This window comes from Gavia stellata, chromosome 16 (genome assembly GCF_030936135.1).
Source record: "Gavia stellata isolate bGavSte3 chromosome 16, bGavSte3.hap2, whole genome shotgun sequence".
In the NCBI taxonomy this organism is placed as follows: domain Eukaryota; kingdom Metazoa; phylum Chordata; class Aves; order Gaviiformes; family Gaviidae; genus Gavia; species Gavia stellata.
This window is the reverse complement of record NC_082609.1, coordinates 6909849-6977985: the sequence shown is the minus strand read 5'-3', so window position 1 is coordinate 6977985 and position 68137 is coordinate 6909849. Positions and strand designations below refer to the sequence as shown.

At 58.1% G+C, this 68137-nt stretch overlaps 3 protein-coding genes across 3 annotated transcripts; 2 read left to right on the top strand and 1 right to left on the bottom strand.

The window, feature by feature from the left end:
• Nucleotides 1-2533: 2533 nt before the first annotated feature.
• Nucleotides 2534-5403, top strand: ARSI (arylsulfatase family member I). Its single transcript, XM_059825486.1, has 2 exons — nt 2534-2853; nt 3999-5403. Exons 1-2 carry the CDS (start codon nt 2534-2536, stop codon nt 5401-5403), a joined length of 1725 nt encoding a protein of 574 aa, XP_059681469.1.
• Nucleotides 5404-12657: 7254 nt separating this feature from the next.
• On the top strand, nt 12658-45639 carry CAMK2A (calcium/calmodulin dependent protein kinase II alpha). Its single transcript, XM_059825651.1, has 19 exons — nt 12658-12719; nt 18463-18557; nt 23075-23134; nt 27106-27160; nt 27490-27555; nt 29113-29185; nt 29573-29675; nt 30236-30319; nt 30939-31033; nt 31454-31576; nt 32356-32439; nt 33810-33852; nt 35698-35738; nt 40033-40065; nt 41152-41200; nt 42503-42578; nt 43415-43509; nt 43887-44115; nt 44335-45639. The coding sequence occupies exons 1-19, from the start codon at nt 12658-12660 to the stop codon at nt 44336-44338; spliced, it is 1470 nt and encodes a 489-aa protein (XP_059681634.1). The 3' UTR covers nt 44339-45639.
• A 7161-nt stretch (nt 45640-52800) lies between these two features.
• Nucleotides 52801-66051, bottom strand: SLC6A7 (solute carrier family 6 member 7). The gene is made up of 14 exons (XM_059825216.1): nt 66019-66051; nt 60230-60410; nt 59394-59525; nt 58596-58830; nt 57929-58067; nt 57488-57622; nt 56699-56802; nt 55994-56118; nt 55498-55610; nt 55284-55415; nt 54819-54918; nt 54354-54454; nt 53977-54144; nt 52801-53010 (listed from the first exon to the last, which is right to left on the bottom strand). Exons 1-14 carry the CDS (start codon nt 66049-66051, stop codon nt 52801-52803), a joined length of 1908 nt encoding a protein of 635 aa, XP_059681199.1.
• Between the last annotated feature and the right edge of the window lie 2086 nt (nt 66052-68137).

Below are 68137 nucleotides of genomic sequence, written 5' to 3'. Positions count from 1 at the left end.
TGATTATAATCCCTGACTCTGTCTACAGTCCGAGGTGTGCATGGAGCCATGCGTATGGGGCCGCAGGTTGGGATGCTCGGTGAGTTCTACAGCCCCAGGTAGCTCAAGGGGGACAGAGAGGTCTCCCCGGGTTGCAGGGGTCCATCTGGAACAGTGGAGGAGCACACAGGACCCAGGAGTCAGGGGTCCCAAACCACCCCCCACCCCTATTCCCCTTCAGTCAGGTCCAGATTTTTCCAAGAGGAAGGATTTGTTCAAAACTAGAGATGTCAGGGGAGAAGAGGGAGAGGTGCAGGAGGCAGGTAGGTGGTGGGAAGGAGCGAGGGGAAGGGAGAAGAGGAGCGGGTGGAAGAAATGAGTGATGAACCTCCGGGGATTAATCAAACCTCGCTGAAGGGCTCGACCCAGCCCTGCTGCTCTCCTTTGAGCGAACAGGGGTTTCTGCCAGTGAGGAAAGGCAGAGAAAACAGCTATCCATCCCTGCCTCCTGCTCCTGTCCCCCCGCACTCCTCCCTGTGCTCCTGCAACAACCCCCCCCACCCCCTGAGCCTCTGCTGAAACGGGCTCTCTGCCTGTCCCTGTCCCTCTCCCCTCTGCCTGTGTCTAAAGCCAGGAGGGAGAAGACCACCCTCCCTTTGCCTTTCCTGGGAGTCATCCCTGTCCCTGGGAGCGAGGAGCCTTGTGCTCCCTCCTACCCGCTCCTCCACAGCGCTTGGGGTCCCATGGGGCAGGCTGGCATGGAGCAGTGGGGAGATGTGGGACTCAGGGGGCTGGAGGCATCAGGGGAAGGGCAGTGCCTGGGGCAGGGAGTGGGGTGGGGGCCCAGGGAGGGGACCCAGGGGAGGGGGACATGGAGGGGACCTGGCAGAGGGAAGCCTGGGGCTGGGGACCAGGGGGGACCCCAGAGCAGGGGACCAGGAGCCTTCTGGCTCAGCTGCTCCTCTGAGCCCTTGCCTAAGCGCAGGCAGAGCCCTCCCAAAGCCCCCAGCGAGCCCTCCGCCGCTGCAGCCCCACGGACCTAAAGGCAGGCAGGGTGCACGGCTGTGGGGGCTGTGTCGGGGTGCCTTGTATGCTGGGAGCCCTTGGGTCCCCGTTGGTACGGTGCAAACAGCCACAGGGCTCAGCTCCCGGCTCTGCCGGGGTGGGTGAATATGGGTGGGTTTGTGCTACCAAAATCCCCCCTCCTGGGCCAAGTCCTGCCCTGGGGAAAGTCGAGGGGGTGGGATGCGTGCCAGGCGTGATGGCTTCCTGATGCCTGACGAACGCTGGCCCTGCAAAAGGTATTACACAGGAGCATCGCTCATCTCTCCCAAAAGCTCCCCTGAAGCATCAGGGCACCAACCTGGCCCCTTGTCCCAGTACCCCAAGATCAGACCAGTACTCCTGCATTGGCAGAGGTCTCTAGTTCACAGCAAACCTTGTCCCTGGCTGGCTGTGGCCATGGCCAGTATGAATGGCCTCTCTCTGCCTCAGTTTCCCCACTTGGAAGATGGGTGCAGCAGCACCCACCCCACTCTGTTACTGCTCTGCGTGCCCCTGGGTGGTTTTATTCAACACTGGGGGTGTCCCGACAAGTTTTTGCAGCTTCTCCTTGCCCAGGATTTATTTGGATGGTGATTCTGGCAGCGCAGGCAGCTGGCCCCAGCAATCCCTCCTGGGGACCCAGCTCTTCCCGCTGCCCTCCCCGGCTGGATGCTGTGGGGGGCTTCAGCTGAGCATCCCACCAAGGGCCCTGGCCCACGCGTCACGCGTCTCAGGGCAAGCGGGGAGGGAAGCGTCAGCGGCTCGGGGAACGCCACGCTTAGGACCCTGCACGCTCCGGGGCTTCCCAGCTTTTTCCTGGAGCTGCTGAGCTGGGAGGGGCCGAGCCTGCAGCTCCCCATAAACCTGGCCGCTTAGCCCACGTCCCGGGCAGATGTTGGGACTCTCTGCCTTGGAGCGGAGGGTGGGAAAAGGAGACGGCGGCTCTTCCCCGGAGAGCGAGGAGGAGAGCTTGGCACCCCTGGGCTTGAACTTTAGCACCCTCTTCCGCAGGAGTTTAAAGAAATGGATCGTCGTATCCCGAGTGAGCCGTCTGGACAGCCAGGCAGGCGCAGGGCTGGAATGGAGGAGAAGCCAACTACTTTCTCCAGCGAGGTTTTTATGGGGTTCTTCATAAAGAAATATCACCGGCGAGAAAACGCCAAGAAGTGAGGGAGTGTTTCTAGCGCTCGGGACGCTTGGTGAGCAGCTCTGGGACTGCTGTTAATCACTGCGAGGAGCCCGTCCTGCCGTGCAGATGTGTTTGATTGGAGCGGCGCGAGGGTTATTTTCTTTTGACTGAAGGCAACCCAGCCCCGGCGGATTAAGCTCTTTGTGTGCGTGCGAGTGTGCCTTCATGGGAGCTGCTCCCACAAAACCAGCTGCAGGGGTTTGAGGGACGATCCCCTAGCTTGGGGATTCTCCTGGAGGAGGGGGAGACCTCCTGTTTCCGTGGGTCTGAGACGATGCCGGGACAGTAACTCCCTTCGCAGGCAGTGCAGTGTGCTCCGGGATGGCCGTCTATGCCCTCACAGGCTTCTCGCTCGTCAGCCTGCTCAGCTTCGGCTATTTGTCCTGGGACTGGATGAAGCCCAGTTTGGTGGCCGATGTGGCCATGGACCCCATGGAGAAATCGCTGCGTCCTGCCTTCGCCAGGCCACCCCACATCATCTTCATTCTGACCGATGACCAGGGTTACCACGACGTTGGGTATCATGGCTCAGATATCCAGACGCCAACTCTGGACAGGCTGGCAGCGGAGGGCGTTAAGCTCGAGAACTACTACATCCAGCCCATCTGCACCCCGTCCCGGAGCCAGCTGATAACTGGCAGGTAAGCCAACGCCTGCTCACACCCCACTCGTATCCCCGCTTCTGTCCCTTCCTTAGCTCTGAGGGGCTTAACCCCAGCTCACTGCTAGACAGATGCCCAGGTGTATTGGCAGATGATGGAGATCCTCCAGAGAAAGTTGTCCTGCTGGCTTTCTCTGGAAGGCTCCCTGGGTAAATGGTTGATTTTTCGCATGGGATAAATAACAGCACATGGCAAGGCCAAAAATGCGTATGCCATTGAGTAACAGATGTCACTTTGGGAGAGGATGGTCTCTGGCTAGGAGGTCCTTTGGTGCTGGGCGAGGAGCTGTGCCCCCAGGGCAGTCCTATGCTGCTCTCACAGTGGCCTTTGGGGGTTTGCTGCTGAGTGGTGGGGTTGAAGGATCATTTTCCCCTGCATCTACGAGTCCTTTGGACTGTGCTTTTCCTTCTTGCTGTTCAGTACTGCACTGGCCAAGGCAGGCTGGATGCTGGTCCATCACCCTCTCCCACGGTGGCACAGTCAGGTCTCCTTTCATCCTGGGCCCTTCTGCCTCCTGGGACAGATGGGGCTTTCCCTGGAGCAGGGTTGGGAGGTCAGCACTCACCGTAGGAGGCAGATTGCATCAGATCATCTCCTGCTGAGGAGTGGGCCCCGGGGATGTGCCTATGGATGTGGTCAGCTACTGCCTGGGGGTGGTGGAGCCCACCGGGGTCCAAGCAAAGGCCTCTCTTCTCTCCTGGTGGCTCTAGAGGGATCCCAGGCATCTCCAGGGTGTGCAAAGCAGGGGAGGGCACCCAGGTGGGGCACTGCAAACCCGTAGGGATCAGTATGCAACTCTTGCTTGTGTTGCCCAGCTCTGGCAGAGCCCAACCAGCTCCTCTGGGCTGGCAGCAGCTGGGCCAACTGCTGGTGGCATCCTGGGAGAGCAGCCCAGTGTGCTTTTGAGATGTCTGCTGAGCCCCTTTTTTTTTTGCATCTGCTTTTGGTACTTTTGGATGGATGAGGAGCTCCCTGTCTCTGGCATGAGGCTTGCTCCAAGGGGTTGGGCTGGGTGACACAGAGCGCTGCATGCATTTGGGGTCTCTGGTACATAAAGTGCCACCATGCCCCCACCCAGCGCTGCTCCCCATCACCATTGATTCCTCCTGGCTCTTCCCTGGCAGGTACCAGATCCACACAGGGCTGCAGCATTCCATCATCCGCCCTCGGCAGCCCAACTGCCTGCCCCTTGACCAGGTCACCCTGCCCCAGAAGCTGCAGGAAGCCGGCTACTCCACGCACATGGTGGGCAAATGGCACCTTGGCTTTTACAAGAAGGAGTGCCTGCCCACCCGTCGGGGCTTTGACACCTTCCTGGGCTCCCTGACAGGCAACGTGGACTACTACACCTATGACAACTGCGACGGGCCAGGCGTGTGCGGCTATGACCTGCACGAAGGGGAGGATGTGGCTTGGGACCAGAGCGGGAAGTACTCCACCTTCCTCTACGCCCAGCGCGTTAGCAAGATCCTGGCGTCCCGCAGCCCCAAGGAGCCCATCTTCATCTACGTGGCCTTCCAGGCGGTCCACACGCCTCTGCAGTCACCCAAGGAGTACATCTACCGCTACCGCTCCATGGGCAACGTTGCTCGCCGCAAGTACGCTGCCATGGTGACGTGCATGGACGAAGCGGTGAAGAACATCACCTGGGCCCTCAAGAAGTATGGTTATTATGACAACAGCGTGATCGTGTTCTCCACTGACAACGGCGGGCAGACCTTCTCCGGGGGAAGCAACTGGCCGCTACGGGGCCGCAAAGGGACATACTGGGAAGGGGGAGTCCGTGGCATCGGTTTTGTCCACAGTCCCCTGATCAAGCGCAAGCGCCGGACCAGCTGGGCACTGGTTCACATCACAGACTGGTACCCAACTCTGGTCAGCCTGGCCAGGGGCAACCTGAGCAATGTCCCAGGCTTGGATGGCTACAACGTCTGGCCTGCCATCAGTGAGGGCAAGGAGTCGCCACGAACCGAAATCCTGCACAACATCGACCCCCTGTACAACCACGCCAAGTACGGCTCCTTGGAGGATGGCTTCGGCATCTGGAACACAGCTGTGCAAGCCTCCATCCGGGTTGGGGAGTGGAAGCTCCTCACCGGCGACCCAGGGTACAGTGACTGGATCCCCCCGCAGACCCTGACCAACTTCCCAGGGAGCTGGTGGAACCTGGAGCGTCTCACCGACGGCCTGAGGAAGTCTGTGTGGCTCTTCAACATCACCGCTGACCCCTACGAGCGCTACGACCTCTCGGACCAGCGCCCAGATGTGGTCAGGACCCTCCTGATGAGATTGGTGCACTACAACCGGACAGCCATCCCAGTGCGGTACCCTGCAGAGAACCCCCGGGCTCATCCGGACTTCAATGGCGGTGCCTGGGGACCTTGGGCCAGCGAGGATGATGGGGAGGAGTGGGAAGGCGGCGGGGAGCCCCTGAAAAGTAGGAACAAGAAGAAGAAGAAGTGCAAGATCTGCAAGTTGCGCTCATTCTTCCGCAAGCTGAACACCAGGCTCATGTCCAACCGCATCTGACGGGAGACTCCCCCAGCATCGACCCAGCCTGGCCAGGGTGGAGCTCCGGACGGCAATGCCGCGGGGTGGGAGCGAGGGAGAGGGATGGATGGGGAGGTGACCAGAACCCTCTTGCTTTCCCTTGCTCCAGGGTTCACCCCAAAACACTTCTCCTCTCCGGCTGGACTGGTGGCTGCAGGGAGGTGGTCCCAGTGGACGAGGAAGGGCGATGTGGGCTCAGCCGCACTGCTTGGCAGTGGCGTACAAGTCTGCTGAGCTGGGCTGGCCCGTGCACATCCCTTTCCAAAGAGAGACACCCTGTTCTCAAGGACTCTGCAGGCAATCACAAGCTTTAAGTGTTGGCTGTTGCAACGGCAGGAGGAAGCGGGGGACCCTGGGGTGGCAATGCAGAGGGGCTGGCCAGCCTCAGCGGCTCTGCCTGCAGCTTGTCCCTCATCCTTTCCCTGTATATAGGTGCTCCTGACTTTCTGCCTGCTGCCAGGCAGCTGCCTTCTTTGTTCTTGCTCTCAGAACTCGAGGGTCTTGCCCAAACCCAAGACCATGGCGTTTCCCTATTATACTTCTTTGTGGAAGGATGGATTCCTGACCGTGGATGTCAGACCTGAGACCACCTGAGACCACCATGGCAGGACTCAGCCTTGCTGCTACAGGGACCTCACATGGGGCCATGGCTTCTCCTCTCCACTGGCTTGGGTCGCTGGGAGCAGCCCTGGTGAGGAACTATGGCCCATGGAGACGTGGTTGGATGCACTCAGAGGACAGATGGTTCTTCACGGCCCCACATTTGGGAGGCAGGTTTTCCCCAAGGTCTGGTGGGCTTCGCATGGGTCAGCCACCCAGCAGACCCTTTCATCCACAGTTCTGCCTGGCTGGACCACCCATGTGCATGGCTGTAGGCACCCATGTTCATTCCCATGCATCCTATGCATCCGACCAGCCAACCACCCCTGGCTGCCCTTTCCCAGTGCTGGGGCTGTCCCCATCCCCATGTCCCCACTGCTGAACCTGGGGCAGAAGGAAGATCTCAAGAAGGTCTCTGCAGAGGCTGATGTGCTGCTCTGTAGCTGCAGGACTTCGAAGCCGTGGTGGGGACGGGGATGACTCCCGCCTGCCAGCGCCACATGGCATTGCGTCGCCGCAGATGGGCACCGCTCTCCCAGCAGCGCACACGTGGGGGGGAAACACCTCCCCATCATCCGCCTGCCATGGGGAGCCAGCCCATGCGATTGCTGGGAACCAGGCAGCTCGGGAACCGGAGCAGCCAGCAAAGCGCCATGCCCCCGCGCCTTCGGCAGGGTGTGAGCGTGCGTACGTGTGCTCGGAGGAGAGCTGGCGAGGATGAAAGAGGGTAAATAGCTTTAAAAGCATTTTGGATGCATGGTGCATTTCCATTTACACAATGTGTTTTACATTTCTCCCCACAGGTTTCTCTTGGTGCAGCGTGTGTAGGCGAAGGCCCTGCTGTGAATTTTGAAAATAGTTATTTTTGTCTCTGGAAAATGAGGCCCGTTAGGACTTGTCAGCTCTTGGATGAGCAGTGTGGGCTTTCTTTTTTTTTTTTTTTTCCCCTCTCTCTCTCTTGCAAAATAACATTCATTTAAAATCTGTCATTGAAAGATGTGACAATTGGCAGCGTGCACGCTGAATACCTTTCAGTGTGCTTTCAAGCCCTGTGTGTGAGAGGGGGACGGGGACGGGAAGAGAATGCAATGACACGTTTGTTTTTTTTTTTTCTTACTCTTAGCTGGATTATTTGGGGGAATTGGGATTTTCTGTAGAAACAAAGAGAAAAAAAAAAAAGCTGACAGCAAGGCAGAATAGAGGAGGCCTCTTGTTGTAGAGATCGGAAGGAGTTTGCAAAGCCAGAGTGTGCCAGTGTGTGTGCTGGTCCCAGCTGCGCTGCGCACGCCCATCACCATGCCATCCCGTCAGTCCCCTGCATCCTTATGGACACATCCCCTGCAGCGGCATCAAGGACAGGTTTCAGAGGGGAACTCTGCTCCTCCGTCAGCCCCATCTCCATCCCTGGCTGTCTTAGCATGTCACTCCATGGGGACTGGCCGCTGTGGCATCACCCCGGCTGAGGCGAGCCACGGGAGGATGCTGCACATCCTCGAACTACCTCAACTGCGCAGCCTGGTCGCCTGGGGTGCACATCGCCGGTGTGCCCGTTGGCAGCAGGGCTGTGGCGCCGGCTGCCATTTGGCAAAGCCAACCGCTTGCTGAATATAAAGCAACGCTTTGCTGAAGAAGAGGAGGCTGCTGCAGGCTGAGCCGGAGCCAGAGGAGGGCAGGGGGTGATGGCTGCGGGGGGCTCGGGCACGAGTCACGGCAAAGGGGGAACTGCCGAAGGGAGCGGGAGAGCGGGGCTGGCCATGGGGCGGCGACAAGGCTCGGGAAACGGCTTTAATTTCCATATTTATATAAATGCATCCAAGTTTAGTCCTTCTTTTATTTTTTTTTTCTTCAAAAATGGAAATTTCCATGAAAACATGTTCGATTTTTCTCCCTTCACTGTTACTAATATCCCTGTGAAAAGGTTCGGCTGGTCTTGCTTCATTCCCAGTGTCTGACCTGCTGGGCCAATGCTGGGTTTGTGCAGTCAGTCTAGCCATAGCATTGGGTCTGCATTCTTCTTTTTTTTTAATTAAAAAAAGTTGCATTCTGAATTTTTACAAAAAGAAACAGTTGAAGGAAAGTCTTAGTCCCTCAAAAGAAAGAGGAAAAGTAGGCAGGAGCATCTCTGGGTGCTTGGAGAGCGTGGAGCCTCCAGCCTGAGGACAGCAGTTGTCCTTCACTGCGTTTCCAGTCCCCCTGTATCTGAACGATGGGCTGGGAAGGGGCAGGTGGTGGCCACTACAAGGGCTCCCCACCCACCACTGCTCATTAATGGTCTCTGGGGGGAAAAAACGCAGCAATATCCTGAATTCCCGTGTTTCCCCACAGTTCAAGCCCCTTGGGAGTGCCTGTGAGCTCTGGCTGCCAAGGGGTTAATGCAGCTGGTGAGATGCTCAGGCGGTGGAGCTCCCTGCCTGGCCCTGATGCTGCACCCGGGAGATGTGTTTGCACGCTCAAGCTGAGCGCTCCCCTCCTTCCCAACCGCCCTTCCAAGAGCTGTGCAAGCCCAAGGCTGCTCCAAACCCCAGGCAGGAGCTGCGTGCAGGATGGGGCCCCGCGGAGGCGGTGGGACGGGGGATGCGTCTGGAGCCATCGGGGCTCTGGGCTGGGAGGAGGCAAGAGTGGGGTGGGATGGAGGGGTAGCGTCTGCCTCGTCTGCCTCTCCTCCCTCGGGATGGACTCTGCCTCCACCCTGCCGGCTGGAAGAAGTTGGGATGGGGATGGGATGGACTCTGCCTCCACCCTGCCGGCTGGAAGAAGTTGGGATGCGGATGGGATGAACTCTGCCTCCACCCTGCCGGCTGGAAGAAGTTGGGATGGGGACGGGATGGAGATGGAGGAGTTGGGATGGGATGGAGATGGGGATGGGGGTAGGATGAGGATGGGGATGAGTATGGGGATGGGACACATGGGATTGGGGGTACCTGGGAGCCTCTCCAGCCCCACAGGGAGAGGGAAGGGAAGAAGCCCAGTGGCAGGAAAGAGGATGGACATCTCAGCAAAGCGCCATGGTGGGAGGGTGGCAGGGCACCCTGGGTGCCTCATGCTAGGGAGAGGGTGCTCTGGACAAGGGGCTGTATCTCACGCCAGGCGGTCACGTCCTTTCACCTTCCAGGGGTCCAAGGGTGTGTGGTTTTGCAGAGGTTTCTCCCCCGGCAGAGCCAGCGTGCGACGGCCTCAGGGAGCTGTGTGGTGGCTGCGGGGGGTCCCCCTGTATCCACAGCCATGTCTGCAGGAGGGTCCCTGCCCACAGACCCTGGTGTCGGGGAGCGTGTGGCCTGGGGACACCCTGATGTCAGGGAAAGGGTGGCCCTAGGGACACCCTGTCCCAGCCAAAAGCAGTTTCCTGTGGCCGCAGGAGTGAGCTCTAGGGCCCGCAGGGACAGGGCACATTTGCAAACACAACCCTAAATGTAAATCAGCTCTCCTTACCATGGTATTTATAATCCTTATCTAAAAATAACCCCAAATTCAGCTTCCCAGAGGACAGCAACTGAGCATCCCCCAGACCCCAGCTTGCGTGTGAAACTGTCCCAGTAATTTTGGGATCTCTGCAATATGTAATTCACAGCCCCGCTGGTTCTGCGTGCGAGGCACTGCTGCAAGCTCCCTGAGACCCATGCAAGCCCTGTCCCCTGGGAGGAGGGGGGACCTGCTGCAGCCCCCCCAGGGACACGCTGGTCCTCGCCGAGCCCCGTGGGGCAGCTGCCAGTCCAGTGCGTTTGGGATTTAGCATCAGACCTCAGGTGCCCATCCTGGGGCAGTCCCATGCTGGGGTGCAGAAACTCAATATCTGCAGGTAGAGCTGGAGAAGGCGGGGGGAGAGCAGGAGGCATTTCTGGAGAGGCAGGCCGGTGATGGAGAGGAGCTGCTGGGGATGAAGGTCTCCATCAGGCGGCCAGAGCCGGGCACGGCAGCAGGAGAGCAGCTTGGCTTTCCAAAGCCCTGCAGGAGCAAATCTTGGGGTAGCCAGGAAAAGAGACATCCGCCAAGGAGAAACATCCGCCAAGGAGAAACATCCGAAGAGGATTCTGAGGCTCCTGGGAGAGGGCTGGGACTGCTCCCCTCCCCTGGGAGCTGGTGGGAGAGCCCCCAGCCCGGAGGGGGAAGGTCCCAGCCAGAGCTCCCGGTCCTCTTGGGTTGTCCCCAGGCACTGGGGAGCGGAGCCATGCAGTGGTTCCTGCTTGGGAGAACATCATCGGCAAAGCAGAGCATGTTCAGCACCCAGAAGCCTGACACCCCCTCACCCTCAGAGAGGGAAAAAAGCCAAGGAAAAGGGAAAAAACTGAATAGAGGAAGGCAGGGAGAGAGAAACCCTTGCTGGAGAACCGTGGTGGAGCCAGGGACCCCATGGCAGGCTTTGCCGTCGGTCCCTGCCACGGGCGAGGTGTTTGGGGTGCAGAGGTCAGGGGTGCAGCAAGGGCCCTGGGGGAGGAAGGGACAGATCCTTCCTCCCGACTACGGGTGCACGCCGAGTCACACGTGTGGGGCTGAACACACGTGCCAGCGTCAGGGTGGGCGTGGGAAGGGGGGGCAGGTCATACCGCGGCGCCCACGGGGACACGTACGTTAGCGCAGGCGGGAACGTGGCAGGGGTGCGCCACCACCCACGGGCATCCGTGGGTCTCCGGCATGGGGGGCTCTTCCTCTTGCCCTGCGGCTCTGAGGGGCTGCTGGGGGCTGGCAGCAGAAAGCTGGAGGAGGAGAGCACTCCCTTGAGCATCTGGCTGCACCGGCCCCCATGGCAGCCCCCCGCCTCCAGGCACGGCTCTAGGGGTAGCAAATGAAGCCCCCTTCCATGTGAGAGTGGGATGGGGAGGAGATGTGCATGGGCAGGGAGATGTTTTGGGGACCGTCATACCCCTAGGGCACAGATCGTTCACGTGCATCACCCTCACCCCAAGTGAGAGTGCCCAGTGTGCTCTGGCTCTGCAGTGCATGGCCAGCGTGGGTCTGCAGGCCACCAGCCCTTGGGGACCGTGGCCCTGTCCCCTTGCCCATGGGTGGGAATCGGGTCCCTGCGCTGCCACCAGCGCTGCAGGGTCCCCTCCGGCTGGGCCACGAGGGAGCAGGAGGCTGGATGTGGGGATGCAAGGTGGGGATGAAGGTGGGTAATAGTGCAATTAATGGAAAAGCCATTAGACCTTTCTCTCCTCCCCCTCTTCTTCCTCACTCCACCACTTGCTGTCCTCCTCCACTTCCACCTCCTTTCTTCTCTCCCTCTCTCTGCTCCTCCTTCTCTCTCCTCTCAAAGATTTCTCCCTATTTTTGTCTGGTTAGAGCCTTTTCTTTTCCTTTTAACCCTTCCATGGCAGCCTGAAAGGGAACTCAATCCATCTCAGCTGCCAAAGGCAATGCTCTCCCGGCCAGCGGTGGGAGCCCCTTCTCCCGGGGTGGCGGCAGCTGCTTCTGCTGCAAAATCATCCAGAAATGGGACAAAAGCTTAGAAGAAAGCTCTGATGGGGGGTCAGAAGGTGGGAGGGTGCAAGGGGTGGTGTAGATGGAGGAGAGGGTGCTGGGTGCCCTGGGAGTGCTGCCAGGAGTGCCAGCAGCAAGGTGGGCTGAGAGGGAAACTTCTCCCTGCAGTCTTGGACCATGTTATGCTACTTGTATTGCCCTTTTTGTGCTTTTTTATGTTAAACGCAGTGGAGAGGTGACTCGGCAGCAAAGAGCTCAAGGAGGGGGACAGACATTTCTCCTACCCTCACTCTGAAATCCCCCCTTTCTGCTCCGGTTTGGGCATCACAGGAAAACGGCAGCCCAGGACGCAGACTTTTTGCTCCCCCTCTAGCTGTGCTTTAGGCCAAGCCGCTCGCCCTGCGGCAGGGGGGGACCCATGGGACCTGCTCCCTTGGCAGCCCCGGGGTCCGTGGGGAGAGCAGGCGGGCAAAGCGGGGAGCAGGGAGCGGGTCCCCGGCGCAGCCAGCCTTCCCCTGCAGAGCGATCAGAGCCAGCCCCCCAAGGGACCCTGGCTGATGGCAGGCCAGTTTGGGGACCTGGGGACCTGCCATGGTTTCTCCAGCTTCTCCTGACACAATTCTGCTCCATCTGCTCCCACCTGCCCCGCCCCAGCGTGTCCCCCATTCCGCAGCCCCCCAGAGGAATGCCACTGCGGGCACCAGCAGCGCCTGTATTTTGGGGGGGGGGGGAAGCAGTTGCCAGGGTGACAGCATCCTCCTGCAACATGGAAAGCACGGTTTCCATGGAAACCTTTTTTGCCCCAATTATTCTACTGCTGCCACGTCCTTTCATTTGCCTTTAATATGTGCATTTCAGACTTCCCCCCACGCCCCACAGCAGCCGGGTGACCCCCGGGCAGCCCCCGGGGCCGGGTCCCCAGCGGGGCCCTGATCCCCACGGGCGGGCTGCGGGTTTGGGAAGCAGTTGCCCCGGCAACAGAAACAGGGCGTTTCTGGCAGCGGTGGTCGCCATGGGGACGGGGATGCTGACGAAGGCTTGTGAGGCTGAGAAGACAAATTGCCCTCATCATTATCTCCGGGCTTGTCAATCAAACATATTCCCTTATTTACCTCGGTGAGGAGAGAGCCCCGGGAGCACACGGAGAGGGAGGGAGTGAGAGGAGAGCTGCTTGCCCCAAACTCCGCACTGGGGAGGGAGCATTTCCAGCCCCTCGGGATGGCCACCATCACCTGCAATCGCTTCACTGAGGAGTACCAGCTCTTCGAGGAACTGGGCAAGTAAGTTGGAGATGGGGCTGGGATGCTCGGAGCTGTGCCCCGCTTGGGGAAAGAGCCTCAGCGGTGCTGGGAATGGCTGGAGCCGGGGGAAAGGAGACAGGCATGGAGCAAATGCACTGGGGAGCAGTGGGGGGGACTCAGGTTAGGATGGGGGCTGCCAGCCCCAGCCCTGCCTGCTCTGTCCCTTCCCGAGTTCAGGTGGCTGCTGATGGGTGCTTGGCTGGGGGCTCAGGTCACCCCAGGGGGCTGGAGCTGCCCAGGGACGGGGCGGCTGCCCCTCTTATGGAAAAGCCGCTGCTGAAAGAGGATGCTGCTGGCTCCCCCGGGAACTTCTCCAGCTGGGAGGAGGGACAGGACAGCCGAAGAGCAAAGCCGAAACAGTGGGCGCCCCTCATCTTCCTTTAGGGAATTTCTCTGTGTAGATTCACTGGAGTTTGGCTAGTCCTGCAGGAGACTCAGCCTGCCTGGCAGCCCCCGGAGAATCCCGGCGGCTCTTGGACAGACCCGGGGTGTCTCCCACCCCTGCCCCTGTCCCAGCACGAGTGTCCTCTGGGTGAGCCACAGCCCCGCCTGAGCCGGCTCTCCTGCTGGGGAGGGCTCCGCTCGGCAGGTCTGGGTGGCATCGCGTGTGCCTGGATCAGGGGGCATGTGTGTGTGCGTGTGCGTGCAAACAGAAATGCCTGTGCACAACGTGGCGATCCTGGGGGGCACTGAGCACCCCAGGGGGGAGCAGGAGATATCAGACCCTCCGTGCGGGGCAGAGGGACGCTCCGTGTCTCACCAAGCGTGTGGCTGTTAAAGAGGTGCAGAAGTGAGCAGGCGTGTGCCTGTGTTTTGGTTTCGGTGCCTATTTTCAGAGCTGGCATGTAAATCTGGGGCGTGTGGCCGCATTCCCCTCGGAGTGGCTCGGCGGCGTGGTGGTGGGCTCAGGGTGCTGTGCAGGGTGGTGGGGTGCCTGTGCCTGAGACAGGCAGCTGTGTCCACCTGTAGGCACGGGCACTTGCTCCAGCCCCACAGCCCCACATCGCCCGGGCACAGGGCAGCCCGTGCCTAAATGTGTGCCCACGCGCGTGGGCATGCGAAACGGGGGCGAGGGAGAAAGGAGAGGACAAAGATGGAGAAATTGAGAGGCTGAAACAGGGGAGGACTTTGCGCCAGGCTGAACGCTGCTAATATTCCCCAGCCAAACAGGGGGACCAGGCTGCTGCTACAAAGTGCAGCTCCTTGGAGGCGAGCAGACCCCTGGTCCCAGGACATGCACATCCATCCCCTTGGCGTTGGGGCGGCTGGCAGGGACCAGTAGCTTGGGGACCAGGTCCCTGCAGTGGGGACAGTCCCAGCCAGCGTGGCGGGTGGGAGGACGGGCACCCGCCAGGGAGCTGGTGGCAAGGTGGGGTTTGGGACCTGCTTTTTCCAGAGGTTTCTCGGCTTTTCTGGGCTCTGAGGCGTTGCGGTGGTGGCAGGGGGTGGGCAGGGGGTGGGCAGGAGAGGCAGTGGCTGCTGAGTGCCTGCGGGGAGGCTGCTGGGCCCTGGCTGGGCAGAGACGGCTGCGGGGAAGTGGAGAGGAGCCTGCAGGCCAGGCATGATGGGGGAGGATCAGGAGGGCTCCCAGAGGCATTTGGGGTGCGATGCTTTGCTAGGTGGGCACCAACACGGTGGGCTGAGTACCCAGACCCGGGGGTTGCCCACACCACCCGGCATCACGGTGTAAAACCAACTTGTCAAATGCTTTTTAACACGTTCATGAATAAAGGAGCAAAGCTGGCGCAGCGGCTCGCCAGCCCCCTGCCAGCATCGCACCCGGCCAGCACAGCCCACCCGACCTCCCGGGGTGATGCAGGGGCAGCGCAGCTCAGGGCAGGGTCCCCAGCCTGCAGCATTCCACAGCTTTCCCCTCTGCTCCAGCGGGGCAGGTACCACTGCAGCACTGAGACATGTTCACGAGTTAGGGGCTTCACTGGGCTGGTCACGGCGCCATGGAGCTGGTCGGGGATTTTCCACCGCGATGGTTTCCAGCACATCCTGGCACATTCAAAAATCAGCAGTTTCACATAGGGAAATTTCCTCTTCATGGGTTTAGAGAGGGAAACCAGGAAGAAGCGCTGCACCTCTGCTCTGCTGCAGCAGCTGCTCGTGGTGGGAAGCGGCGTTCCTCCTCCGGCAAGATGCTCCCGGTGCGGCCGGGATGGGGGTATCCCCGCAGGGGCGAGGCAGGGTGGGCAGCACCACTCTCCCCCATCCAGACCTTGAAGGGGAGCAGCGTCCCGCAGGGGCTCAGAGCAGAAAGGCTCCGTCTTGACTTTGCTGTCCCTAAGGGACTGGGATGGTCTGCTGGGGGGGCACGGGGCATCCCTGAGCCTGGCTGGCAGGAGGGGAGGTGCTGGGTGCCATGCTGCTGCGTTTACCATGCTCCTTTGCCATCTCTTTGGCTGTCACCCATCCTGCCACCCAGGCAAGCCGGGGGTTTAAGATGCCACACACTTAATGGTAGCACCACGACGGGGCTTTGTGGGGTGTCAGAGATGGGGAGGGGGGTCTGCAGAGCCTGTCCTGTGGGGCACGAGCCCTTGGTGCATTCCTGCACCTCCCAGGCACGGGGAGGGCATCTGTCCCGAGTGGAGGACATGGAGCTGTGGAAAACCTGCTCCCACAGCAGCCCCTGCAAAGCCAAGCAAGTGAGGGGCTGCTCCGATCCCCACTGCCACCCCACGCTTGCAGGAGCAGACTGGGACGAGGGCAGGGGGCAGCGTGGGGGGGACCTGCCCACGGACCCCCGGAGTAGGACAAACATGAAGTGCAGCTCCATCAGCGCCTCTGAATCCGCCCCCACGGCAGGTTCAGGGAGAGGCTGGAGACAATTACCGTGCCGAGCGGTACCATCAGCCCCTCCGCTCCTGGATCTGCAGGAGAGGGGTTTTATTAAAAAGGAAAAAAAAAAAATATATATGGAGGAACAAAAAATCCCCAGCCCACACTTTTCTCTCTAGAAAGGAGATAAAATGCCTCGGAGGAGGAGGAGGTGTTGAAGAGAGGGAGGGCGGCAGCAGCGCAGCCCGACGCTGGCGGGGAAGGTGCGAAAAAGGGAGAACTGGAGCATCCCGGTGGCAGAGCCGCTGCTTGGGCTGGCGAGGGGAGGCCGTGGGGACAGGGCACGGGGGCCACGCCTGGCACGGGGGACCAAGGGACAGGGGCTGCAGGGCTGGGACCCAGCAGTGCCAGGGCTCGGGGCTGGAGGGACAGGGCTGGTTGCTGGGCTGTGGGTCCAGCATCACCCTGAAATAGCAGCCGTCAGGAGGGACACGGGCATGGTCCCTACCCATGGCCCTGCAGGTGATGTACCCACCCAGTGCTAAAACTGGGACGTGCTGTCTCACCTAGGATGAATGCCCCATCTCCAAGCCAGGCAGAGACGGGGGCCCCCAGCTGTCACCAGGGTTGGTGTCGGCCCCATCCAAAGAGCCAGTGCTCCGGGAGAGAAGGGACCCGTGCCGCTGCCCACAGCCAGGGAACAGGACACGTCTCCTTCCAAAGGGGTTTCTTGCACCAAGATGGGGCTGAGCTCCCTGCCTGGCACCCCCTGCACTGCCCGCACTGCCCTGCGAGCCGCCGGTGCAGGGGGGATGCCTGTGTTGTGGGGAAGGAGATGCTGAACTTAGGTGGAGCCAAGAGGGGATTTTCCCCTCAGGCTGGGAAGATCCCACATGGGACCGGGAAGCATGGGAGCAGCCTGGCACGGGAAGCATAGCCTGGCTGCTGTGAAATGGCCAGCGAGGTCAAACACCCAATGTGGGGGGGTCCTGACCAGCGCAGACCCCCGAAGGACTTGACTGGGCCTGGGATGGGGCTATGGCAAGCGTGCTGTACCCCCGGGTGTCCTGCACCAGCGCCCAGCGCTTCGTGTCCTCCCTCTGGGCTCACAGGGTCTCGCTTGTGTTTCACGGAGCACAGACAGACATTTGATTTCTGTTAAAAAGCCCCGGAGGAGCCAAAAGCCACGAATGCAGCCGGGGGTGTGAAACCCTGTGCTCTGCCGGTGCGGTGCATCCCGTCCTCGGCTGCTGCATCCCACTTCCCACAGCTCCCCCTTCCCCGCCGTTCTGTTTAGCTTGAATACATGGATGAGCGAGTGGCTGGGGGCAGTGGGACCAGGGGTGGCCGGGGGTCCCCAGACTCCAGGGGGTCTGGGACACCTACGTCCCTCCAACCCCACGTCAGGTCCCACAGTGAAATCCCGTGGCTGGGGTAGAAACCCTGAGCTGAGGTGGTGGGTGCTGGGGCTTCCCTGCTTGCCGCGCTGCTGCAGGCTTTCCTGGCACTGCAAAAGCAGCACACGTGTCTTTAGGAAAAAAATAAGAAAGATGGGTCACAGGGACTCACAGGAGCCCCCAAACCCCGGGCAGTGTGGGGTTCCTGGCGGGATGGGGAGAGTGGCACTGTGGGGCTGGCGATGTCTCTGGTCTCCCTCACCCATGGCAAGCTGGATACAAAGCATTTTGGACCCCCTTTCCAATTAATCCCCCCCCAGACTACAGGGATCTTAATGGCTCAGCTCTTCCAGCAGCCAGGAATAAATGGCAGGACGGGGAGGCCAGGAAGTGGCGGGATGCTCTTCCCCTGGCTCCTGCCCGGCACGTGCCACGAGCAATGGTCTGCACGGCAGCATGGCAGCGCTGGGCGCGTGGGCCGCCGTCTCCGCCGGGGCTCCAACCTCATCCCTCCGTACCCCACCGCTCGCCTGTTCTTCTAAAGATCACATGCAAACCCAAATTGCTCGTCTCCACCCGCCCCCACCGGTAAAATCAATTATCCGCCGCCGCTCGCCAGCCTGCGGCCTTTTATTCCGCGGCAGGGAGCAGGAGCGGGGTGATGGGGAGCGGGTGGAAGGTGGGGCAGGAGGTGGGATTGCTTTTGATAGTAGTTATTTTAGTGATTGGAAGGGTTTGGCAGGAAAGAGAACCTGGTACAAAGGTTGTGCTCAGCAGGGCTGGAGCGCGTGTGTGCGTGTGTGCAACGCTGCAGCTCCCAGCATTGCGCCGATGTGCCTTCAGTGCAACGAGCTGCCAGGTCTCAGGAGACCCCCGCATGTTGGCTCACGTGTGTGCAAGCCACAGCATCGTCAGTCCCCGTCCTGTTTGGCTCCAGTGGTCCTTGCTCGCAGGGTCCCCTGGGCTGTCCCCACTGCCACAGGTTTGTAGCTGGGGGGGAACCTTGCAGCGCTCACCTGCACCCACGGCTGGTGCTCGCACTCGCTTCTGCAAAGTGCTGCCGTGATTGCAAGGTCTACAGCATGCAAAGACACATACATGGATAAAAGTGAAGTGGCCGAGTGCTGCGTGGCAGCTGCAGCCATCCTGGTGTCCCTTGGGAGCCAGCACCCCCGATAAATCACTGCCCCTTCTCTCCCAGGGGGTAGGTAGGGCAGAGCTTGGGAGGGAGAGGACGAAAGGTGCATGATGCCAGGGGTGTCCCAGGGGAGCATGGAGGGGTGAATCCTGCATTCATCCCCAGGTCTACGTGTGCCTGCTCCCATCACCCCCCGAGGACAGGGGTGCAGGGAAGCTCACTGAGAGCCCTCCGTGTTTTCTCCAAGCCCCTTCCCAGCCAGGACACATCTCCATCCCCATCCCTGTCCCCCATTCCCCTGCCTGTGGCTGCCCCTCGCCCCACAGGCGCGTCAGGGCTGAGCCGTGCCCTCGCCCATGCCGAGCCCTTCATCTCTCCTTCTGGCTTCTTGTCTTCCCAGGGGCGCTTTCTCCATTGTTCGGAGATGCGTGAAGGTGTTGGCAGGACAAGAGTATGCGGCCAAGATCATCAACACCAAGAAGCTGTCTGCTCGAGGTAGGTGCTGGGGGCGTTTTCGGGGAGGCGAGAGGCGAGCAGGGTTTGGAGAGCGGGGAATTTGTCCCCTCTGCATGGTGCCAGGATGGTACCTTTGATGTGTGGTGAGGTGGGGGGTGTTTGATGTGCAGTGGGGGACCCCCTTATTCCACCCCAGCTCCACTGCGGTACACACTGAGCTCCTTGACGGATGGGGCGAACGTCCCGAGGAGACATCTTGGTGGCTGCTCACTGCATCCCCTCTGATCTCAGGGCTGCACCTGCAGCTCAGCTGTGCCAGGGCTCTGGGGGGCTCCTGGACCCCAACCTGCCTGGGGAGGCATAGGACCCCATTTCTTTCCCTGAGCCCCCACCACCACCCTGCACACCATGTCATGGCAAAATCATGGTCACAGCCTTGCAGCAACTCAAACTGCTGGCCTCAGGCTTTGGGTAGCACAGTTATTTTGGGAGCATCACCTCCCCGAGAGAGCCCCCACTGACCCCCCATCCCTGCTCTCAGGGGCTGTGGATTTCCGTACTAGTGTACCTACATCAGTGAAACGGGAAGGTGCTTTGGGTGGGGGATTGATTTCATTCCTTTATGGAGATGAGCCCTCACCCCTCGCTGCCATCCAATTAATCACTCCAGTGGAGCACGCTGGCTACTTTGCTGCTGGAAGAGGTGCTAGTGGGTCTGTCCTTGGGGCAAGGCTGAGCTGAACTGGCACAGAAAAACTTCAGCCAGCCCTTGCCCCGAGGCAGGGACCCCTCTGCCCCCAGGCATCTGCCAGAGGAGCTATGATGAGGAGTTTGGATAGGATGGGACAGCAGCTGCCCTGTCCCCGGCTCCGGCTCCTCCTGGCTGGGTGCATTGGGGAGCGCAGGATGGGTGCCGGGAGCGAGAGCCCTGCTGGGAAGGTTTAATTAACTCCCTCCCTCGGTTTCTCTCCCTGACGCCACTGCTTACCTCCGAAGGCAAAAATGAAACACAGAAAACAGTGACAAACTCCTTTCTGACCTCAAATTAAACCAGTGCTTTGCAATCTCCTTCCCACAGCGCTGCCAAAGTGGCACAGCACTGGCACTGAGCTCTCCCAGCTGCCCCCCCTCTTTGGGGATGCAGACCTTCCCCTTGCTCCGAAGGCAAAGGCTCCCAGCTCGGGGCGGTGGCCGGGCTCCGGGCAGGGTGTGCAGTGCTGGCCTCGGCACTCGGCTCCTGCCTGCGCACCCCAGCTGGCAGCGGGGCGGGCAGCAAACGCCTCCCAGTTTGCAGGGCTGCATGGAGGAGCAGACTGAGCTGCCTTCCCTCTGCTCCTCCCTGCCTCCGCTTGCCTGGTCCGGCAGTTTGCCCCTCTCATAGAATCGTAGAATAATTTAGGTTGGAAAAGACTTTTCAGATCACCAAGTCCAACCATAAACTTCTCCATCCTCTTCTCTTGAACTCCCCCTATTTTTACAGTGCTAGCACGGCTGGGTGGCACTCCCCAGGCTGGGAGCAATCCCCAAAGGGACACATCCCCACCGGGATGTGCCACTGGCTGTGTCACACACAAAGAGCAGGAGGGCAGGTGTGCAGGGAGGAGAGGGATCGGGGGCAAGGTGAGAGGAACTGCGAAACATCCCCATGGTCTCTTCAGACATTCTCCCGGCTGCCAACATGGGGAGCCAGCAGGAGAGAAACTGGGGTTTTTGGAAGAGAAATGGGTTTTAGGTCGAGGCAGCAGCTGGATTTGTGGGGCAGGAGGGGCTGTGGCCATGGCTCGCTACCCCCAGCAGCATTCACCGTGTGGTGTGGGTGGGAGGATGCTTGACCCACGGCAGCTGCCCCGCAAGCTCTGCAGGACCCCTCTGCCTGAGGGACATTCCCATCCTTTCGTCCTTCTGTCCGTCTGCCCCGCTGCTTTGGCAGAGCCGTCCCACCTACGTGCAAAGTCCCTGCAAGCCATGTCCTGGGGACTTGCACGCGCAGGGGGATCCCCTGCCAGCCTGCAGCCCCGTGCAGGGGTTGTATCAACGGGATGCTCAAAGAAAACCACAGACCCGGAGACCCAGCCCTGGGCTCTGTCCCCGTGCCCAGCCTGTCCTTGCTGTGCAGCGATGGCAGGGAAGCTCTGTCCAAGCGGGACCCACGCAGCCTTGGAATGAGCAGAGCCCCCAGAACACGCACTGCCCTCGCTCCCTGGGTGGTGGGATGGCTCATTTCAGGCAGTTCTTCCCCTTGCATTTCGCAGCTGAGCCCCTGGCACCGGGGGGAGCGATGGCCACACTCCCCCGGGACCTTTCCTTCCAGGTGCTCGTGCTCCAGGGTGTGCCGAGGGGAAGAGCTGGGCTTACCGGGGCTGCGTCCCCAGGCGCTGCAGCCTCGCAGGCACGGCAGCCTCCTCCGCACCCGCATGGCTTCGCCCTTCGAAGGCCAGCTGGATGCGTCGGGGTTTGTCCTGCCAGGGCATCGCTGCTGAGGACTGCCTGGGGGTCCCCGGGCAGGGGTCCCTGGCCCTCAGCCCCTAGGGATAGGCACCTTTCCCAGCCTCTTCTGGGTGCCGCTCTGTCCCCACTGCTGTCCCCTTCCTCTTCAGAGTGACCCCATCTCTGCCCCCCTTTAAACTCCCTGATCCATTCTCCATTTCGCTTGGTTTTCGCTGGTCTCCCACCCCCTCCCCGTGCTGTTTGCAGTTTATCGAACCCCACCAGCCTCCCAGCACTCCCCGCCAAGCTGCCTGTGCCGGGTTTTGCCTTCACAGGCATTTTGGTGGCAACAGATTGCGAGGGTACAAAGAGGGGGGCAGCGGCTGGGGGGAGCCGCACGGCACTGCTGCTGCTGCAGCTAAGCCGGAGAGCCAGAGCCGAGTTGGGTGGCTTGTGGCAGGGAGGGGATGGGGCAGCCTTCTGCCCCCCACCAGCGGCCACGCTAACCCCTGTGCAGCCGAAGGCTCGGCTGGCAGTGGTGTGCAGGCACACAGAGCGGTGCTGGGACCCGCTCCATACTTGGGGTCGCATTCACCTCCCTCTCCTGTGATCTCTAGCGTCTTCTAAGCGAGCAAAGGAGCTTTACTGGACACCAGCAATGCTGGGCTTCCCCGTGGGCTGTTTGGCCCCAGCCTCCATGCTGCAGATGGGGAAACTGAGGCAGAGAGTGACGATCGGTGACTCACCTAAGATCACTGTCAAGCAGGAGCAAAAAGGGGGCAGAAAGCAGCTCCCCCATTCCCGAGAGAAGTGTTTGCCACACTGGTCACATTGTCCCTCCATCCCGTCCCTGTCCTCCACCCCACAGTGGACTTTGGTTGCGAAAAGCAACAGCCTAAATCCCAACCTCTCCCTTTCGCCGTGTCCCACCCTGGGGAGACTGTCCCCACTCGGGGGGAATGCCGTGGGGAGCTGAACGAGGCCACCAAGGTTGTCCCAGCCTTCGGCTCATGGATCCCAACACAGGCTGCAAAACTGGTCCCAAGCCCTGGGGTGACTCGCCCATGCTGAGCCCCGCGGTCGCTGGACCGGGGATACTGAACCCTGGGGAAGGCTCCAGCCCCCGCAGGGAAGGGTCTGCGTATCCTTCGTGTCTCAGAGGTTGGAGACACCCAGGTTTGGTTCGATGCAGAGCGAGAGTCTGCGGTGTGAACCTGCAGGTAACAGCGATAGCGCTGAGAGACGAGCAGCCCTAATTATACCGTTTCTCCTGACTGCTGGGTTCCTGCTAGCACGAAATGCCTCCAGACAAGGCACCTCCAAGCAGGGTGGCTGGGTCAGGTATAAGGAGGCAGAAAAGCACAGAGGCAGGGAATAAGAAGCAAAATTATTTGAAGATTCATTATGAGCTGCCCCAGGGTGGAAGCTTTTTTGGCTCATCTCAACTTGCTTTGCCCAGAGCTCCGTTGCCTCACATCCCCGAGCCTGGCGAAAGCCGGGGAGAGGGACCCGTGCTGCCTGTTTGGAGACAGGCACCAGAGCGAAGCAAATTTTGAGACCCAGGGTTTTGCGATGTCGGAGAGCAAAAACCTGACGTGAAATGGCTGGGGATGGAGAAGGGGAGTGAAGTGGATAGCCCAGATTCATTCTTGACATCTCTCGCTGGTTGGCTCTATCTTCGATTGTTCAAATTGTAGCATGTGGGGCCAGAAATGTCCTTGCTGATTGCCTGTGCTTGGCTGAATAAGAGAAAACGGAACAGGCACTGATGGCAGTGATAACCCAGGCAGCTCCGGGGTATTCGGGGGGTGATCAGGGGTTGTTCAGCAAAGAGAAGGGAGAGAGGAGGGTGAGGGATCATCCAAAGCCCGGGACTGCCTATGGAATGGGTCTCTGGGGGCTTGGCTGGGGTCTGCATCCGTGCTGGGACACTGTCCATCAGACCCTGATGCTCAGCATGTCCCCAAACCCTTTAGCAAAAAAACCCCAAACGGATGGGTTTGCTCCTTGCCAGTTGCTCCTTACCCCAGGTTTCCCGTGCTGGCAGCTTCTCCCAGAGAGCACGGCAGGAGCTGAGAGCGGTTTATTCCCTTCCCCAGACCCTAATTTAGGACCATTGCCTCTTTCAGATCACCAGAAGCTGGAACGAGAAGCCCGGATCTGCCGCCTCCTGAAGCACCCCAACATTGGTAAGTGCATGCTGCTCTCCGCTGCGTGCCAAGCCTGGAGCTGAGCAAACCTGCCCGTGCTCCGTGCCCAGTCCCACTGCCCGCCTGCCCTCCCGTGCCCCCACCAGGGCTGGGGGGTCCCCATCAATGATTCAGCCCTGCCCGCGGCAGCACTGGCTGTTTGTCCTTCCCTCGCGCGCTGGCCACCACCCCGGAGATGGAAAAGGGGCTCGGTGGCAGCCCGCCCTATTGATCAGCAGAGCCATCCCTTCTCTTCCTCACGGGGAGGCAGCATCTTCAAACGGGGTCATGGGAAGAAAGGCCTCCACCGAACACGGGGGAATTGAAGTAGGTCCTAACTAACCCACTTGGCCGTAGCTCCCTTAGGGAGAAGCGGGGCCCCAGTAGGCTGCAAGGGACTATTTTTACTCCCCCCCCTCGGGTGCTGTATTCCTCTGCATGCTCCAAAAAGCGACTGCAGCTCCGAGCAGCAGCAGCAGCGCAGGGCGTGTAGGAGGAGCGATGGCGGGGGGAAGCGAAGACTTTCCCACCGACCGTCCATCTGAGAGTAGCCTCCTTCGGAAAAGCTGTTTCAGGAAAACTCCTGAGCCCCTGCAAAGACAAAAATAGGCCAGAAGGAGAGAGAGATGGGAGGGGAAAAAACTGCAGTAAAAAAATCCCGAACCCCAGCCTTGAGAGTGATGCTAATGCAGGCTGTCGGTCCCTGGGGATGGTCCGGCAGCAGGAGTGGGGATGAACCCCCGCTCCCCTCCGCTGCACCCTGGTATGTGTTGACCATGGTGGGATCCTGCAGCTTTTGGGAAAGCATTTGGGGGTAGGACAAGAGCTCTGCAGCCCTCGCATCCCGCAGCCAGGAGCTGGGAGATTTCCCCTTTGGCTGAGCTCCTCCCTGGCCCCCTTGCTGCTCCGGATGGCCTGGATCCATCCCTCCCCAGGAACCGCTGCAGCAGATCCAGGGAGCTGGACCTGGGGCCGCTGGGACCAGCCATGCAGCTCCCGCTCCATAAATATTTCAGTTCGGAAAAAGCCTGTCAGCTTCCATCTGTCTCAGGCACATGGCAGCGTGGCAGGTCTCCCCTGCATTGCCGAGGCGCCAGACCCCGCAGTATCCGGCTGCTGTCCTTCCCCCTGCCTCTGCTCCGGCAGGACGATGCCCCGCACAGGAGCTGCCCTTCTGGGGTCCCGCGGGGAGTCCAGCTTCCCCCGGTCAGAGCAGAAGCCGTGGCCTTTCCTCTGCACCAAAATACACGTGGGGATTGCTGACAGCCAAAGGAAATGCGCTGTAAAGTGCGTGAATAGCAAGAAATGCTAAAACTGGAGGAATCCACCCCAGGAGGACTTGCAGGACGGTTGCTGGGCCATGCAGCCAGAGCTCCCCGGGCTCCCAGCCCGACCCCAGGTTTTCCCTACCACTGTCTTCCTCCCTTCGCTCTTCATCACCTGCCTGTGGGGCTGGCAGGGTCCCTGGGGCCAGAAATACCTTGTCCTGTGGTTCAGCCTCCCTGTGTCTTCCCCCCGCATCCCTGCAGCACACCTCACTGCTTGGCCATGACCTGCAGAGATGGCGGGCTTCGAGCAACCCTGCTGCACAGGGCTGGAAGGGGTTAACGGCATGAGATCCTAATGAGTCCCAACCTCGCTGCTATTTATACCCAGGAGGCTCTTCTCCACCCTCCACCCCACACCCTCACCCCCCCACTGCTCCTGCTGCCTGGAAACTTGGGCTCACAGCTTCCCTTGCACGCAGCACAAGCTGGCTAATTACCGACCCAGGAGCTGGAACTGAGCTGTGCTGCTGCAGACCAGCCCTGAGAGGAAGAGGAGCCACCACTGCCAGGGGCATGGGGAAGGCGAGGCAGAAAACCCCTCTCCATTCCTCCCTGGGAGAAGCACACCAGCTGCCAAGGGGCTTTGCTGGCCCCGCGCTCATTTTCTGCAGCGAAGTGGGTCCCTCCGTCTCCCATGGGAATGTGGTGCTGCTGCTGTGATCCTGGAGGAACCAACCTGTGCTTTGCACCGTGCCTGGAGGAGAGGCTTGTGTGGAAAGGCACGCACAGGCAGTGAAGGGCAGGTCCAGGTCCCTAGGACCCCACAGCACATCCACGGCGCTGGGCGATGTATCAGGGAGAGCTGCTGTTTCCCCAAGTTACGTGTCCTTGCAGGGAAGTCTTGCTTTATCGAGGAAATGTTGGCTACACCCGGCCCTGGCATTTGAACTCCGAGTACCCATCATCTTCTGACCCTCAGTCCTGAAGCTGCGTCCCGCTCCTGCCTTGGCTCTCGGCACTGAGCTGGAGTGGTTTGGCGGCGCAGCTCTTTCTGACTATGGTCAGTTACAGATGCTTGTAGGATCAGGCTATATTTAGAGCGGCTGCTCCTTCTTATAACTTCTTGGCTCCTGGCAGCCATGGGCATTGGGACTTCCCCAAGTAGGGGATGTATCCGGACCATCTGCTTATAGTTATGCTGGCCCTATCTGTGCTGAACTCGCCTAATACCCCTTTGAACCCTTTGGCTTCTGCGGGGTCCCAGGCACAATACCCCCAAATCCCTCTTGGGTGAGATGAAACGGGAGGAAAAATGTTTCCTCTAGCAAAGGAAGGCAGAAAAGCTGGGATTATGTGTCGGAGAAAAACAGGGAGCAGACACCGGTGTCGAAGCACAGGGGATGTCTGTGGAGACCGGTAGCGGGGAAGGATAACCAGGGAGTAAGATGAGAAAATTGTGTCAATAGTCAAGACCGGAGGAGACACCAAGAGGAAGGATGCCGTCCAGCTCAGCAGACCTCCTCTGCCCCTTGCCCTGGCCGGGGTGAAGCGATGCCGCTGGCAGCTTGCTCTTGACAGCTGCTGGATCTGTCCGCTGAGCTTGGGGGGAGGGATAGGACCAGCCAAGCGGCATTTTCTGGCCTGGGAGATAAAAGCAATGCAGCGCAGCATCTGCACTCGGCGGCAGGGCTCGTTATCTCTCCCAGCTCAGACTCGAGTCTGGAGGATGTTTCCATACAGGGCTCAGCTGATTTAGCTGCGGTGAAATGGGCTAGGAGCAAAAATTCCCAGAAAATCATTTATCTGAATGTTTCCTTTTCCTCCCTGGTTTCCGAAGATCTCAAAGATGTTGAAAGTTGTATCAGGCTGAAATCAGGTAAGCAGAGAGGAAGGGTTAAATATTTACAGCCTCAGGAAAATCGGAACAAAATATGAGGTGGGGAGCAGAGGATGCTGGACCAGTCTCTGTTTATATGTCCTACCTGTTTCTGTGCCTGACCCCTCGCTGCACATCTGCCTGCTAAGCTGTGAGCAGGGTTCTGAGCCTGAATAACCAGAACCCTGCTGCAGGGTGGCAGGTTTGCATCGGGCTGTATTTGACAAGACATGCCCAAGGGGAGAGGGTGCCCCTCGGCATGATGAGCGGGGCGAGATGCCAACCCTGCGGGAGGAGATGGGGAGAGCGCTTCCTCCGAAGGAAACTCATCCTGTGGTGATTCCTGGATATCCCTGACTTGAGACCTCCCAAGGAGAAAAGGAAGGTCACGAGCAGAAAATAAAAAAAGCCCCGTCGGTGCCAGGGCTGGCAGCCCAGCACCCTGGCTGAGCTCTCCCTGTGCCCGGGCACCTCTCCTGATGGGGCAGAGGGCTGGGGGCACCCACGCCTGCAGCCTGCCCAGCACCCAAGATAGCCCAGCAGCTGCCCAGGACCTCCGCCAGGCACCAGCCCTGGGCAGTCCCTGATTTGGATGTGACCTTTGAGCCTTGCACCGCTGCCAGAGGCTGGGGCCATGGCTGGGGTCCCCTCTTGAGCAGGGACCCACCCCCCCACTGCCAGCGGCAATAGCAAGAGGAGGAGCGAGATGAAAGAGCCCTGCTCTGCTCTTCCCCAGCTCCTGCTTGTGCCCAAAGGGGAGTAAAGGTGTTCCCGGGGAGCGGGGTGGGATCCAGGCATACCCCATAACCCTTCTGTCTCTGCCACAGTGAGGCTTCATGACAGCATCTCCGAAGAGGGCCACCACTACCTGATATTTGACCTGTGAGTAATGGTTAAATGCACCTCTTAATCCACCGCCAGCTGCATGCTTCCACCCTGGGGAGATGTGCCCTGCACCCCAGCAGCCCCCCCCCCCCTCCCCTGTCCTCCACCTCACCCAAGTCCTTCCCACAGGCTGGGTTTGAACCAAGCTTGGGTCCCCCAAGCCGGGCAGAGGGCAGGTCCCTGCCCTGCACCCCTACACTCCCCCCATGCACCGTGCAGTGGCATTTCGGGGGGGTTTGCCAGGGCTGAATGTGCTGTCAATCCATCCAGCTCCCTTGCGTGCTGCGCTGACATGGCCAAGCGTGACTCCCCCCATTTTCTCGCAGGGTCACCGGTGGGGAGCTGTTTGAGGACATTGTGGCCAGGGAGTACTACAGCGAAGCAGATGCCAGGTGAGCACGGACACACGCTGGGCCATGGAGGGGACAGCAGTTGTCCCCTTCTCCCACGAGCTGCTCCCTCCCAGGGTCCTACGTGGCTGACTTTCTGCAGCATAAGCTCCTTCTGTGCTGGGAGGTGTTTTACAGCTGCTCCACAGTGCGTATTCATAAACCAGATGTGTAGTGCAAAAAAAAAAAACAAAACCTCTTTTTAACTCACTCTGCTCCTGTGCCAAGAAGTGCGTGTGTTACCGCAGGGTTGGTCCCCCTCCTCAAACCAGGCAGTTGCCAGCTATTGCTTGTAGCATCCTCCTTCCCCGGACTGATGGCATAGCCTACATCTGACCTCCCCACATAGGAGCGGGGACAGCGGGGCTCCCTGGGCAGGGGACAGTGGGGGTCCCTGGGCTGGCAGGGAAGAAGCCCAGCATCAGGCTGGTGCCCCAGCCAGGAGCGTGATAACACAGACACGGGGCAGTCCTCACCTTTTCCCCTTGCAGCTGCATTACAGTCATTTGCAAGCCTTTCTCTGGCATTTACCACTTGAAAGCACTAAGGAGGAGCAGTCAAGACAGGCTGGGTGGGAGGATGTGCTGGAGCTCTGCTCCCTCCCACGCTCCCGCTGGCGCTTTCCAGGTACCCTACTGCAGAGGCAGAGGGCTGGGTACCATTTCAGCCACCCCTTTGGTCCTTGCAGCTCAGCCAGCAGACAGCATTAGCCTCATTTTATTGAGGGGACGTGATTTGGCCCTCTCCAGTCTCCAGATATCACTGTGCTTCTTGGCTTTGCCCCCAGGATAAGCATAGCCGGTACTAATGTCCAAGGAGGTGGTAAGCTCTACGCTACCTCTGTCTGCATGGAAATATCCCTTATTTCTAGGCAGAAAGCAATCTCATTTAATGGGCTGCCCGCACTGAATCCACTTACAACCCATCCACTTACTAGTGTCATACAAATAAAATAAAATACATGTAAATAAAGACCTTCTGCCTTGCACACAACTGTTTTGGAGCAGAAGTGATCATCGCCTCAGTCTTTTTTTCCTTCCTTTCTCACGCATGCAGCAGACCTGAGGTTTAATGAACTAGATATAAAGTGAACAGATGCAGCGAAAGCCACCCGTGTTAGAGGAGGCCAGGGAAATGGGGCCGAAGCGAAGGTTAGCTCTGCGTCTGAGGAGCGCATCTGCTCTGCCTGGGCTTGGAGACCAAATCTGGGCTGGCATTGCGACTCCACCGCTGGTCCCCAGCTCCCCAGTATTGCTTCTCTGGGGACCCCATGGGCTCCACCATAGCCCCCGTGCTCCTGCTCACCACGGCGGGGTCTCCAGCAGTTCTGGTGGGGTCTTACTGGGTTACAGCTGCTCTCCATGGGTGTGTGTGGCTTTCGGTGGAGGGGGACACTGACCTGTGCTGCAGGGCTGCTGGTGGGAAGCGCGATGGGTAGAGGGGCAGGAGGGATGAAATGCAGCCAAGTAGAAGTGTCTAAGTAAACTCTGCCTCGCTGGACACTTCTGTGAGCTTTCTCCTCTCTCCCGCAGCCACTGAGCTTTCTCCTCTCTCCCACAGCCACTGCATCCAGCAGATCCTGGAGGCTGTCCTGCACTGCCACCAGATGGGGGTGGTCCACCGGGATCTGAAGGTAGGAGCTGCAGGGGAAGGGCCTGAGTGTGGGGAGGATGTGGGGACCCCATCTGCGATGCAAAACCCTGTGGAGCAATGCCCAGCATCCTCCAGGGCAGCTGAAACACAGCAGGGAGGAACACCGTGTAGGGCTTCTGGAAAGCCACAGAGCAAAGACCAGCTTTGGGGTGAAACAACACAAGGGAGAGGGGGTAGGGAGGTCCTTGCAGTCCATGGTCCTCGAAGGATCCAGGGACGCCGGGACACACAGCAGGATAAAGCAGTTGGGGAGCACATCCAGAGCCCTGACCTTCTGCTGTGCTGTGCTGGGAAGTCCCCCCGCCTGCAACAGCAGAGCACCCGGGGGTGGGTTTTGCTCCTCTCCAACGCCCGTCTCCTTCTGCAGCCCGAGAACCTGCTGCTGGCATCCAAGCTGAAGGGTGCTGCTGTCAAGCTGGCTGACTTTGGCCTTGCCATTGAGGTGGAGGGGGACCAGCAAGCGTGGTTTGGTGAGTAGGACTGACCTGAGGTGGGGCATCCTCCAGCCCTCGTTGGTGTGTTTGGTCAGGGGGGGCTCCAGGAGGGACACGCATCCCCAGGATCTGAACCCCAGGCTGTGGGAGTGCCCCGGCAGCACCAGCCTAGGAGGCATGGTGAATGAGTAGGAGTTTGATGGCTCCAGCTGTGCCCCTGGAAACACGCGGTATTGATCCAGGACACAGGCAAGCAGCTTAGTGGGGACTCAGTGAGTCACCGAGATGTCCTGGTGAGCTGGACAAGCTGGTGGCAGGGGCAGACCTGGGGAAGGAAAGCCTCGTCCAAGTGCTGGAGGTGCACGCCAGAGCACCCCAGCCTTCTACACCATGGGGCTTGGATGCTGCCGCTGGCAGAAAGCCATGGTTTGCTCTGCTCTCAGGAGTTGCAAGAGGTTTCTGGAGGGAGGGTGCCCGTCCCGCCAGCTCGGCATGTGCCAGGGCTCTCGGCTCTCGTGGTGGCTGGCTGGGCACCAGCGATGTGTGCGGGGATGGGGGCTGCCTGCCAGCGGTGCGTGACGGGCTGTCTGTCCCAGGTTTCGCTGGCACCCCGGGATACCTCTCCCCCGAGGTGCTCCGGAAGGACCCCTACGGCAAAGCTGTGGACCTGTGGGCTTGCGGTAAGTCAGACCGCGGCTGAAACATCAGGAGTGAGCTGGGCTGGGCTGTGTGGGATGAGGCAGGCTGTTGATCCAGCATGTCCCAGGTCGCAGTCCCTAGACACATCTCGGGGAGGTCAGGGTGGAGGATTTACCCAAGAGGTGGCACATTACCCTGGGCTGTCCCCAGAGCAGCACCCTCTTTCCCAGTCCAGTAGCACCCTTCTCTGAAGGATCAGCCTCCTTGCTATGCACCCAGAGCCCCCAGGCAGGGGAGACACTGGCTCTTTTGCCCTGCTGTGCCCTTGGAGCCAGGCAACACCTCCATGTAGCTGCAGCCAGAGGGGAGCCTTCTTCCACCCGTGATGGGGAGGAGGCATCGCCCAGCCCTAACGCATCACCTGGCTTGAGGCTGTGCATGGTGGCTGCCAGAGCCATGTACCTCCCCAGCCACTGAGCACATCAGCATGGAGCTGGACCCACCAACAAGCCTTTTGCTTTTTAATCAGGGAGCAAATCCTCCAGTTTCCCTAATTTCTCAGTTTCTCTGCTTGAGTTGGGCTAGTCCCCAGGCTGGGTCGGTTCATACCTCCAGCAATTAATTCTCTCGCACTGATCCCATGTCTCCTCTCCCGGGCAGGCGTCATCCTCTACATCCTGCTAGTTGGGTACCCGCCCTTTTGGGATGAAGACCAGCACCGACTCTACCAGCAGATCAAGGCCGGGGCTTATGATGTGAGTGGGTTTGTCTTGCTCCCCCCTTTCACTGTCTCCCCTCTCTCCTGCTGTCCCTCTGTTGCAGTCTGCTGCTCCAGAAGAGCAACCAGGACAAATTCAGACAGACAGGAGCAGGTTTCTTTCCTCTGCTCTGGTCACAGAGGGTTGGCCAAGTTGCCGTGCCCAGGTGGACATGCTGGCATATTTCAGGTCCACTTTGCAGGACAGATAGGTCTTGTCCTGGGCCTTCCACCTTGCTCCCTCCACCCCTGCTCTCCAGTTTTCCAGCTGGCAGCTCTTTCCAGTTGCTACTGTCTCTCCAACCTGTCTCACGGGCAGGAGAAAAGGGTTGCAGGAGAACCAACGCAAGTGCAAAAGGGCTTCTGCTCCCTCCATTGCTCCCTGCCATCTCTTACCCTCGTCCCTTTGCTTCGGCAGTTCCCCTCCCCTGAGTGGGACACGGTCACTCCTGAAGCGAAAGATCTCATCAACAAGATGTTGACCATAAACCCATCCAAGCGCATCACGGCAGCGGAGGCTCTGAAGCACCCCTGGATATCGGTGAGTTTGGTGGCACTCACCGGTTGGGGTTGAAGGTCCAGAGATGTGGGGATTTGCAAGGGGGGAACATCTCACTGGGGAACACGTGTTATCAAACATGCTGTCTGGCTCTTTTTTCCATCCTGGGAAGATGGTTTCCTGGCACGGTTCCTCCAAGTGCTCTCAAAGCAGCCTTTTCCCCAAGGCTTTACAGCAGAGAAAAACCTGGAGTGTGAATGCAAACAGCGTGTCCCAGGGGAGCTGGTGATGGGAGGGACACTCGCGTTCCCAGCCCTGGTGGGGACACGCTGGTTTCTTGGTGTCATACTGTGCTGGGGGGGGCCTTTCCTCAGGGGGGTGGGAGCAGGCTCATGTTTATCCATCCATACATCCCAGCAGCAATCCCCCCTGCCCCGTGCTGCACCCCGCTGCGCTGGCTGCCGGTTCTCACTCTGAATCAGCTCAAAAAGGCAGGAGGAGTCCATGGGCTTAACCCTGGGACACCACACCACGTGCAAACCCTGAGCACATTGCTAAATGTGGCCGGTCAGTCGAGGGGTTAACTCAGGGGGCAGCCAGCTCTCCCTGCAACCCCCCCACCGCCAGAGCAGATCCTGCTGACTCCAAAGCTGCGATCTCCCGCTGCCTATTAAAGTTTTAGCTGCTGCTGCTGCTGCAGGCAGCTCTGGCCCATGTCTTGGCCACAGGAGACCGCACATGTGTGCATGCATGTGAGAGCGGGACTGGGGGACCCCCTTTCCCCTTGGCGCCTGCTCTGACCTGGGTCTCTCTCCTCCCAGCACCGTGCCACCGTGGCATCATGCATGCACAGGCAGGAGACGGTGGACTGTCTGAAGAAGTTCAATGCCCGGAGGAAGCTGAAGGTAACTCTCATACTCTCCAAGCTGGCTGCAAAATGCATGATGAGGTCAATTGGGGGTTTATTCTGAGTGGGAAAGGAAAGGGTGGTGTCTCTGCGTTAGGGTTATGGGGATGATGACATTTGGGGATGCCCGTTGTGAAGAAGGGAAAAGAGATGGAGTGGTGGCTGCATCTGGCTGGGGTTCCCGAGTGCTCGGAGAGAAGCCATGGTGAAGGAAAGCACTGAGTCACACAGCTGCCCTGGACACTGGAGCAAGGACTTTCCCACTGGAGTCAGCGTCAAGAAAGCTCCTCTTCGGAGCAGGACGTGGATCTGAGAGGCACAGTGAGACCCCTTTGCCTGATGTCCAAGCCACCGTTGCAGCCGGAGAACAAAGTGATCCCCAGACGGGCAAAAGGCTCTGGCTCACCCCCACCAGCAGCCCCACAGGCTTTCCCTCTCGGCTGCTGCAGTGTGCTTGGTGTGCTGCAGCCTGGACACCCTCTGAAATCACCACCCCCCCAGGCTTCACCCTTGGGCTGGAGCAGCTCCCTGAAGCACCCATCTCCCGGGTGCTGCTCAGCCCCAGCCAGCAGCATGGCGCTGGGAACAGGCTCTGGAAATCACAATGCCTCCTCCAGAGCCGGTGACACAGAATGGGACGGCGCTGATCTGTACCGCAGTCAGAGCCATCAGCGCTCCAGGCCTGAACGCGATGTGGCACAGAGCAGTACAGCTGCAGGCTACTAACAAGATTATCAAGAAAAGAGACTGGTTATAAACTATTATTACTTTTCAGCTAGACAAGTAATCAAATTAGTTCAGGCATACACTTCAAAATAGTAATCCATTACTGTAAGCAATTAGTCCAAAGTAATCTCATTATACGCTGAGCAACTAGTTAGTAGAGTCAGCTGGAAAAGGGGAAGCATTTTTATGAATGTTGTTTTGCAGTGGTGATCTTTGCGTGACTCCCATGAAAAATCCCTGCCCTGCTGCTCTTAGCTGGCACGGCTTTAATTGCAATTAAATCTGGTTCCGGTCCCGGAGGCTCCCCTCACCGCCAGCTGCCGGCCCCGGTCAGCGGAGTCGTGCTACATCTAGGGCAGGGTAGAACAAGGCTGATATTTAATATCCCTTTAATCTTGGAGAGAAGGCAGTTTCGGAGAATGCAACCCAATGCCCTGGTGCTGGGGATATGGCGTTGGGTACCAAGGGCTGCTTTTGATGACAGGAGGAGAGTATCAGTCCGTGGGCCAGTTTCCTTCCAGCGAGGTGGCCGGGGGACAGGTGACATGCAGGGCTTTCCTCCCCAAGGGCTGGGGGGAGTGGCAGGGATGTGGGGGGCCGGGGCCCAGCATGCCCTTTCCTTCTGCCTTCTGTGTCTTTCAGGGAGCCATCCTCACCACCATGCTGGCCACCAGGAACTTCTCCGGTAGGTGCTGTCTCCGGGGCTCGTCTTCTTGCCTTACAGGGTGCCCAGGGCAAACCCACAGGGTCCCTGGAGAGTTGGCTTCGCCCCCAGGTCTCATGGGGGATCTAAGTTTGCAGTCTGGTGCCTCTGGGGATGTGTGGCATTAGGTGGTGGTCTGGGCCAGGTCACCTGGCACCCCCAGGTTGGCTGCTGGCTTAGGATACAAGAGAAAAGGTGCCTGGCTGAGGTGCAGCGGTCCCCAGAGGTTTAGGTTTTTGGGGTTTGTATGTGCTCACCCACCTGGATCATGCCAGGGTGGGGATGTGGGTGCTGGGGGCAGCCAGGGCTCAAGGCAGCTGGTTTTCTGCCCTCCTGGAGATGTTTGTGGCTCAGGGAGAGCATCCTCTGCACCGGGAAAGTGTCGGAAAGGTCCCTGGGTGCCACTGCAGCCAGATGGCAGCAGGGTCCCTCGGGTCCCTCCCCAGGCAGGAGGATACTGATCCTGCAGGGCACCCTGCTCTCCTCCTGCCTCCCTACATCCCAAGGGCTACATGGAGACACAGGAGCAGGGACAGAGCACGGCAGCCCAGCCTTGTGCACCGGGAGAGGTCTCGGTGCAGCCACAAGCCCCCCTGCCCCTGTGCCCTTGCTGAGAGCTGTCCCTTCTGGGGACACCCTGCTGCCTCAGAGCAAGCCATGCAGCTGGGATTTCACAGGCAGGGATCAGCGGGTCCCGTTGATTCCCAGGCACAGAACCAAAAAGGAGATGGGTGACTGCAGAGCTCGTCTGCTCGCTGTCACCTCCAGCCCTCCCCAGCACTGGGGATGGCCCCGCCAGAGGTGGGACAAGCCAGCTAAGCCCGGCACACCAGCTGAGTGGGCTGGTGGCAGCTGTTTGGTGTTAGATGGGTGTTTTGGGGTGCTTCACTGAGGCACCTCAGCAGTCAGGTGTAGCAGGTGGGCAGGGGGAGATGGGGGCTGCTGGCCCAGCCAGGTGCCAGCGGAGAGGGCCACGGCCGGGGTTGGTATCTGCATTTGTCGTGGGGGGATCGTGCTGACACATTTAGCACTTGTGGGCAGCATGTGGCGGGGCTGGAGGAGTCCCAACAGCTGGGGGGATCTGGTGTCAGGCCCCACGCCGGGAGACGTGGCGGACACGAAGCATCAAAGGGCAGGAAATTCAAAAGCATCTCTTGAAGCGCTGCCCGTCCCACACGCAGCCCAGGGGCTCGCATGTCCCCCCTGCCCGGGAGCACAGCGGGGCCGGCAGGCGATGGGGTCCCACGTGGGGCTGAGCCCCATCGATCCCACCCTGCTCTGGGGTTATGGGGGGAGTGGGGTGGCTTGAGCAGCTTGGGGGGCTGGGGCAGTGCCGGCAGCGGTAGGTGGGCACTGGGGAAGGCGTCTGCTTTTCATCATTGTCAAAATGTGGGCTGCAGCTGTCGGGCCGGCAGGCCGGCAGCACATGATCCCAGCAGCATGGGGCTAAAATTAGAGGGCGGCAGGCGGGCAGCCCATTCCACTGCGCTGCACCAGGCTCAGTCGCCAGCACCCCCCCAGCCGGAGCCCGCCTGCCGCCGGACGGCCCCGCTGGCCCCCTCCGAGCCACCCTGAGGACTCGGCGTGACGTTAGGAGACGGGTCATGCCCCTGACCGAGAGCCACCGGGGTAGGACGGGACGGTGCCAGCAAGGTCGCCCCTGAGCTCCCGGGGTTTGCACTGGGGGTTGCTGGAGAGAGGACGAAACCCACTGGCTGGTCCCGCGGGGTCCTGCTGCTCTGCCGCCTGGCACCATGCTACTGATCCTCGGCCTCCTGGTCTTGGTGCCCTGCCTGGCTCTCCTAACCTCCTTCCTCCTCTCTCCAGGAGGCAAAAGCGGTGGCAACAAGAAGAATGATGGCGTGAAGGTAAGCCCCCCCCGCCCGCCACCCTCTCCTGACTGCCCCTCCACTGCTGGGGTAGCAGTGGGGGTCTCCGTGCCATTCCGGTGCTCCCCACAATACCCTGTGCTTTAAAGGGCAGCTGTTGGCCCGGCTGTCCCGGTGTGTCCCCGTGCCGCTGGCTCAGCTCCTGCCAGGACAGGCAGTGCACAGGAGGCTTTGCAGCGCGGTGAGCAAGGGGAGCGGGCTGGTGTCGGAGGGGTGAGCGGCGGGAATTCGCTGCTGTTTCATTGCCTGCGAAATGCGCTTGCTCCTTGCTGCCCCCGGGGAGGGGGAGAGGCAGAGGCTGGACCAGGAGAGGGGACAGGGGGAAGCAGCTTTGCAGCCCAGAGCCACGGCTTCAGCCTGGAAGCAGCCGTCCAGCGAGATGGGCAGCTGCATCTCCTGCTCACCCCGGCGTACTTCCCGCTGCGGCTGGTGTGGCTGGGCTTGCCCCCCAACTCCTGTCCCACCCCGTCCCCAAGGGCTGGTGTGCTGCTGGGTGGCACACGGGTGCCTTTAACCCTCTCGGCAGCACTGCCAGCCCTCTGTGCCCAGTGCAGAGAGAACAAAGGAACTTGGTGATGCTTGACAGAGCAAATGGCTTGGTGATGCTTTAAAAACAAGCCAGTGCTGGGTGGACGTTGTTTCTTGGGCTGCACAGCCCTCAGGTTCGCCTGCCCCTCCAAGGTGGGGTCACAGCTCTTCTCCAGGACAAGGTGGCTCCTGGAGGCAGCAAAATCCTGCTGCCGAACAGCTTCTGATGATAGGGAGACGTGGTGGTTAGCGAGCTCTGTCAAACTCCTCCTGCAGGAAGGAATGGTCCATGTGAAGGTCTTTCTCTCCTTACCTGTTACCTTCATGAATACAAGTGATCACTCAGCAGGGGAGAGCGAGCGTGATCACATCCCCCATCGCAGGGCAGGGGTGCAAGCTGTCAGCAGGGCTTTGGGAGCCCGACTGCAGCACGGCTGCTCTCCTTCCTCGGGCCCTTTCGTAGGGACCCAGCTGTTGTCCTGTGAGTGGCACAGGGTTTCGGAGCAGCAGAGCCCTCAGCTGGCCTCTTCCCTCCTCAGTCCAAATGGTCAGTGGAGCCAGAGGTCTAGGGATGGCTTGTCTTTCTCCCACTCCTTCCAGATCCAGCAGCTGGGATAGGACAAGCCTGGAAGGCTTGAGACCATGCACAGCCCCCCAAACTCGGGCTCAGCTCCACAACAGACCATTCTGGCCATGCAGTGTTCTTCTGCAACATGAAGCTGATGGCCTGCATTGCTACGAGAGGACATTGCTTTGGGCCATGGTGTCAGGGTATATCACGTGGCTTCCAGAACAGGATTGCTAGGTTTGGACAACAGTGCTGGCACAGAGCGGACAGGTCCCATGGGAGTCACAGTAACCCATATGCCAGACACTGCTGGCCTGTCCTTTGCTGCTCTGAGGTCCTGGCTGCTTCTGGGAGTCACCTGAGAAGTGACACCACAGGTAGAGCTGACTTGGTACAAGTTGCAGGTGCACAGGTCAGAGCAATCATGAGCTGCATTTTTAAGCTGTAAAAGGAGAGATTGGTGGATGGAGAGGCTTCATCAGGCACGGTCCTGAATCTAATTTTCCAGCAGAAAGGGTCAGCCTTGAATTTCACCTCTAGCATTGCCAGGATGGTGTGGTGGTAGAACACCATTTGCCAGCCCAACTTGCCTAATGATGCTCCTTCTTGGACTTCAAAGTAGCTTCGAGGGCAGATGTTATCCTGGGAAAAGGAGAACTTGCTGTCATAGCAAAATAGCTAGTTTGGGTAAACAGCCTTCTGGCCTATCACTGAAACTCAGCAAGGAGGGTCTGGGTTCAGAGTGGGGTCAGAGAGGCTGGTCTGTATCCCCAGTCCTCAGCCCCTCGCTGGTGAGTGGGGAGCAGCGAGTGAGGCTTCATCCTGAGTGCAGTCCACCAGCCAACACTCAGCTCAAGAGGGCGTATAAGCTCTGGAGAATGAGTTTGCTTTTTTTATTGCCCCCTTTCCAACAAGTGGAGGTGAGACAGCCTGGCTAGATGGCCAGGAAGGTAGAGGAGGAGAAGACAAAGTAGACACAAGCTCATTCCCAACAAGTTGCTTGTGTTGGCCACCTTCAGCGTTACCATTCCCACCTCTCATTCCCATGCTCAACCTGGGGGCACTCGCAGCATAACCCGCTCACGGCGGCACAGGGAGGCTGGGTGCTCCAGGCGAAGCTTTAATGTCCCACTGTGGGCAGCTGGCAGATGTCAGGGTGTCGCTGGGTGGTGTTCATTTCTTTCCATCTTGCTGGAAAAGCGAGGCAGAAACTTGGAAACCTGCCTTGGGCGGGTAGGAAGGTGGGAAGGGAATGGTCCTGCCTGCTCAGAGCAGGGCTGTAAGTCAGGCCACGTGGTGTGGTTCACTGTCGGAAGAGTTGTGTCCCCATTTGGAGAAACCTGCTGGACTGCCTGTCCCCATGAGAGCAGGCAGGTCCCAGGCAGTCACGTCTGCCGTTCCTGCCCCAAGCTATGCAGGTGGGCATCAGGGAGCTGGTGCTGCCCTCCAGCCTGCTCGCACAGCCCTCTGGCACCAGGATGGTGCCAGCCCAGGCTCATAAGGCTCGAAACTCGCTCTTCCAAGGAGACTCCTCCCCTATTAAAAGCATTCACAGGACTAAAAATCCCCCTCGACCCCTGCTCTGGGGTCTGTGGGAGGTCTTCTGGTCCCAGCAGCTATGATACCTTCACTGCCCTGTGTAGTGTCCCATCTCGTCACATTGTAAACTAATGAAATCACTGCCCCATGTCACATCCTGTCCCGTCCTAAATTAATGAGCTCACTGCCCCGTGTTGCATCCTGTTACTGTATGTCCAGACTCGACGCGGTCACTGCTTTGTGTTGCATTCTGTTGCGTCTGAAATTTCTGCAGTTTACTGCCCCGTCTCATGTCCTTGGGTAGCAGAAGCTGTCAGCCCTTCCTGCAGACAGCCCAGCTCCGGCAGCTCCATTTCCCATGAGGTTCCTTCCGAAATACTGCAGCTCAGTCTGCCCTTTAGGACATCTGTTGTTTTGGTGAAGGAGGGGCGAGGATTAACGTAGGACCTAGCGAGGGAGGGGAGAGCTGCACTGGCAGAGGGGGAAGCTCAGTGACGATGCTGGTGGGAGCCAGTTAGGATGTGAAAAGAGCAATGAGGGGAGAGGGATATCAGCAGTTTTTACACTGCAGCCCACCCACACACCCTAATGGGTCGCTCCGTGGACTTCTCCAAGAGATTTGCACTGTGGGTGCTGCTTTTCCCTTTGCAGGGCAGGCAGAGCCGGTGCCTCGTTAAATATGCTGGTAAAACACTTTGGTGTTTGGCACTGCAGCTTCTGATTCCTGCACACTGGTGTTCCCTGTCGCCCGCTGGGATTCATCCCCTGGTAGCTGGAGGTGGAGAAGGGGCATGAGGCCAGCGTGCACATCCCCCTGTCTCCTAGATAGATTAAAGGGAGATGGGAAGCAGAGCACAGCAAAGAAGAAGAGTCCAGAAGTAGTTTGGGATTGCAAGTGGAAATGTGGCTATGGGGTCATCCAACCCAAAAGCCTTAAAGCCTAGTGGTAGTGGTCCAGGATGGAGATGAATATGTGCGTGTGTAAGGTCTTCTTTTTGGAGGAGACTTGTCCTGATTTGAAGCACTGGAGCTGTACTCAGGACAGCTTCCCACATGGTGTGTCTGCCTTGTGGGGTGGAGAAGCAATAGCCATGTTGGCTTTAAACCAGCCAGCTTAGTACTGGTCTAGGTCCAAAGCTAATTGAGCGTCTCCACACTTGGCAGCAGCACGGGCAGATGCACCAAGAACAGCTCCCGAGTCTGTAAACATCAGTACGGCATTCACATCGGGCACAGGGCTGTACAGGTGGTGGAGCTGCCGTAGGTTTTCAGCATCCCACTCCTGTTCCTGTGAGCTTGCTGGCCTGGTCACAAAGCCACCAGAGTGGTCATTGACTTCTAGGGGACTCCCTTTTGGACTAGCCAGGTCCTTGGGATGAGCAACACCAGAGATTGTGGCAGGTCAGGAGAGAAAGGTGCCAGCAGGAACGCGGGGAGGGAGCTGGCATGGAACCACCAGCACTGCAGCCAGCGGCACGTCCCTCAGGAGCACCAGGTTGCCCACCACCCCGCTCCTTTCTTTGCCCCTCCATGAGGACCACGAAGGGTGGCTCAGGAGCTGCTGCCTCTCACGTGCTGCTCTCTGCCTTTCTCACTCTGTGTCTCTTCCTGTTCCATCTCTTCTCCTTGTTTTTCCAGAAAAGAAAGTCCAGTTCCAGCGTTCAGTTAATGGTGAGTGTCCTTCGTCTTCCTCAATGCCAGTATTGCTGGGCCTCTCCACATGTTCCAGCTTCCCCCATTTTTGGAAGTTACCTCGGGGTAGGGAAGAAGGGACACCGGGGTTGGAGGGAACATCCTCAAAGCCGTATCACCCACAAACCCCATTAACAGGGTTGGTGCAGGCACTTGCTGGCCACCAGCTGGTGGGAAGCCAGCCCTGGTTCTTGCTGATGGGTTCTCATGCCGTTTCTCCCAGTTCTCCTGACTCAGGTCTGCAGGCTGCATCGGTCCAAGGAGCCTTGGAGAAACACCTTCCATGCCTCTGCGGGGACTGTATGGTCATGGGACACCTTGCCAACCTACATCGGGGTATTATGGGTAATACATAAGCAAGGCTCTGCTGGGAAGAGCTAGCAGAGCCATTGCTCTAGCTCCGCTAGCAGAGTCGCCTTGATGGGGCTCCTGGAGAGAGATGGGGGGTCAGTACCCCCCTCCCCCCCAAATCTGTGTAGTGCTCAGCTGTTTCTTGAAAGAGCTGTGTCTCAGCCTTCGGTGGTCCATGTGGGTCTTGGAAGCACTCTGTTTTATTGTACATTTCTCTCCCTACTCTGCGGTCAGTGTGGTCTCTCTCACTCCTGCACAGTCCCCTCTTTCTCATCCCAGCTCCTCCTCGCTGTTTAATTTGTACATCTCTCTCTTTATCGTACAGTCAACATGGTGTCTTCCACCCCTGCACAGCCCCTCTCCCTGCCCCTTCTGCAACGCTCCTAGGAACCCACCAACCTCCCCTGGACCTGCCCTGTCTCTGTCCCCACAGGTGTCGGTAGGAAAGGCAGCACCGTTCCTACAAGACCCTCCAAGCCCAGCTCTTGTGCCCTTGGCTACAAGGAGTGGAGGTCAGGGAGGGCTCTGCCAGAACTGCCCTAGAGCTGTGGTTGAGGACGGGTTGGACCTGCTGGCGTTTTCCTTGGTTTCTGTCCGTCGGCACAGTCGAGCGCTGTGGGGTCGGACTCGGGGGGCTGTCGAACACACGAGCTCCGTCTGGCGTGGGGAGAAGACCCCTCTCACCGCCCCGTCTCCTTTCTGTTCTTTGCTCAGGAATCGTCGGAGAGCACCAACACCACCATCGAGGACGAAGACACCAAAGGTACCGGTGGGGGCATCTGGGAGGGCGGGCAAGCTGTTTCGGAGGGGTGCCCTGGGGTCATTAGTCTGGCCACCCCTAATGAGATATTGGCTATGGCGAAACCCACCACCATCGAGCTGCCTTGGGGCCCTTCAGAGGTTGCTTTAAGTCCTTAGGTGGTTTCACTGCTGGGTCGCTACCACGAGCAGCTGGGGCACTTCTGGCAAGGATGGGGGGCTCCCAAAAACAGGGATGTTCCCTGAAAGCAGGCATGGAAATGGCAGAAATATGCAGGGATAGCAGCCCAGCTGCCCGCTCCTCCAAAATAAATGGCCCTTTGGGAAAAGCCTCCAGGGGAAATCCCTGCCTCCCTCCTGACTGCCTGCCAGAGCCGGCTTTCTAAGAATAACTCAGGAAATAATTTATTGGTGCTAATTTGTAAAGTCTCTTGACGAAGCGATCTCAGCACAAAGCAAGATGGACTTTGGCCTGACGTGAGAGTTAATGGGGCACTTGTCCTTCCAGGGAAGGGCTCCCCGAGACTTGACGCGGAGGCAGGTGGTGCTCGGGAAGTGATGGGTATCCCTCTCCTCCTTCCCGAAGGACTCTCAGGAAGGCGCTCCCTCTCCTTTCATTAGCCACGATACAAAAAAAAATCAAGTCAGACATGATGCCGATTTGCATTTGAAGCAAAGCCTCGTTAATAAGCCCAGGGTTACCTCTGACAGCTCCTCCCGCATCCCTGGGAGCCAAACCCACTTTCACAGCCTGGTCCCTTCCCAGCTGAGCCGGCAGTGCCGGGGGTCCCCAGCAGCAGCCGCACAGTGCCGTGCCCTTCGTGGGATCCCTCCTTGTGTCTCCCGGGGTGGATGGCCACATGACCCAGCTGTCCTGCCCCCCACCCGAGACCCTCTCCTCCCATCTCGGAGGGAGGTGAGAGCATCCTTGGTCCAGCCTGCCCTGGCTGGCCCCTGCTCTGAGTTCACGGGGTAGAAAGTCCTGGCCCAGCAAGACTTTGCAGCCGAGACCAGCCTATGCCACCTTTTTGGGCCGAGGGCAGCTCACCACTCGGTGATTAACCCTTTTGCTCTTTAGGAAAATACAGGGCTTTTCGGTTTCACCCTGACTTTGGAGGTCTTTCCTCTCCGGGGATGAAGAGCCCTTTCCCACATCTCGCTCCCAGGTTCTTCTGCCTTTTCTCCAATGGCCCCCAATGTCCTGCTGTCTGTTTCTAATGAGAAAAAGATACCTCACCGATATTGCAACGCCAGCACTTTTGGTTTGTTTTCTCCTCATATTTTCTTTTTCTCTTTAAACCAACAGTACGAAAGCAAGAAATCATTAAAGTCACGGAGCAGCTGATCGAAGCAATAAGCAATGGCGACTTTGAGTCCTACACGTGAGTGTGCCCGGTGCGGATTTGGGCTGGGGCAGGGGCTCAGCCCCCCGGAGCAGGGGCTCTCGCTGTGACAACACGTCCCAGGAGGTTTTACTGCTGCCCGGGGCAGGGTGACCGGGTTGACGTGATGGGGGGGCATGGAAACCATCCAAGCGAAGCAGGAGACATCATTTTCCAAACCTAGTGCTTCTCTCACACTAAGCTGACCACATCTCTCTGGTCTCATTATCATGGATGAGCCCATTTCCTGGTTTGCAGAAATATGAATAACTGTAAACGTGATTTATGGTGGAAGAAGGAACATTGCATCCATGGTATCCATTATATCCAGATCGACACAGGCTGCTTGGAAGCCTAACTGCTTTCTACTCGCTGAGCTGATGCTCCTCAGAGTACGTTTCTTCTGTGTCCAAGTCCGATTTAATTAGCGATTTCTGAGCGAGTGCAGGTCTTCATCCCTGCCTCGGAGAATCGCAGCAGGGATATTTTTATACAGAGCAGAGAACATGAGTTTTTCCCTGCTGTTTTTCTTTATTACAAAGAAGATGGCAGTGTTCTGGGAGGTTTAATTGGAGATGGTGACCGATGGAGAATTCACCCTGCCTCGCTGGGGTCCTGGCTGCAGTTGGTGGGCTGGAGGTGAGGCGGGGTGGGCTTCAGGCAGAGTGCAGGGACGAGGTCAGACTTCTGCTTGAATTGCTTACTGGTGCAGAAGCTCCTTGGTCTCAGGCTGAGGGGTGGTCATCCCGAGCAGGAGCCATTTGGATTTTGCAGGCTCCCACACCAGAAGCAGTGAGATAACCTCTCCCTTTTCTCTCCCCTTCCCACCTCCCCAGGAAGATGTGCGACCCTGGGATGACTGCCTTTGAGCCGGAGGCTCTGGGCAACCTCGTGGAAGGCCTGGATTTCCACCGATTCTACTTCGAAAACCGTAAGCAGTCCCCTTGCCTCCTGAGGGATCCTTCCCACCTCCCATGGGCCCAGCTGTGTCCTGACCTCCATCAGCTTGCTGGAGAGAGGAGGGTAAGGGTGGCTTTGGGAGCATCTCTGGCTGATCTGGAAGATCCCAGCAGGAGGTGAATCAAGCCTGTTAGGTCAACTGGGGCCGGGCTGTATGCAGTTGAGTTGTTTAGTTAGCTGCTTCCTATGTGGACCCATCCTGAACCCACCCGTGCAGCATTTACTCAGCCCTTCCAAGCAGAGAGCTTAACCCAAGCATCTCCCCTTCCCACATTGTTGCCACCCTGAGCAAGAGCCACCTAAACTCCTTCCCCTGCCTAAAGCTGCCTGTACTTGTTCCCTCTCCAGTGTGGTCCCGAAACAGCAAGCCTGTGCACACGACTATCCTGAACCCCCACATCCACCTGATGGGAGACGAGTCCGCCTGCATCGCCTACATCCGCATCACGCAGTACGTGGACGCGGGAGGGATCCCCCGCACCGCCCAGTCCGAGGAGACCCGCATCTGGCACCGCCGGGATGGCAAATGGCAAATCGTCCACTTCCACAGATCCGGCGCGCCCTCCGTCCTACCGCAGTAAGCCCTGTGAGGCTCTGGGGATGGGGCAAGGGGGGCATGGAGGGGACGGTGTGGGCTCCTTGCAGTGTTGAGGCTGTAAAATGGTCAGGATCCTGCCCTGAGGATCTGTAGTGGGGAGGAGATGGCCGATGGCGTGAGATGGTGATGGGGAGAGGGATGCTCTGCCAAAGGGATGGTCGAAGCGAACTCCCTCTCTGTCCGGTTTGTGTTTTGCAGCTGAAGCGCGGTCCTGCCCGTGTGGGGTTTGTCACTGACTGACTACCAAGGGGAGACCTCCTCCAACATCTTCACCTACGGGACTTTGGCTGTTGGCTCTGCTGCTTGGTTCCCGCTGGAATAACCCCTTGCTTCTCACCGCACACACGCAATGGCCCTGCCGGCGCCGCGCAAGCATCCCATCGAACCTCCCCACCCCGCCGGGGCCGTGGTGCTGGGCCCCCTTCCTCTGCATGAACCAAGAAAAGAGAAACCATGAACCTAAACCCGAGCATCTGGCCAGAGAGATGATGCGTGCTGGGGTAAAGGCCTCCCTCCTCGGCTGCATGGAGTTGCTGGGACCCCCCACCACCCGGCATGTCTCCTGAATTGGGCTCGGACTTGTCATCTGCCTCCATCCCCACCTCTGCTGGGAGCCCCCCAAGGAAGAGGAGAGCAGGGGGGCAGTTTTGAGTAGCTCTGTGCAACACCCTCCCTGCGCGCCAGTGGATTTTGCTTTGCTGCTATCGCGGTCCCCATCTGCCACCGTGGCTCCCACCCACTCCCGACCCAAGCTCCCGCTTCCTGGCAGCCTCGGCCAGGGAACTGCAGTTTAAACCCTTTGCAAAGTCCAGCTTCCATGTGCCCTTGGGCGAGGAGGGCAGTGTTTGGACGGGTGAGTAAAGGCTATCCATTTATTTTCCCTCCCCAGGAGTGTAGGCTGGCTCCTTCCCAAGAGGGCAAGTAGGTTTGCACCCTGGCTCTGGGCGACTGCCGTGCCGAGAGGGATGCTCTCCCTCCTTCCTCCCTTCTCCCCTTGGAGCAGGGACCGGCGAAGCTGGGAGAAGGGAGGAGGAGAAAGGCGACTGCTTCCCGGCACTGCGTTGGCACAGCCGGGAGCCGGGGCTCTCCCAGCCATGCCATGGTCCCGCACCCTCCTCCCCACTCACCACCCAGCCTGGATCCTTTACTCCAGCACCCAGCTCTGCCAAGCACCCACCCCTGCCCCTCGCATGCAGCACCCAAAGCTCCCCCTGCGCCCGGCTCCCCGGCTGGGACAGGGGTGGCCGAGCTGGCCAGCGATTCGGGGCACAAACCTCCATCGCCCACACGACTCCTTCCAGCGACGACGAGGAATGCAAGCTTTATAAAGTAACAAAACTCTGCAGAATCTGATCGTGCTTCGAAGAAAACAAACAAGCCTTTAGCTGTCTTCTACTTTGAGCGCATGCCTTTTTATAGGGAAAAGAAAACAACCTACCGTGTATTTCGTAATTTGATTTTGAGTATTTGCTGAAATGGATCTTTATGTAATAACTAGAAACATTCAACTGTTTAGGGCGGGGAGGGTGGGGGGATTTTGGGGCGTTGCTGGTTTTCATTGCGTTTACATTTGGAGAGGGGTTGTGCTGCCACGATGCTCCTACCAGGGGTCCCGCGGCTGCCAGCCCCCGCCCCGTGCCGCGGCGGCTCATACCATCCCATCCCGCAGCACTGTGCAGGCGAAGGCACCCGCCTCCCTGGGGCACCCACTGCTATGGGCACCCACCTCCAGGGGCACCCCCTCCCCGGGGCACCTTCCCGCACCCCACGGGTCTTCCTGCAGGGCAAACCCAGGCGGTGGCTCCTGGGGAGCCACCGGGATGTGGATTTCAGGACAGAAGACATGGCCGGGAAAGGAAGTTTTGGTCTCGCCTCTTTGCCATCAGATAGAGGTCCGAGGGTGGGTATTTTTCCGGCAATTCTTCCATTTCTTGTTCTCTTTTTTCCAACTGGAACCTCTTTGCTTCTTGATGTGAGACTCCAGCAGCACTGCTGCCCCGGGGGACTTTCTAGCTGCACTCTCTTCATCTGCATGGCGTTTAACTTTCTAGACGGTGTGTGTGTTGAAAAACAAATGAACAAAAACCCACTTGTTTTGGACATAAAAAAAAAGAAAAAAAAAGAAAAAAAAAGGAAAAAAAGGAAATGTTTTCTCCATGTAAATTCTGAGCGTGTATTTTGCCTTTTCTGTGGTTTTGAATGCTTTGCTCTTTGTCGAGGCAGGGACGGCTGCTGTGCGAAATGCAGCCACATCCTTGCAGACTGCAAAAATATTATCCCGCTGGATGGAGGGGTAGAAATCCAAGCTGTTGGGGCATGAACAGGCCTTGAGAGGTGTTTCGGTGTGTCCCGCTGTGCCACCAGTGCGATGGTTGCTTGCTGGCAATGTGTGTAGGAGATGCCTTTTTGGGGGCAAATCACACAGGTTCTCCATGGGTACAAATGCGCATCCCCATGCCCTCCGTGGACCTGTGCTGTTTGACCGTGGAGCTGTGCTGGCTTGCAAGACATGGCCCCAAAGCAGGGAAATCCCTGCAGGGAGGGGATTAGCTTTTAAGGTAGAGTTTGGGTGTTTTTACAGATCTGTTTTTCTTCCTGTAGTCGCGTAGTGCTGAAGTTTTTTTCATTTTTGAAGGAAGGACTCAGCTCTTTCATAGTTCTCTCTCTCCCTCTCCAGAGCTGACTCTGAAGCCAGCCATGGTAAGTGTCTCATCCACCTCCTGATGCCCAGGCTCTCTGGTTGTTAGTAATATTTTTGGGGATCAGTATGAGAGGGATGAGGAAGGAGGAGGTCACAGCAGGGCTCTGAATGGGGGCTGTAGCGTAGATGTGATTTCAGCCTGGTTTTGGAGCTGCCTGTAGCTGTGGACCTCAGGTGGGATGTGAGGGTGAAGCTGCTCCAGCAGCTGCTGCTGGAGAAAAGCCTGTAACAGGGGGTGCGGTGGGATTTGCCGGGGATGACGGATGAGATGCCGGGGTAGATACAGTCTTTTTTCACCAAGAGCCCACTTTGGGCAGTCGCTGTTAGGGAGGAACATCTTGGTTTCCAGGGAGGTTTTGAGCTGTCTTCTTGGAGGTGGTTCCTCCTCTTTGAGGCTTCCCTACTGTCATCTCTGCAGGGACAGGTTCCTCTAGAGGGAGCTGGATGTCCTTGAAAAACCTAAAATGCTCCCTATCCTTTCCAAGGGAAGCAGAGTCTGGGGTTTTAACTCCTTTCTAGTCTTCCAGTCAAGCTGAAGCCTGACCAAGGAAGACCCAACTTCCCAACCTGCCCACGTTGGCAGCATTAAGCACCTGCACTTTAGGGGTCTGTTCTGCCTGGTTGCTCTTCCCCACCTCACCCTGCTTCTCCAGAGCAGGTTCCTGTATCCCCAGAGCATCTCTGAGCAAGCACTGATAAACCACCACCCTTTCTTTTAGTAGCCATGGTGAACAGCTTCTGCCTCTGTCTTCCTTCACATTTCCTGATTTCTCCTAAACTTGCAGGAAAACTAAAAAAAAAAAAGAAAAATCACCAACTGCCACCATCCTTCTTTGGCTCACAGAGCCAGGGACGCTGCCCTTACGTCTGTACTTCTAAGCTGTTGGCACTGTCCCTCACATGAACTAACTGGCATCACCCCAACAATCCCACCATGGTTCTGGGAATGACAAGGTCCAGGGCATGTTCCCAGTAAGCAATATGGATGAGGCCAGCTTGTTGGGATGGAGTTCACCACCACGGACCTCCTGTTCCCATCAGGCTGTGGCACGTTTCATCTCCGAGTACAGACACAGCCCGACCCACCTGGTCGCCTGGCTGTCAGGGTCAAACCAAACTCAGAAGTCCTCCGAACTCATCATCTCTTCCACCTCTCGCAGCCCACAGGGGATTTCTGAGTGGAAGCACTAGCTGTGGTGGTCTCAGGCTCCCAGCTCCACAGGTGGGCTTGGGGATGGCCTGTTTTCCCTTCCTGGCTGCCAGGGTCCAGGTCCAGCTGCAACATCGTCATTTCTCAGGTCTTGGTGCTGCGGCTGCTCTGGAAGAAAAGGCCACTCCTGGGCCTCTGCTCTTTGCTGGAGGAGCAGGCACTCCTCTCCTTACCCCAGCCAGGCACCAAACCCCCATCTGACCCCAAACCTGCCTCCCCTCCCTTTGCCCTCCACGAGTTGAGGCCCCCCATGGAGCCCCAGAGGTTGGAGCAGGCAGCAGCAGTCATCTGCACCCACTTTGAGCTCACGGTCTGCTCCGCAGCCCACGGCAGGATCGCCGGAGAGGACCAGCAAACAGCAGTGCTGTGTTTGAGAGGGTACCCACATAGCCCCATGGACAAAGAGGTGTCTGTCAGCAGAAGATCCCATAACCATCTCCTCTGATCATCCCAGGAGTCAAGCCAACCCTTCTTCCCCACCGCAGGACACATCGCATGGTATACACCGCTCTCTTGATGCAACCACCACCCTCTTGATAGCAGGGTAGAGACCTCACCATTACCCATTTCCAAAGGTGCAGGTCCCAGCTCATCCATACCAGACAGGGAAACCCAGATGTGAACAGGCTGTGGGAACATCAGGGGAGGGGTTGGTGGCCCCTCTGCCATCCGTCCCCCAAAGGCCACCCGATGGCTCCCTGCCCCTCTGCTGAATGTTATTCCCACCCGCAGGTCGACAGGGAGTGGGAGGGAGGGCGGTGGAGGGGGCTATGTCGAGCAGCTCCTTCCTTCTTTGGGTTGTTGTCCCTTTTTTCTAACTGTTGCACAATTTTAGGGCTTTTGTAACATTTTTTTGGACAAGCAGGGAAAATATGTTAACAGTGGTTTAAGAAAAAAAATGAGATCTCTCTCTCTTATATATTATATATAAAAAATATATATATACATACAGGAAATCTCTATGGAAATATTTATTTAAGATGATTGCAAAAAATATATAATAATTAAGAGTATACCAAGCTTTGTCACGTAACAAAAAATCAGGCCCCGGGGAGGGGTAGCTGCCTGTCCCCTCATGTCTGTCAGTCCGTACGGTTGCAGCTGAAGCCTTTCTCTTATCTTTTTGTAAGTGCACTCAAACTGTCGAGCAGTGTGACCGTGTTGGATTCGGTGGGAGCTTGATGGGGGGGAGGGATTGGTTTTGTTTCCTTTTCCTTTGTTTTTTTGGAACCTGTGGCTGTGAACAGAATGATCACTGCTCAAATTGGATGCTCTATTTGGGGAGGGCGGTGGGGGGGCCTGGGCGCGGGGTGGGTGCGGGAGGGGGGGCAAGTGTCAGTTTTATTCTTGGTGTTCAAGTGCAATAAATAGCTACCAACTTCTGAGCATGGAAACGGATGATTCTCCGTCACTGCAGTGACTCAGACTGTCTGCCACCGCCCTGTCCCTCTGTCACCGCGCTCCTGTCCTCGAAAGCGACAAGGCTGGGATCAAGCCTCGGGCAGCGGCTGCAGGCAGCAGGCGCTTTCCTCCTGCCCGCAGGATGCTGGTACCCTGGGTGCTGCCTGTCCCTGGCCACCAGCATCCCTGGGGCTTCGGGAGAGCTTGATGTCACCCCCAGACCTGGCTCACCCCAACCTGGCCCTTTTCCCAGGGACAGGCCTCCGGGGGCTGCGGGTGCCGGGAGACACCGTGAGCTGCCCGGGGCTGGCTGGGCGGTGGAGACCGACTGTCACCCTTGCCCGGTGGGCAGCAAGAAGAGTTTTGGGGAGCTGGTGCTGCAGCAGGGTGCAGGGCACAGAACCCCCCAGCCGAGCCCAGGATGGGTTTGGGGGGGCTCCCAGGGGCAGCTGCCAGGTGTTGCCCATGCAGGCAGACTGGTACCCTGGGGGGGGCTGGGGACGGGCTGCGACAGTCCCCGTCCCTGCCCCGCACACCCCAGTCCCAGCCGCCGTCCCGCTGCTCTCCGGGGGTGCCCCCCGTTGGGGGGTGTCCCCCCCCGCCCTGCCATGAGCCGCGGCCCCAGCAGGTGTCAGCACCAGACCGCTCCTGCCACCGCTGCCACCCGCTTCCCCAGCGCGGGACAGGCAGGGACCCCGGACCCCCGGGACCGCCCCTGTCCCCCGGCACCCCCCCCCCGCCCAGCCCGGCAGCCCCGGCCGCGCCGAAGGGTCTTGCGGGAAAGCCTGGGAGAAAGCCCCGGGATCTGCGGGAGAGCGGCGGGACACGCTGGGAGGGGAAAGCGGCAGGAGAGCGGGGGGGTGCCCGTCTCCGGGGACGTGGGGAGGGTGGCATCGGAGCCCAGGCCACACTGCAGTGCGGGGTAGGGATGCACCGCTGGTCCCGGGAGCAGGGCGTGCTGCCACCAGCGAGCCCCACGCCTCCCCGAGCACAGCGACACGTGGCCCAGGGGACGTGTCCTCTGGCTGTGCCGCTGCCCTGGCACCTTTTGCCCTTGGTTTCCTCTCACCGCCGTCAGCTTTGCTCCCCACCACATCCCCGGTGTAGTCTCTGCTCCGTCGCTCTGCAATGCAACACTGATTGACAGCAGCTGCCAAGGAAGAGCCCAGAGGATCCCAGGATTACAAGGGGGATTTGAGGAATGTGGCAGGACCCCATGCGGGTAGGAAAAGGTCAGAGACAGGCAGAGGCCGGAGCAGCTTGCTCAGCCCAAGGCACCTTCATCTCCGTGCCATGGGCGGATGTCAGTCTCTCCAGGTTGCTCTGGCACATTGTGGCCAGCAGCGACATCATGAAATGCCTGAGTCCATCACCCACTCCATCACACCATGCAGACCCCCGTGTGTGCCCCTCCTGGGGCCAGCCCAGCCCGGGGTCCCCGGCCAGCCCCCACAGCAACGGCTGGGCAACACCGTGACCTCCCCAGGCCTCCTGCTCGGTAAATAGTGTCAAGGTTAGAGCGAGAGATTCATTGGGGCCATAAATGTTTATGGCAGGCCCTCCCTGCTCCCCAGCCTCCCCAGCCTGAACTTTCCATCAGCGACACTTTTATGGCTGGCCTCTAATGATTAACCCGGGGGCTAGCGGCCAGAAGGTGCTTTGCAGCGTGGTCGTGCTGCCAGAGCTCCGCACACCCGGAGAAGCTGGGGCTGGGAGACCCCCATCATCCCTGCAGGCTGCAGCCGCAGTGGGATATGGTGAGGAGGACATGGAAAGCCATCGGTGTTCCTGCAGGGAAAAGGAAGGGCAGAGCTGGCCAGGGAGGGAGCTCGACATTCCCGGGCATGGGGGGGTGGGCGGGCAGGAGGAGAAGGTGTCAGAGCTGGCCCTACACTCTCAGAGGGGCGAGGGCAATAATTATATCTCCACCACCGTAGGGAAGGGCCATTAAGGAAAACCACAGCCTCATGCCAGGATTCACCCTGGAGGCTCAGCCCGTGACACTGGACCCAAGGCTGCATGGTCCATGGGGCTAATAGCCCAGTGCACTGGGGCCACATGCATAATCCAGACTTAATCCAGACTTAATCCAGACTTAAACCTTAATTTTTCTGTTTATCCTGGGTTTTTGGCTTTTACCTGAGCAAGACAGAGATTTGCAGGGCAAAGCCCAGAGGGGCTGTGCCCCCCATCCCTGGAAGTCCCCCTAGATGTGCCCTTCTTCCATGCTGAGGCCCCCCCAAGTAACCTACGCAGAGGCTGTGTCACACACCGCTTTTTATTGGCAAGCCAACGGTACATGGGAGAAGGCGTACACAACACCGGGGTGATGGGGACTGGCAGCGTCAGGTCCAAACAGCCCCATCCAGGAGCTCACTGGCACCCCCCAGGCCAGCAGTGATGGCAGGAGATGGGGTCCCTGGGACATGGGCCCTGGGCTGAGCTACCCCAAAACCACATGCAAGCACTAAAACCCAGCCCTTTGCCTTTCCCTGGGAAAAGCAGCACCCAGGGCTAGGGAAAGCCCTCAGATCCCCCTCCGGGATAGACACGGGTCCTCCTTTGGCACTGGGTCCAGCTGAGACCTGTTCCTGACCTCCTGCACACATGGGGAACAGGTCACCCAGCCTCTTCCCTTCCTTCAGCTCACCCCAGCCCTGCCAGGCACCGCAGGGAAGAGCTGCCCTGACCCACTGAGGTCCCTTGGGCATCTACAAGCTTGGAAAGGCCCAAGCTGTTGGTTTTATAAAGCTTTTTTTTTTTTCCCGTTCTAATTGTTTTTAACTGCTCATTTATTAGGTCAGATTTCTTTAGCAGGACACTGATTTGTGCTGGTTTTGCTGGGGTACCTCTGAGCTGGCACATACCGTCCTCAGGGCACGGAGCATATTACAGTCCTTTCTCACATATGTTTGTGGGTTATTGGAGTTAAATACATACGAGCAGAGAACACACCAACGCAGAGGATGTCCTTCTCCCCCCCACCTCCTGCAGCCTGAACATCCCTGCAGCCCCAGCACCCCTGCAGCCTGAGCATCCCTACGTGGGGAGGGCAGGGCTGGGGCCGAGGGTGGGAGCGGGGCAGCCCAGACGCTTGAACCAGACACCGTCACATGAACGCACGGACTCATCACACAGTTTGCCACACTGAACAGGAACACCCTGGGGGCACCAGGATGGGCAGCAGCTCCGTCCTGGCGGGGCCAGGGCAGTGGTGAGGAGGCTGGCAGGGTCAGCACCTCCCGACTGCTCCCCGAAAGACCCCCCCCCGAGCCATCCTGAAGTGCCACAGTGCAACCTGTGCAAATTGTGGGGGTGAACCCCCTCCCAGCCCATGGGGTGCTGGATTCCCTCACATCATGGACTCCTCCTCCTCCTCTATCTCCCGGTCCACCTCGATGGCTGTGTTCTCGTAGCTGGTGATGCCCCCATATTTCCGCATGTGGACCATCAGCGGCTTGGGGGACTGGCTGCCGGCCAGGCTCGCCACGTACATGCCGGTCCGGTTCTCCTCCAGCGACGGGCCCCAGTCCATGGTGGGCCGGCTGGCTTGCTGGACTCGCTGCAAGGAGACAAGCGGAGGGAGCACGGGCACCCTGCACGGGCACCCACTCCGGTCCCCGGCTGGCACCCCCACCCAGCAGCTCACCCACCCCTCCTGGGGGATGGTGTGCTCTGCCATCCCAGAGGGACTGGAAGAGCCCCCAGTGAGGATGGGATGGGGCCAAAAGCATGTCCTGAAGCTTTTTGGGAAGACAGCTCTGTATAAGTGCCCTGCTGCGGGCTGGGAAGGTATTATGGTCTGTGGGTGCTGGTGGCGAGGGCTTGCGGGAACTAGGGGCTATTGTAGGGTGATGGCCCTGTGGTGTGGGGTTAGAGTCACCCAGGCAAGGGGTTAGCCTCAGTCAAGGTGGTTCCTGGCCATGCCACTGTGCCCACAGCTGTGCCAAGCCAGGTTGCAGCCAGTAAGTGCTCCAGCCGGTGAGTTGCTGCCTGGGGAGGGCAGCAAGCTCTGCTGCCTCTGCTTTTAACAGCCTGGGGAGAGCAGCAAAGCCCAGCTGGGGCTGGGAAGGCTGTGAGCAGCCAGCAGCTCCATAACCTGCTCCTAGGCGAAACCTTTCAGCAGAGGGATCCCACCTGTGCTGCCTGTGGCTGCCTGCATGGTGCAGCAGCTGCCTTCCTTGCTCTGTCATTGCTTCTGCAAAATGGGTGCAAAGTCCCACATGCCCATGCCCTTCCCATGCTAGGGACAATGTATTTCCCAAGGCAAGGCATAGCAGGCTGGTTTTGGAGGGGGAAGCAGCATGACTCAGTGCCTGCCTGGCATCGCGGGAGCGGACACTGCTGGAAATGCCCTGGGACACGCCGTCTCTTACACTCCATGGGCAGCAAGGAGGCACAGGGACACACACCTCCAGGAGAGAGGATGCAGAAATTGTGGGAGGATGCAGGCTCAGCAGGGGCTCATGGTCACCCCTGCACATTTCTGGGGTGTTCCTCAGCAATGCCGGGCTCCAACACCTCCTACCTCCCACAGCGTCCCTTCTTCTCGGAGCACAGCGACCACCATGCCCACAGGAATCATCAGGCAGGAAAGGACTCCCATGAGGATGCCCAAGACCTCAGCCCAGGCAGGGAAGCGGTAGCTGCCGTACTCGGAGGGCTGGTACTTGACAATGTTGTACACCAGCAGAGCCTGTGGGATGGGAAGAAAGCGAGGTCAGCCCAGAGCCCTCTGAAGGTCTCATGCTCAAAAAAAGGCCTGGAGACCTTCTAGCAGAACCAGGATAGTCCCTGGGGGAGGAGACGCCAGCAGAGCGACTTCTCGCAAGGGGAGGTCATCCAGGCATGCTGGCACCACTGCAGCTCTCCAGCACCATCCAGCACCTCAGGCTGAGCAATTACCATCATTGTTGCCGGGGACAGGACCATCCAGCAGGCTCTGAAGTAGGGCCCTGGTTTGAAGCCCAGCATCATGTGGATATCTCGGCAGAACCTCTTCATTCCTGGAGGAGGGAGAGGGACTCAGAAGCCGTGATCCCTCCCCCAGAGCCAGGTGCTGGTGTACGAGGTTGCCCTGCACTGACCAAAAGCGGTGGTTTGCATCCTCTACAGCAAAGAAGTGTTTCCCCTCCCAGCTGGGAGATGCAGGAAGAGGGGCACAGCTGGTGGTGTCTGAGGGACCAGGCTCAGCACCCCAGTTATCTCTGGAGAGGTGAATCCAGTGATGGCCAAGAATAAGAGGTTGGAGGAGAGGTGTTTCACGCTCCATTGCGAGGCTGCTGGCTCCCCTACCTCTCCCTCTAAATCCCTCTCTTCACACAGAGAGTCCACTCCTCCCTATGCCCCTGTGGGGACAGACCCCCTTACCATAGACACGTGTCACCACGAGGCAGGTAGTGATCACCACCACCATGAGACCAAAGCCAGCGCTGTAGTCATCTAGTAGGACCAGCCAGTACATCCCACCCTGTGGAGGCAAAGCACAGTGGCCAGCATCCCTGGGACCAGCATCCCAATAAACCCCCTCCCGTGTTCTCCCACTTTTGGGCACACATCCCCTTAGCCCCTTTGGGAACACTGGGGAAGACGGTGGTCAGGCACCCTCAGAAGACATGACTCTCCTTCTGGCGTTGGTGCAGGGACAGGAATAACGCTGTGTCACTCCCCTTGGACCTCACATCCCCAGGAAGCCCAGGTTCATCGATTGTCTCTCTTCCACCTTGTTAAGTGATGTGAATATATGTGTCTCTGCAAACTCGGTCCCTGCCCTAAGCTCTCCCTAAAATGAGGCCCTAGCTGGTCCCCAAGATGCATCCAGCCCCACACCCTTACCTCTGTTGTGAGGATGAGCCCCATCAGGAAGAGAGCAATGCAGATGACAGCCGAGAAAGAAGCTTTCTTTGGCCGCAGGTAGTAGGGAAATTCATCGGTCACTGCCGTAACGATGGTCTCCATAAAGGCAAACTGCACACAAAGGAGAAGAGGGTCCCCTGAGCCCCCCGGGCTGCCTGGGCACCGCAGCCGGCTTGGTGTGCTTTGTCCTTACCTGGCTGTCCAGGCCCAAGGTTAACAGCATGAAGAAGAAGAGGAAAGACCAGAACGGAGAAAGGGGGAGCATTGTCATGGCCTGGGGGTACACCACAAAAGCCAGGCCAGGACCTAGGGGAAGCAAAGAACAGCAGGGTGAAAAGAGGGTGACAATGCTGGGCACGGGGGGATGGAGGAGAGAAGAGGCGAGCCCAGCAGAGCGGCACCATGGCAGGGACCTGCAGGGGCTCTTGGAAGATGGGCAGGAAGGGTCCTGCACTGGAGGGTGGGGAGGTGCAGGAGAACCAGCCTGCTCCTTGCTCAGGGCTTTATTAGACATCACTTGGTGCAGCTCAAGGTTTGCATGGCAGGAACTGGTCTCCCCTCTTCCCTCCCTCGGCCAGCTGAGCATACAGCTCCAGCTCTCACGCTGACACCCTCGGGTGCCTTCCATCCTGGAAGAGATGCTCCTCAGTGCAGAGGGTGAAGGAGAAAGGGTCTTCGTTTGGCCTCACCTGCTTTTGCCACCTGGTTAACAGGGACCCCAAGCTCCTGGGACATGTATCCCAAAACGGAAAAGATGGCAAACCCTGCCAGGATGCTGGTGATGGCATTGCCCAGGGTCACTATGAAGGTGTCCCTACAGAGGAGAAAGAAGATGCTCTGAACATGCCCACTTCTTCCCACCCCACATCAGTGCACGGTGGCATTGCCAGCCCCAGATGCCACAGTAAGGTGACCCAGTGTCATTCTCCTCCAGGGCCTCTCTTGGCATGTGCTTTCCAGGGTCAAAAGGAGCATATATCTAATGCCACGGGTCATTTTGTGGAGTTCCTCCCAAGCTTGCTCTCCCCAGTGGAGGGGATCAGCCCAAATGTCCAACACTCAGACTCTCCTCTCTGCTGGTGACCTGTAACGGATGCTGGGGACAGGACAAACATGCATAACTAGCCTCAAATACTCTCAGCCTTCAGCACCTGCAGCCCAAAACTTCTGAACCAGGCACTGTCTTGATGCTTAGGAGAATTTTCTTCCATGTTTCCCTCTGTCCCTCTCAAGCCTGTGCAAGCTGCCAGGTACCTGTAAGGTGCTTGGGCAAGGAGCAGCACTGGGTGACCGTGTGCTGCACCGTGTGCTTCTGCTGACTTTGAACCCACCAGCTGAGATTTTCATGGCTCCCCTCAACCCATGATTTTTACAAGACAGCAGCTGGCTCCCACCTGTAGATATTTTGATGGAAGGTGTTGTAGGAGGCAAAGGTGAGGAGGCCCCCAAAGCCTACCCCAAGGGAGTAGAAAATCTGCAGGGCTGCCTCGATCCACACCTGGGGGAAGGAAACAGGTCTGAGGAGAGAAGGGGTTTGGAAACCTCCCCCAGAGGAAGAGGCAGTTGGAAATATGCTTCCCCAGAGCCACTGGCACACCTTCCCCAGCCCTCCAGGCATGCAAAGCCCACAGGGTCTTTGCCTTTCCTTGCTAACGCGCTCACCACTCGTAGTGGGTCAGCTGGGTGGTGGAAGGGTTGATGAGAGTGTTTTAGAGCCAGCCCAGCGTGGCATTAAATGCCCTTGTAAAACTGGGTGGTCATTGCTACCAACACTGCTGACCCAAGGAAACTGCCCGCTCCGCACACCAAGAAAAACAGAGCAGCCAAATCCACCACGGGCACCCATCGCCACCACCCAGCCAGTCACAGGAGCTGGGCTAATCCTGCCCATGGTCCTGGTACCCAGGGGATGTGGTAAGCACGTCACACCCTGCACGGACAGCCAGAAACGCAGGCGCAGGGCTGGGCCAGGTGGGAAGAGCAGTATAGACAAGGTGTGGAGCAAAGACAGATTGCTCAAAGACAAATACTTTTGATCTGGGAGCAACGAAGAGAGAGGACTTTGGGTCGGGGGGTGGCCAGAAAAGGCACCTGAGTAAGGGAACCACCTCTGTTGCATGCTGGAGGCAGCAGGAGAAGGTTCACTTTTGTGCCTTGAACAAATTGCACAAGATCCTGCTCACCTTGGAAGACAGCAAGTGATCAAACTGGGGCGTGAGGTAAAACCGGATCCCCTTCCAGGCCCCTTCCAGGGTCACGCCACGAATGAGCAGCATCACCAGGATGAGGTACGGGAAGGTGGCGGTGAAGTACACGACCTGCGGGAGAGCAGAGCCAGCTGGGAGAGCCGGGAGCGAGAGCACAGCATGAACGCTCCTCCCCAGCCCCGTCCCGGAGGTGGGACACCGCATCGGCCGGCATCACCCTGCAGTGCGGGGGTCCCTGGGATGCAGCAGGGCTAGCGGTGTCAGCCCTGCCAGTGTCTGGGTGTGCAAGCCATCCCTGAAGCGGCCTGTGTCCAGCTGATGCTGTTTATGGGTCTCACTTTCCCAGATGTGCGGAGAATCGCCGGCACTGGCGAGCGTCGCTGTAGATTCCCCCAAAAGAGACTCTCCAGCCCTTACCTTGCCAGAGGATTTGACTCCCTTTAGGATGCACAGATAGACGATAGTCCAAGAAAGGAGCAGGCACAGACACAAGTTCCAGCGGATCCTCCCGGGATCCCCGATCCCAGAGCTCCCTTGGATGTGCAGGACGTACCGGCTAGGGATAAAAGGAGAACCGCTGGTGAGTGGCCACGGGCACCCCCCGCCTTCTTCCAGAGGCCCTCTCTGAGCCTAGCAATGCCTCTGCTGCAAAAAATAACCTTGTCAAAAATCCCAGCAATGAGAGAGCAACAAGACACTGGCAGCTATTTGCTGGGGAAAGGGGTGATTGGTGTGATTTCTCCACCAAGCATTAAAGATCCCAGAGGGGATGCCTGGCAGCTTGAGAGCAAATTCCCAGCTGGTCCAGCATGGGATGCATTGCAGTCTAACATATCTCCAGGCCAGCAAAGCAGTGATAGATCATGGACACCTCCCACATCCCAGGGACATGATCCCAACAGCTAAACTAAGATATCGCCCACAGCTGACCCCGAGAGCCATCACTGCACCCACAATGCCCACCATGAGTGCCCACCATGCCATGAGATGTGCAGCACAGACCTTCACCCCCATCCCATCCCCATGCTCTCCCCGGTTGGATGCCAATTGTGTCCCCACAGCCAGGTCAGGCTGACCTCTTTACCTCCAGTACTCCTCGCTGGGGCTGACGGTGTTGGTGATGTTGATGGGGAAGGTGGTGTTCCCCGCCTTGATGACATGGTGGTCCAGGCACAGGTCAGTGTTCCACCAGTTGCCGCAGTGCTGCCAGGGCAAATCGCTTGTGAGGGATGCAAAGAGGTAGAAGAGAACGTAAGCAATGATCATATTGTAGTAAATGGCCACCAGGGAGACGATGAGGATCGTGCCCATGCCAACGCCTGGAGGAAGGAGAGGGTAAAGAAGGAGTGAGCCATCTCTCTGGAGCAGAGCACATCCAAAACCAGGGTCATACACTGGATCTCAGCAGCCAAATGTTTAACCAGTCAGAGGTTCACCTGGTGGGGGGAGCCTCTTATTGCCATTATACCCTCCAGACACACCTTCTCTGAACTGATGATCTATTGTATCATACAGATGATTTTACTCCAACTTAATGTTGAGAGTAAAAGTATTTGATCTGACCTTTTTTTGAATGCTTTATTCTTACCTTTGTCTTTAACATTTATTGCTTAGCTTTGCTGCTGTATTTTGTATACTAGCTGGCTTAATAATTTTCATACAATTTCTAGAGCTGATCATGACATCCAGAGTCTCCAAAACTGATCATAACTTGCAGCTACTACAACAGCTAACCAAGAAGTCCAGCCTGCTCCACCTTCCCCTGGGATTTAATCTTTGATTCTAACAAGAGCTTTGAGGACCATGGGATGCTGCTGGTCCATGTCCTCATCAAGCAGCTCTTCCAGAGGCCCCACAGAGGGTCTGGGTTTCACTCACGCACCTTTAAAGAGAGGGCTTATCTTCCAGACGGCGAGTGGCCCCAGGCTGGAGAACTGGCCAAGCGACAGCTCCATGAAGAAGATGGGGATCCCGCAGATGGCCAGCATGATGAAGTAAGGAACCAAGAAAGCTCCTGCAAGAAGCAAGAAAAAAACCCTAAAAATTACACAGAGCAAACACCTAAAGCCCATCTACGACAGGGAATAATGTTCATTCAATGTCTGTGGCCCTGAGGGATCTACACCAATATCTGGAAGACAGCAAGAGGCGGCAGCTCACCATTAGTGCAGGAGGAAGGGGCTGTGATTCACCCAGTGCCGTGCTTCCCCCCTGCCCCCAACTCTCTTTTCTCCTTGAATCTTTCACAAACACTGTGAAATTCTCCAGTTATTATTGCATGTGACAAGCAATTACTCTGGGAGCAGTTGAACAAGCTGGGCACTTTGCACCATCACACTGGGCTCTTGCATTGCAAAAGGTTCGCTCCTCTCCTTCGATATCTGGGAAGCATTTGCTGACCCCGCTGAGTCCTGGAGGACACCAGGCCAAGAAGCTATTAGAAACCAAGGGGAATGCTCAGGTGGTATGCAGTCCAGCATGGACCTGGGAGTGTCTCCAAGGCCATGAGTGCAGAGATGGGCTACTGAGTCCCTTCCACACATGGGTACGGGTGGTTAATGCCCTACAGCAAGCATGGGGGGCAGGAGGAGGCTTCACCCCACAACAAACGCTACTTCCCAGCCCCGAGAAGGGGAAGGGGCATCTCTTCAGAGACACGTCCCACCAGCACAGCTCAGTGAGGGGCAGACGTGGCCACTCCAAAGGATGCCCAAGTACCTCCGCCATTGGTGTAAGCCCTGTAGGGGAATCTCCAGACGTTTCCGAGGCCTACGCAGTATCCGATGCAGGAGAGGAGGAAATCCAGCCGCCCTGTCCAGTTCCCTCTGTCTTCTGGGCACTCAGAGCCCAGGTCCCCGTCCTGGCTGCTGGGGCTCACCAGGAGCTCTGGTGTCACCGGCTGAGCGAGAGAGCAGGGGATGGGAGAGGGCAGCCGGGGGTCAAGGAAAGGAATAAAAGCCAGGGTGGGGAAAAGCAGGAGAGAGGGAAGGAGTGCTGAGAGCTCAGGTGTGAATTTGTGACCCCCAAGACATTTGTCCCTTGGGGAAACCCTGTCCCAGCAGCTCTCTGTGCACCACCCCAGCTGACAACCTGATGAACAAGGAAAGGGGATAAATGTGATCCCACATGGCCAGAGCTCCCCTGGGAAAGGCAGCATGGCCCCAGTTCACCCTGGGAAGCCAGGACCCATCTTGCAGCCCCAGTTTCCCAAGAAACCCTTTCCAGCAGCCAAGATAAACTTTCCTGATCTCCTGCAAAGCATGGGCATGAGGACAGCAGGGCAAGAACCACCGCCGGCATGCCAAGGAGTGCGACACCCCAGTCCCACGTGCCCCTGCCATCTTGGGCACTCAGCTACCACTAAATGCTCCATGCATTTTTCACGCTTTGCCAACTGCCAAAAGCCTCCACTGTGGGGATTTAGTGACGCGCTCCCACTTGTCCCTGCTGAGAGAGCTCCTTCCAGCTTTCCTAATCTACCCTGGATCAGTGAGGCACAAGCAGCTCTTCAGCAGGCAGGGGATTAACCCATTCCCTTCCTCCCTGGAGCTGCCTCAGCAAGAAGGAGGTGCGAGTCCTGCAATACATCTAGGTTGGGGTGATGCACTGGGAGGGCTCCTTGGCATCTACGTGTGTACATCAGGTCTGCAACGAGATGTTCGGTCTATCTGAAGTTCCCCAACCTCCTGATTCTGGGAGAGTGGGGAGGGAATTCCCACCAGCTTCCATCCCACCATCCCACCAGCAGTCATCAAAGCCGAAAGCCTCAGCCAGCAGCTGCCAGGTGAGATCCCATCGCAGATATATTCTCAGCAAGACCAAGCAGCAAAAAGGGGCGGGATGCAGATCCTGTCCCTGTGCCACTGTGTGTTGCTGTGCCCCTGCCTGGGTGTATGTCGGGTTCGGCTGGTATTGAGGCACAGGGACAGAAGGATGCTGGGGTCCCTGCTGACAGGGCACCAGGACCAGGGCAGAAGGAGCCCGTTTGGGAACCTTCCCTTCTTCCTTGGCTCTCAAAAGATAAAAGCAGTTACCTCCGTGTCCCTGAGTTCATGCAATTATAGGGAATAAGCCCATGGGATGTGGTTGAGGGAGAGGGGCCTAGATTCGGAGGGATGAGGCAGAACGAGGCGTAGGTCCCCCGGCCACTAGTGTGCTCAGAGCCCACAGCAGACCTCCGTCCCCCAGGGAGATCAGAGCTGGCTGGTGAGCAGAGCCCAGGACTGCCCTGCCACAGCCCCAGGGAAGGTGGCAGCCACCTCCTCTCAGCCTCCTCCTCCTCTCTGGCCAGACCGCAGGATGCTCCTGCTGACAGTTCCCATGGAGACAAGGAGCCGCGCTGATGATGATGATGGCTGCATACTCCCACCCTTTGCAGGGTGCACCCCGCTCCTCCAGCCGAAGGCACCAAACGCAGAGGCGAACCCATCCCCACCCGGCGTGCAAACTCCTCGAAGGACGGGACAAACCGGGGCAAACTCTTTCCAAAGCCAACCTGAAATGCACAGCCCGAGTAAAGACGTTACACTAAAACCCACCATTAAAAGCCCATCCCCGCTGGATGCCACCGTCACAAGGCAAGGGCCAGAAGAAAAGCTTCAGAAACACAGGCTGAAAAGTCAAAATGTGACCCAAATATAATACTGTTGCTATAAAACCGTTGCTACCTGGCAGCCCTCCTGCAGCTGTTTAACACAGCTCTCCGGCTTAGCAACTTCTCCAAACCGTGGCCATGCCTGCTAATTAACCTAGCGTACACAGCGGGCGTGACCTGCAGCTGCCTGTGTTTGCAGGTGACAGACAGACTGCTCTGCAACATCCCTCCCAAAAGTTTCAGCTGCTAAAACCTGTATTCACAAAGGTCCCTGCCAGGTGGGGACAGGAGCTATGGGGACGTCACAGTTTGGTCTTCCCCAAAAAAATGCTTCCCAGTCCATCACACTGCCTGGGGAGCTCTCACTTTCCAGGTTTGCATCACAGAAAAGCAGCAAGCAGGGATGCTGGGAGATCATTAAATCCTCTCGCCTAATTCCTGCACATCTGCCTGAATCCTAAAGAGCTGCAAGAGGGCACCGGTGGAGCTGCATGACCTGCTGAAATGCAGGTGCCCATCCATCAGATGTAGCTTGGAAATCAACACAGAAGCAACACAAAGAGAAGAAAAGAACCAACCAGACCTTTTCCAAGTGGTACATGGCCCGGTCCCATCTCAGTCACCCTTTTCAAAGGCCATGGAACATATTTTGTCACCCATGTCTCAGTGATGACTGCCCTCCCTTATTAATATCTTTAGGTGGAGCTCTGCAGTTTAGATCTGGGACCCCAGGGCAGAGAGCAGAGACTGCTCAGGAGTCAGATAGACCCCAAGGATGGTGACACTGCAGTCCCCATCGGGCAGGTTGGGGAGGCACGGGCCAGGGATGCTGCTGGAAAACACACACAGAGGCTGCTCCATGACTGCGATGCCCAAAAATGCCCCAAATCATAGCCTTTCCACAGAAATCACAGAAAACCTGGCCTATTTGCCTGACTTAAAATGAATTGCAAAATGCAGTATTTAAGGATTCCAGCCAATCTTTGTCCCAAATAGCAGAGAGATGCACACCTCTCTATTTGATGCTGCTGGAAATCTCACACGCCAGCTCAATTCCAGCCCTTTTTTTAGGATTAATGCTCCCTTTCAGCCTTTGTCATAACAGGAATTTTCTTTTTCAGCAGCAGCTGAAGTGCTCTAGCACTACAATATTGCTCTAGTGCTTTCCACCGTCAACTGCCATCTTTCAAACCGGGCTCCCGTCTTGCGGTTATAAACAGACGGGGACTAACAGCTCCCTTGGCAACCACATCCTCTTTGAACACAGCATCACTTTCCATTATTCACCAGAAGATGCTCCCAAAGAAGTCAGCAAAGCAAAGGTCACCAAGAAGAAAAAGCACTTTAGTCTCTGCCAAGATAAGAGCTGGCTTCCATAAGGAAATTGCCCTACGCTAATTATTTTCTGTAAACCAATTTACTTAAACCAGTGCAAAACTCAGCTGTGCCCATGAAAAAACAGCCAGATTAAAGTTACTTTTTTCATCATATTTTGCCTCCATTCAAACTGGCATTGTGGGGTTATTTTGTCAGTGTTTTGTGCATGGAGCACAGCCTTTGACTGGGAGAAATGCCACCCGACGCCAGATTTCTCCCCTGTGGATCGGAGCCGTGTGCGAGCACAGCGTGTTTGTGAAGTGTGAGTCACTTCAGATTAGTTTGAATTGCTTGTTAATCTCTTGGAGAAAAAAACCCAAACCTAAAATTAATTCAAATGTAATATCACTTAGAAAGAGAAGTAAATACATCATCTGTGGAGTGTGGAAGAGCCCCTTGGAGGGCTGCGCTAACCCCAGTTTCCCCCAGCACATACCAGGAGAGGGAGCAAGTGATGCTGGAGCCAGCACAGGGGGTTTGGGGGCTGGAGGTTGCTGAGGCTGAAGCAAACTCATTACAGTAATATTACAGTATTTGCATGCATAGCTGCAAATGCTTGCAGCCTTTCATCCGAAAACCCCGGGGAAGGAGCAGGGAAGGTTTGAGGCAGTTTGTGGCAGGCAGAGGAGGGCAGCGGCTCAGGCAGGAGGATGCTGCTCGGCAGCCTGGCCGTGTACGGGAAGGGGCAGCCCAAATCCTGGCTCCCACCACTGTCCTCTGTGGGCTTTAGCCTGTTTCTACCAAATAACCCCCCCAAAGCAAATAAGCAAACAAATAAAAACCATCCGCTCAGGTCTTCTGGAAATACTCTTATGCAAAAGCCAACCTGAAATCCTTAGAGCCTGAGAAAGATCTTCTCTATTAAAGAGGATTTTCCATATGTCTAAAACATGTCTGGTGAGAAGGCTTAAAACTCGTGGCTCACTGATGGGAAGTGGATCATAACGAGAGAGGAGGCTGTCGGGGTCCCAGGGCGGGCGCTGCAGCCGGGGCTGTGCAAACTCCTCTGTCGACCACCACTGCTCTGGGCAAGCCTGATGTCAGCATCGGACATGGCATTCCCAAGGTGCCGGGTGGCTGCGAGCACCAGGTTCTCCATCTGGAGCTCAGGAAGAGTATTTTTGGGTAATGAAGGACAGCAGGGCCCTGAGCAGCACCGTGAATGGGGAAAATAACTCTGAGACATCTGCTTTTCATTCCAGCTGATCTCTGTGGGACTAAATGAATTCCTGAATAAATGTTAAACAGGATCACCAGCAGCAGAGAAATTCTTTCAAGTATCTCAGAAAGCCTTTGGAAGGGACAAAGACAGCTTTTAATGCATCTTGCAGTCACAAAGTCATCTGAAAAAGCAATTTGTAGGAAAGAGGAGGAGAAGGAAGAGCCAGACCATGCCTCCAAACAACAGCGGAGAAAGGTAGGCAGCCCTGAGGCTGCCAGGGCCATCAGATAGCTGCTGGCTTTCACCAGGTCACTGATGGCTTTTTAACATCATGTCCCAATATCCTAGGAATTTCCTGGCAGGGATGAAACTCTCCTGGGTTTTCACTGATCTAAAGGCTGGCACAGGTTGGAGTCGCCCTGCCCTGTAGTTAGTGGGCACGGTTTGGCAGAGGGCAGACCCCAAGGGGCTCACAGCACTGGGTCGCTGCCTGGCATGCTCCGGGAAGGGCTGACCCGCCAGCAGCTCCCCGTGAAGGAGATGTGGCTTCCAGCCTCTGCCAACCCACACCACCATGTCTCCATGCAGGACGGGCACGAGAAGGGGCTCAGTCCCCAACGCGGGGCTGGGACAGGGACACAGAGAGCCTGGTAAGAGCAAAGTGGCTGTGGAGGGGAGCCTAGGAGCTTTTTTAAACCCTGAAAGCTGGGTTTAAAAAGGGTTTCCAGCAGGATATAAAAAGGGTTTCTAGCTCTGTCAGCTGCCAAAGGGCAGCAGGGGAGTTCAGGGTCCAGCACTACCCAGAACTCTTTAAATCCTACGGAGAAGGAGGCAATCCCAGCTGCAGGTGGGAAAGCCACTGCCCAGCTCCCTGTGCTCATCCCAGCAAAGGGGGGAACCCCTCACCACCACCCCCCGACACTGGGCAGTCCCCAGGGCTGGTGGGAGCAGCGTCCCCGGGGTGCCATGCTGAGGGGAGCCAGCTCTGCCCCCGGGTGCCCACCCACAGCCGCCCGGCCAGACACAACATGAATCATCACCGGCAGCACCTGCTCGTAGGAGAAGGATGGGAGAGAGCATCCAGCCAGCCGGAGCGGGCAGCAGGCAGCTCTGCCTGCAGCGCAGGGTCTCTGTGGTCTGCTAATTGCAACGAGGCAGGAGCAGTCGTTACAAAATGCCCCCCATCCCTCTCCGCACGATCCCGCTTTGGCCCCACGCACGCACGCTATTCCCGTTTGCAATCCCTGCCAGGGAGAAGTCTGCCGGCTGCACACAGAGGCTCCCCGGGGCAGGGGATCGTGGGGCGATGGGCATGTCTTGCCCCCACTCCCCGGCTCCCGGCCCTGGGGGGCACCCCCACTTCCCGTCTCTCACCTCCCGGAGATGCTGCTGCAGAATCTTCTTCATCCCAGAATCCTGTTGCTATGCGCTCCCTGCTCCGACACTTTTTCCTCTCGCTTTCTCCGGCGATAGGGAGGGAGAAGGGGGAGTGGGCGAAGCGATAACAGGCAAGGAGGGGTGCCACTTTCCTGCCGGCTGGGCTGGCGGGGCAGAGGGAGGCAGGGGGGACGGGGGGAGCAGGGCTGGAGGAAAGGTTTGTCTGGAGTTGAGGATGTCTGCGTGCTGAGCAGGGAGGGAGGGAACGGCTCTCGGCAGGCTGGAGAAGGGCTGTCTGTCAAACACACCCCTGCCCGGGGGGGTCCGGGACCTCAGCCCCCCACTGGAGCAGCGAGGAGGAATGACTGCTGCCTTACTCGTGCCACGAATGCATCAGGTCTCCCTAGGGGTGGACCTGACTTTGCAGGCACCCTGCCACTGGGCACCCCGAGGGTCCCATGTGCCCCGAGCAGCGGTGGCAGCAGTGCAAGTGTAGAAGCCAGAAGCTCCCAGCATCTTTCTGTCTGGCTCTGAGCTGATTTTCCTATGGCAGGACACGGCTGGAGCCTGAGCAAGTGAGAAGTGACTTCTCCCCGTGCTGCCTGAGCCCAGTCCCCAGCCCAGGGGAGGGGGATACTCAACAGCCAAAGGTCCCTTTGGATAGGACCAGTGCATCCCACCATGCTGAGGGCAAGAGCAATCCTCGGGCAGGCCCCAGGGTGAGCAGCTGAGTCCAGCACATCACAGGCCCTGTGCTGGAGCACAGGTCACATCTCCAGGCTTCAGATGTCCCTGTTGAGTCAGCAGTGGGATCCTACAGCCCCAAAGCCCAGGGAGATACGGGCTTTTCCCTGTCATGCTCAGTCAAATCCTCAATGAGGTGGCAGAGGGCTGATCTGTGGCTTTTTCTCCCATTTTCATGGTGGGAAATGTCCCCTGTGGGGCTGCAAGAGGGGACAACCCCATATGCCCCAGGGCCAGTGTGGTACCAGGAGAGCTGCTGTCTGCCTCAGGACCCACAGTAATGCCTCTTTCCCTTGATAATATCCTCTTGTCCTTCACTGTCTCCCTGGACTGTGCCCAGTCCATCAGTGTGTGTGCCCCTTTTCCTTGCAAATGGCCTACGGTGCTCCAGCCTGCCCCAGACCTGTCCCCAGCTGCTTTGCTCAGGTTTAAGGCTGAAGCGGCAGCACTGGGGATGTGGAGGACAATGACAGTGCTGGGACTGAGAGGACCCAGCCTGCCCAATGTAAGAGCAAATCTCCCTGACAGCTAACGGCAGTCATGCTCCTACAGCCCTCCAAGCACTTCTGAAAATTTTCCCCGAAAGGAAATGGGTCCTGAGCATAAAGACACATTTCTGCAGAATCCAGCATGATGAAGTGGCTCAGCGTTTGCACTGTGGGTCTTTCAGAGGTAACATTTACCCGGATTTCCCAGCAGGAAACGAGGAAGGAGCGAACTATATAACCCAACAAACATCTTTTTTCACACACTCAGAGCTTCCTCAAAAAAACCCCCAGTCTTTAGGAATTCAGCCATCCAGGCTTTACCTGCCTTGGACTTAGCCATCGCTTCTCCCTCTGCCGGGATGCTGGCGGGGAACACTGAGCCCGGAGGTGGCCAGGCTGGTGGCTGCGTCGGGCCCTGTTCCCACCTCACCCTTCCCGCTTGGGGCAGGGGTGCTTTGTTTGCCTGTCGTGCCTGTGAGATCTGAATCACCCCTCTAGCTTTTTCTGTCAGGATCCCCCTAAAGGGAAGTGTCCCATAGCCACCGCTGTGGCATAGGAGGGGAGAGGCTGGTGCCACCTTGTTACAGCTGTCCCAGCCCCGTGTCACCAGCATGGACTCAGCCCTGCACAAACCACCCAGCCTTCCCTGGGTGGACTTCAAGCCCCCCTCTTCTTGTCTCCGGGGCAGTATTTACCAGCAGAAACATCCAGGGCTGATGCTACCGTGAAATGTCCGTGTTGGTACTGCTGCCGGCGGGATGCTCTGTGTCTGGAGCTCCCTTTTCTGGTTTGGCTGGTGCTGCTCCGATAGCACCATCAGCTCTCCATCACCTGGGACCGCCTGGGAGTAGATGCCCCACCCCGGGCATCTGGGGGGCTCCAGC

Bases quoted from the DNA above. Each gene is read 5' to 3' on its own strand.
- ARSI (XM_059825486.1), top strand. From the start codon at position 2,534: ATGGCCGTCTATGCCCTCACAGGCTTCTCGCTCGTCAGCCTGCTCAGC. The intron at 2,854-3,998 runs GTAAGCCAACGC...CTTCCCTGGCAG, and splicing joins AGCCAGCTGATAACTGGCAG to GTACCAGATCCACACAGGGC.
- CAMK2A (XM_059825651.1), top strand. From the start codon at position 12,658: ATGGCCACCATCACCTGCAATCGCTTCACTGAGGAGTACCAGCTCTTC. The intron at 29,186-29,572 runs GTAGGAGCTGCA...CTCCTTCTGCAG, and splicing joins TGGTCCACCGGGATCTGAAG to CCCGAGAACCTGCTGCTGGC. The intron at 40,066-41,151 runs GTGAGTGTCCTT...TTCTTTGCTCAG, and splicing joins GTTCCAGCGTTCAGTTAATG to GAATCGTCGGAGAGCACCAA.
- SLC6A7 (XM_059825216.1), bottom strand. From the start codon at position 66,051: ATGAAGAAGATTCTGCAGCAGCATCTCCGGGAG. The intron at 58,831-59,393 runs GTGCGTGAGTGA...TCCTTCCTCCAG, and splicing joins GATAAGCCCTCTCTTTAAAG to GCGTTGGCATGGGCACGATC. The intron at 57,623-57,928 runs GTAAGGGCTGGA...GCTCTCCCGCAG, and splicing joins GAGTCAAATCCTCTGGCAAG to GTCGTGTACTTCACCGCCAC.